Source organism: Trifolium pratense, linkage group LG6 (assembly GCF_020283565.1).
Source record: "Trifolium pratense cultivar HEN17-A07 linkage group LG6, ARS_RC_1.1, whole genome shotgun sequence".
NCBI classification, from domain to species: Eukaryota; Viridiplantae; Streptophyta; class Magnoliopsida; order Fabales; family Fabaceae; genus Trifolium; species Trifolium pratense.
The window spans coordinates 39,367,030-39,433,524 of NC_060064.1; the positions used below are offsets into that span (position 1 = coordinate 39,367,030).

At 32.3% G+C, this 66,495-nt stretch overlaps 5 protein-coding genes and 2 pseudogenes across 7 annotated transcripts; 5 read left to right on the plus strand and 2 right to left on the minus strand.

Moving 5' to 3' along the window:
* Window positions 1-8,448: 8,448 nt before the first annotated feature.
* LOC123892253 (pentatricopeptide repeat-containing protein At4g02750-like) lies at window positions 8,449-9,174 on the plus strand. Its single transcript, XM_045942058.1, has one exon. The coding sequence runs from the start codon at window positions 8,449-8,451 to the stop codon at window positions 9,172-9,174; it is 726 nt and encodes a 241-aa protein (XP_045798014.1).
* A 1,878-nt stretch (window positions 9,175-11,052) lies between these two features.
* Window positions 11,053-12,604, plus strand: LOC123889098 (probable protein phosphatase 2C 43). Its single transcript, XM_045938296.1, has 2 exons — window positions 11,053-11,330; window positions 11,694-12,604. The coding sequence occupies exons 1-2, from the start codon at window positions 11,105-11,107 to the stop codon at window positions 12,602-12,604; spliced, it is 1,137 nt and encodes a 378-aa protein (XP_045794252.1). The 5' UTR covers window positions 11,053-11,104.
* A 3,412-nt stretch (window positions 12,605-16,016) lies between these two features.
* On the plus strand, window positions 16,017-17,388 carry LOC123892254 (annotated as a pseudogene).
* A 4,837-nt stretch (window positions 17,389-22,225) lies between these two features.
* Window positions 22,226-23,214, plus strand: LOC123892723 (pterocarpan synthase 1-like). The gene has a single exon (XM_045942578.1). The coding sequence runs from the start codon at window positions 22,452-22,454 to the stop codon at window positions 23,025-23,027; it is 576 nt and encodes a 191-aa protein (XP_045798534.1). The 5' UTR covers window positions 22,226-22,451; the 3' UTR covers window positions 23,028-23,214.
* Window positions 23,215-27,566: 4,352 nt separating this feature from the next.
* Window positions 27,567-28,973, minus strand: LOC123892521. Its single transcript, XM_045942328.1, has one exon. It carries the CDS (start codon window positions 28,933-28,935, stop codon window positions 27,634-27,636), a length of 1,302 nt encoding a protein of 433 aa, XP_045798284.1. The 5' UTR covers window positions 28,936-28,973; the 3' UTR covers window positions 27,567-27,633.
* A 560-nt stretch (window positions 28,974-29,533) lies between these two features.
* LOC123893071 lies at window positions 29,534-30,788 on the minus strand (annotated as a pseudogene).
* Window positions 30,789-41,012: 10,224 nt separating this feature from the next.
* Window positions 41,013-52,526, plus strand: LOC123893218. Of its 3 annotated transcripts, XM_045943156.1 has the most exons (14): window positions 41,013-41,234; window positions 41,979-42,080; window positions 42,382-42,521; window positions 42,616-42,827; window positions 42,982-43,241; window positions 44,691-44,844; window positions 45,101-45,210; window positions 45,298-45,385; window positions 46,034-46,366; window positions 46,442-46,516; window positions 47,662-48,200; window positions 49,554-49,662; window positions 49,751-49,930; window positions 52,126-52,526. In XM_045943156.1, exons 4-14 carry the CDS (start codon window positions 42,663-42,665, stop codon window positions 52,300-52,302), a joined length of 2,190 nt encoding a protein of 729 aa, XP_045799112.1. In that variant the 5' UTR covers window positions 41,013-41,234; window positions 41,979-42,080; window positions 42,382-42,521; window positions 42,616-42,662; the 3' UTR covers window positions 52,303-52,526. The 3 variants fall into 3 exon arrangements, with proteins under 3 accessions (XP_045799112.1, XP_045799110.1, XP_045799111.1); XM_045943154.1 differs by having other exon boundaries at window positions 41,570-42,521; XM_045943155.1 differs by having other exon boundaries at window positions 41,570-42,827.
* The last annotated feature ends 13,969 nt before the right edge of the window (window positions 52,527-66,495 follow it).

The following is a 66,495-nucleotide window of genomic DNA, read 5'->3' on the forward strand; positions in this document are numbered from 1 at the left end:
AATAGTTCATAACACGTTATCAGCACGATAGTTTCTCCCCTTTCAAGAAAGGTATAGCAACAATGGGAAGTGACAATTTTATTTTATGTATGATTTTTTATTTCTATTTTTTTTTCAGATCATTTTTTTTATTCTCGTTTTTTATATTAATTCACAAACTATGATCCAGAAGTATCATGGTGAAATTTTTGAAATTTGAATCCCGAAGATTCATAGTGTGATGAAATTTTAAAATATGAATCCTGAAGATTCATAGTGTGATGGAATTTTAAAATATGAATCCCGAAGATTCATAGTATAATGAAATTTTAAAATATGAATCCCGAAGATTCATAAGCATACGCTTCTAAAAGTACCGTAAAATATCTTTAAAATATGAATCCTGAAGATTCATAGATATAAGTAAAATGAACATCAATCCCTGAATGATTGGATAAATAACTAATTTGATCTGTTATAAAGTTCTTAAATAATTGTGACACATCCCTGAAGGATGTAGAAAATATTTGATAAGATCTATTATAGAGTTCTTGAAAAACTCATGAAGAATTCAATGTTATATGCATCCCTGAAGGATTGCATAAATGATTAATTTTACATTACAATGATGTTATATAGTTCTTGTAGAACTTGATATGAATCATTTCTTATGAATTCCGGAAGAATTTAATATACATATATCCCTGAAGGATAACTTTATCAAATATTTTAGACTCTTAACAATTTTTTATTTTTATTGAATTTATCTATTTTATTTATTTATTGTGATAATAATAATAATAATAATAATAATTAAATATGCATATATCATGCGTCAATTTTATATTACTATAAGAATACTTGTGTATCATCTTTGCATATAATGTTGATAAATAATTTTAATTTGATACATATCATATCGTAAAGCATAAACAATTAAACATATATATCATATATATATATATATATATATATATATATATATATATATATATATATATATATATATATATATATATATATATATATATATATATATATATATATAGGTACATGTTGTTCAAATTATTTTTAACAAACTAGCACACATATCATATGCCAAATTATTTTAAATACGTTACATATTCTATGTATATGCCATTTTTCTTCAATAAGATACTAATTAATCTCATTCATAGTATATGTTACATTATGATTATTATTATTAATTTCACGTTTAATTTGCATTATAAACTTTCAGTAGGTTACATTATATAAGTATTAATAAATAAAAAATAATTGGAATTTTTTTACTGTGTTTATTATGCTTATATTTTTATTTGCTTAATTTTATTATTTGATGATAGTATATATCAATGATAAATGAATGAAAAATCATTCTCATAAGTGAATGAAGTCTGACCCACTGATGTTACCTCATTCCCGGATGTGAATGTAGCAATACACGATTACCATGGACAAAATTGTGGTCATGGTCGTGGTAATATATAGTCATGGCTGTGTTAATTTTAAGAGTTCGGCTTCTCACTAGAAGTGAAAAAAAAAAAGTGGGAAAATTAGCAAAACTAATGAAAATATATGTGATAGTTCCCGAAGAACTAAAGCAGAAAAGGGGAAAACCTTAATATTGAAGTATCTTTGAATGATTGCTCAAAGAATGAAATTTTCATGAAGAAATTATGAAGATTATTGTGATTATTATATGAAGATCACTTGTGATATAGTTCTTGACAAGCTAAAACTTTAATATTAACGCATCTTTGATGGATTGCTCAAAGAATATGGATTTTCTTAACCAATGTTAATGAAAAATTATTTGTGTTATTCTTGTAGAACTTAAAATTCAATATTAAAGCATTCTTGTAGTATCGCTCAAGAATAATTTTTCATAATCAATTAATGTTTATGAATACTAGAGGTATACTTTTTGAAGAACTACTGATTTAAACATTCATGAAAGATTGTAAAATTCTGATTTTCTCTAGCCATCCTAAATAGAGATTTGTTGTTGAGTTCCTGAAGAACTAAATTTTTACAACACGATTAAAGTCCATATGATTCATTTGATTTTAGTATAAGTGGGACTAAAATTAAAGGAAATTAACAGAAAAATTATTTATGTCTCATGAAAATGCTCCTGGAGTAGCAAATTTGAGAAAATAATTTTGTGAATACTTTGAAACGTTATTCACATTTGTGATGTGAAAGGCTACAAGATATATTTGAGCCTTATTTATGTTGGCACGTTACATTTTGCTATTTTTCTTTGAATACATTAAGTCTTGAGTTTATTTTATGTTGATTATTTTTCCTTAAGCTTTTGAATAAGTTTTTTTTACTTATAATTATAATTCGGTTACAGTTTGCAAATATAAATTGATTTTAATCATTCGGTTACTTATTTAAATCAATTTATTGATTTTAATTCTAAATGCTACTATGGTTTCAAATAAAATAAAATGCAACTATTTTCTTATTCCGCTAAAATCAACGGAAATATTTCTTCTAATTCTCATACAAGTAAATTATTGCTATTCATGAAAAATTAAAGATTATATTTTTTTTGGAAGGAATAAAATTTTTATATTTGGTAGCACAAAAAAAAAAAATAAAAAAATAAAAAAAAAATATTGAAGGCTCCAGAAGAACCAATACGGAACCAATACATTGTTATATCGAGAAATAAAGTTACGCTTTGCCAATGTATTGTATATTTTTAAGTCTTAAAGATTTTTTTTTATGTTTGAAGGATATTCGCATAAATGAATATCCTATTGAAACAAGAAATGGATGAGATCTTGTATCTCTATACATTACGAGACATATTATCAACCTTTGCCTCTAGTTTGAGGTATACTTATATATATATTTGTGCAATTGAAGCACATGTTCTTGTAAACCAGAAGTTTACAAATCATAATAAGTTTGTAATTGGCAAGATCAGTTGGGTCATCTCTGATCTATTATGATGCGAAAAGTTTCTATGGATATGTATTGAATGGATAGCTCGCAAAGAAAATTGATAAATTAAGAAAACGAGCGTCTCTTATTTTTTAGAATATATATAAGGTGATATTTGTAAATCAATACACCGATCATGTGGACCGATTAGATTTCTAAAATTTGAATTGATGCATGCATCTACCAAATGGTCACATGTATCTTTGCTATAAACTCACAACCAGAAGTTTGTGAGATTATTTTTTAAGAGATCATTTTATATATATTATTCTAGAAAGTATTTGATAAATATCATATGTTAATTGAAATTTATACCAAACATCTTGTGAAATATGTTCATACAAACAAAAAATAATGGACCTGAAGATCCATTCTAAGTTATAATTGGGAACACTCAAACATGTATGTTGAGATATTGAATAGCATCATGCCAACAAATTATTATATACATAAGCTCTCCCCTAATTTATTTGAATTTTAGTTTATAAACCTATTTTCCCATATAAACATTTTTGGATGTGTTGGGTACGTCTCAATTGCTCCAATATAATGCATTTAAATGGGTAGTAAAAGAATATTGGAAAAATAATTTTTATATGAATCTCCAAAGTGAGCCAATAATTGGAGATTTTTTTACAGCTTTATGGGCTGATTATCAATTGGTGAAATAGTTTTCCCAATATTAGGGGGAGATAATAAGCAGCTAAAAATATGAACCAGAACTTCAATTGAAGTGTTTTGAAATAAATTAATAATTGTTATTTTGATCCTCTTAGAAATCAATATGAACCAGAAGTTCAAAAGATAACTCATTTGCAAAGTTTATGAAATCAATCAACAGCTGCTAATGCTCTAATAAAAATGAATGTCTCTGTTGGGCAATCTAATATTGCAAATGATTCTTAACCACGCTTGAAGCATGGTAAGCAAATCGGTTTCAAGGATAAATTCCTCAAATAAGATAAGGAGCTAAAAAAAATAAAGATGACCCAAGTGAGGATATGAAAATCTCAAAAGAGCATTTGACATAATTGATTTTTCAGTTCCAGAAGAACTCATCAGGTACCTGTAATTTATTAAAACAAAGAGATCTCAATAAATTATGTCATGAATAAAATACGATGGAACCGAGATTAAGTCAACGTTGACAATATTTTTGCACATAATAAAGCGCTATATGTGATAAATGACAACGAGGATCATAAATCAAAGTCTATTAAGGATTATAGACAATGAAATGATTGACTAAATAGATAGACGCAATTGATAAAAAATTAATCCAGCTTTGCAAAGCGAAATGTTTTTGGACCAGTAGTTCATTTCATCTGCAGATGGAGATAAATCGATATGAATAAGTTTTCAAGAGAAAAATAATAAAAACAAAATGTTTAGAGTTTGAATTGTTATTCAAGTATATTGATAAATGTCAATCATTGATTTTCAAGAAGCATATTCACCTGAAGTGAATTCAAAAATTAATTAAGTTGAGTAGCATCTGAAATACTCAATTCATGTGAAATATGTGTTTTAACGTATTTGACTGGCTCACTTGATAATGATGATCCTTGAAGGATTTAGTTATATTTGACAATGAATTATTTATATCAAAGGTTATATTAATGATAAAATATCATCTAGACTCTCGAAGAGCTTATGAGATATTCTCATTTAAATTTATAATTTAAATAAGATTATATAGCAAAATTGTTAAAACAATTTGACATTGACAAATCTAATTTGTTGTATACTAAAAATGGTTGCAATGTCATTTGATGTGTCATGCCTCAAGAAAATGATGAACAATTTGAATTGGTCCTGAAGTACCATATCTTAATTCAATTAAGATCACTAATATATTTGCTATAATTTCGTAGTATTTTATTTTTGCCTATTCATCCAACCCAAATATTGAAGTAAAGCAAAACATACAATTATTTATACTTTAAAGAAACAACAATATCATCCAATCATGTGAAGATTTTAGCACTACATCAAGCAAGTTGAGAAGATGTTTTTGTTGAGGACTGTAATTCAACACATACAAGAAATTCGTTGTTTTATTACAAAATGATGGTTCCTGCAACAACTAAACATGAAGATAATATCAGACGCAGTGCTAATTTATAGAAGAGTATAATAAAGAAGATATGACAGATTTTTCTACAGAGTCAACTTTTAGTAAAACTTTGGAGCAGCTAGTACAGAAGATTATTTGATTTTTCATCTATGTATAATAATTATTTTTATGAGGGGGAGACATAAATATACATGTTCTGCACTCTTTTTCCCTTCACCGTGGTTTTGTCCCACTGGGTTTTCCTGGTAAGGTTTTTAACGAGGCAGTTCACATATAAAAGATGATATGTACTCTTTTTCCTTCACTAGGATTTTTTTTCTTTCCTAATGGTTTTTTCTCTAGTAAGGTTTTAACGAGACATATCCTTGATGGACATTCAAGGGGGAGTGTTATGAATAATAATATGTAATGAATGTCCATTATTGTGTAGGTTTTCTTGTCCCCTAAATGTGTCCTATAAATAGGACCCCTTTGTTACAATGTGATGTACACCTTGAATAGAATAATACAAGAGTCTATTCTCTCTTCTCTTTCTCTCCTTCATCTCTTCTTCTTTATTCTTGTTATTCTCTAGGAATAGTTCATAACAATTATTAAATTTTTGCAATGTCCGTCTAAATTCTATTAAAAGAAGTACTAAATGTGTCTCGATAACACATTTGTCAGGAACATTGCAAATTATTGCAGTAAAGGGTGTTCGAATCATGATACTCCCATATATTCATTCACCTTAGGTTATTTGCAAAAAAAAATAGAACTAAATGTGCAACATGATTACCTTTTAAATTTATCTCACAACTCCAAAATTTAAAATCTTGAGGTGTGAAATGGAATTATTGAAAATCTATTTTAAAATTTGGAGGTATACAATATCCTAAATATTTGCAGTTTATTCCTTTGGATTTTTTTATTTACAAAAAAAATTTTACAAAATTCCTTTTGATTTCTTACTCCAAATATGTACAAAATTCTGAAAAGGTTTATTTTGTATCCGTTTAATCATGGCTAAACTGGCTCTATTTGAATTAATGGAATATAATGGAATTGAGCGGAGCGGGATGAAATAGAATAATGTTCCATTGTTTGGATTTTAAAAATAATGATGGAATGGAATGGAATAGGATGGAATAAATTTCATCCCATACCACCAGTTACCTTCAATTTTGTTCATCTCCTTTTTAAAATATCGAAACAACGGAATGGAAGATTTATTCCATTCCGCTCCATCCCATTCCACTCCCATCTGTTTCGCTCCGCTCCATTCCATTATATTCTATCAATCCAAACAAAGCCTTAAATTGTAAAATCCAAAACATTTTCGTCCGATTCCAAAATCTAGAGGAGGATAAAATTTACAAAAACAAAATAACTTGGGGAAATTTTGAGAATGTAAACGCGTGGGTGAAGAAATTCTTGAAAAATATGGAAAGACCTCGTGGAGCCCAACAATATGTTTGGGCTAAAGTTTGAAAACAGCCTATCAAGGATCTCACTTCATTAAGAATTCTATTTTTTGCGCCTCCCAGAGTTTTTCACGCGCCATTTGACCTTGCAATTCTATATTTTTTTGTAATGTAGGATGCGAGTGTGTAAACAGAACTGAGTTTTCTACATAGGATGCTAATCTTATAAAAGAAATTTGTCCTCTTCACCCTTCTATCATCTTGAAAGAAACAATTTTAAATGAAACACAATTCATAAGTTATAGTGTGAACTCTTCCTTCACTCCTCAAGAAAATATTTAGAATGAAATACTTTTTTTTTGAACGACATAATATGGTAAGAAAAAGTACAAGAGATACTCTACCCTCTCATACAAGAGAAGTACAACCAACCAAAAACCAAAAGAGAAATGGTTTTCCAATACAATAGCCAAAGAAAGGAAAAAAAAAATTATTTAGAATGAAATCCTATGAACGAGTGATTAAAAAATGAAAAAAAAAAGTTGCAACTTATAGAATTATATAGTGTATATGTATGTGCGTGCGTCTGATTGGTCGATACTGTCACAGTCGCTTTAATGACCAATCAAAATAGAGTTTAATTGTTGTGCACCATCAGTGTAAAGATTTTTTACACATACATCCAATGACGTGTTGTCACACCATTTAATGAATATGACACATCATGTATTTCTAATTACCATACATGATGTGTCGATATATTATTAGACGCAGGTGTAAAATAACTTTACACGTATAAATTAAATTCACCAAAATATGATATTGAAGGATGTACAAATTTTTATAAAACTCACACACACTACAATGTCACGCAAATAATTAGAGTTGAAAGGCAGATTATATAAAACGGTAAAAACCCACTTGTGTAAAAAAAATAAAAAAATTACACTATATATAGAAGTTACATCTTCTTCTACTCGTTCAACACCAATTCAAAGATACACAGTTTTTGAAACTACCCCTTCAACTACTCACTCATCATGCATTGTTCACCATAACGCAATATGGGAAGTTGTTTCTCATCTACTCCTTCATCCTCCACCACTAGCACTGCTGATCAGTGATCAATACGTTTTCAAGTGTAATCCTAGTTTTATTAAGTGCAATGTATGTTCTAAGCTTTTTCGTAACGAAAAATTATTGGACAAGCATATGAAGTGTCATCCGGTGTTTCAAGAGCAAGCAAGCTCATGAGAATTTGTGCATTCTGTTGTTTGGAAAATGGGGTTTGATTCTGTGTTGCTTGTGAGAAATGGGTTGATTCATTTTTACTCTAAATGTGGTTTGTTGAAAAATGCACGCCAAGTGTTTGATGAAAGTTCTGATAAGGATGTTGTTACTTGAACTACTATAATTGATGGGTATGCGGCGCGTAACTGTTCAGATCAGGCTATGGAGTTGTTCAAATTGATGTTGTTAGGTGATCTCGAGCCTAATGAGGTCACTTTGATTGCGGTGCTTTCAGCTTGCTCTGAGATTGGTGACCTTGAAATGGGGAAGAGAGTTCGTGGAAAAATGGAAGAGAAGAATATGAGATGTAGCTTGAGTTTGCACAATGCCTTGTTGGATATGTATGTGAAATGTGGTAGTTTAGTTGATGCTAAAGAGCTTTTTGATAGAATGGAAATCAGAGATGTTTACTCGTGGACTATTATGGTTAATGGGTATGCGAAATGTGGTGACTTGGAATCTGCTAGGATGTTTTTTGATCGAACTCCTCAGAAAAATGTGGTTTCTTGGAATGCAATGATTGCAGGTTATTCTCAGAATAACAAACCCAAGGAATCATTGAAATTGTTTCATGAAATAATTGGGGGAGGTGTGGTTCCGGTTGAGCAAACCTTAGTGAGTGCACTCTCTGCTTGTGGCCAGCTCACTTGCTTGAATTTGGGTCATTGGATTCACCAACATTTTGTTGTTGAGTAAAGAATCCCCCTTAGTGTTACTCTTGCAAATGCAATTATCGATATGTATGCCAAATGTGGAAGCATAGATGCAGCAACAGAAGTTTTCTGTACAGTGCCAGAGAGAAATCTGATTACTTGGAATTCTATGATTGCAGGGTATGCTGCTAATGGTAGAGCAAATCAAGCCATCAATGTATTTGTCCAGATGAGAAAAATGGGATTTAAGCCAGATAATATCACATTTGTGAGTTTGTTGACAGCTTGCAGCCATGGTGGTTTAATTTCTGAAGGTCGAGAATATTTTGACAACATGGAGATGAACTATGGGATAAAACCCCAAAGAGGACATTATGCATGCATGGTTGATCTACTAGGTCGAACTGGACTCGTGGAAGAAGCGTACGAGTTAATAACAAATATGCCAATGCAACCTTGTGAGGCTGCTTGGGGAGCCCTTTTAAATGCTTGTAGAATGAATGGCAATGTTGAGCTTGCAAGATTGTCGGCGCAAAATCTTCTAAGCTTGTATCCTGAAGACAGTGGAATATATGTGCTGATGGCAAATACTTGTGCTAATGATCGAAAATGGAGTGATGTAAGGAGGGTAAGAAGTTTGATGAGAGACAAGGGTGTGAAGAAGATTCCTGGTCATAGCTTAATAGAGATGGATGGTGAGTTTATAGTGTTTTTGGTGGCTGATGAATCACACCCTCAATCTGAGGAGATCTACAAAGTACTGGATGAAATGCTTTTGTTTTCAAAATTGGAAGATAGTTGTGAGTTATAGTCTTCAATGGCAGAAGCATATTTCTCTGCATGACATTCCCATTAAAACATTGAAACCCTGATCCCAAAACCTTGGCTTGTGAATACTATAGGATCCTTGGGTTTCTGCTTGTTGCAAATGTAAAGCTTCTTTCTTAGGAACAATAGCTTAATTGGGATTATTGGCCTGGTGCAAAGTCAATTTGCTTCAAATGTTAACAGTTGCATGGTACTTTTTTAAAATTAGTATTTCTGTAAACTTTAGGTAAGTGACTAAATCCTATATTTAGTAGTGATAAGTGTTCCTTTCTTGAACATATTTTGAATATATAAAATGTTATAACAAATATGTTTTTTGATGCCTAACTTTTTTCCTCAAGCACCGACTAAGACTGCCATGTCCTAGTTGAATTAAGCTAGCAATGTATGGGTTTGGAATTAGACTATAGTATTGATTCATTCTTTCATATTCATATTTTTATCCAATCAACACTCACTCGCATTCTTCTTTGCTGTCCAATCACATTTGATTCTTGCGACACAGTGAACTCTTGAGATTTGATGGTTTTAGGACAGCCCAGAAAGTAGAAAGAACAGATGAGTGGGATAAATTGAAAATAGTTTCTTTCAAAACAATATCATCTTGTTGTGGCTTGAAAATATCATGTTTATTGCAGAAAAGATAATAGAAAAACAATTTCCTTGCTGCACTAATTTCTCGCGTGTTGGTATATATCCTCTCACCAGAGTCCACACGAAAACTTTAATCTTATGAGGCACTTTCCGCCACCACAGATCAATCCAGTTCCCAATTTCCCATGCACTCTCATATGAATTGAGTCTATAACAGCAGATTCCATTATGTACGAAGGAATTAGACAAAATTTAATAGCTCACTAAACTATCCACGAATTCAAAGAAAGGTTGCACTTGTAATGCCTTTTGGGAGAATTAAAGTACAATGAATGAGGACAAGCGGTGTCGGCCAATCCTTTTTAATTCAGAGGGCCAAGAAGATACTAGCTAGTGACCAGAATGCCTTTTGCATTCGTCAAACAGATATGAACCTGACTCTGAAGTATGATACCATATTACATTCTTCAATCTTTTCTTTTAGCCTTTACCGACCTTTTTATTTGTCAGAGCCATAGTTTTAATTCTCTAACCTCTGAAATGTAATGTGAATGTTGTGTGCAAAGAAAATGGATGTAAAGTGAATGTTGTGTGCATAGAAAGTGGAACGTGAATAAATAGAGTTAAAACGCAGATCAAATAAAACGGTTATGGATGATATATGAGATTATTTTGTAAAAGTAGTTGCCTGACTTTATTTTTATTTAAATGTGATGTGATATATTTTACTTAAATGTGATATATGATATATTTTTTCATGTACAGATTGTCTTAAGAAGAGACATTTCACTATTTTAGGAGTAAAATAAAAATGCAAAAGAAAAGTTCATGTAGAAATTGTGTCACCACAAATTATAGACATATAACCAACCAAAATATTTTGGGACTTAAATTTAGAGACTCATCAAACCTAAGTATGAGAACACCACTCACTCTAAAAAGAACATTACTCTTAACTCATCGAACCGTTATTTGAATGAGATTCCAACCGTTATTGTTAGAGGAATCTATAGGATATGGAGAAGAGCTTATCACTTATAGTATGGAGAAGTTAATTTATGTGTATTTCTGTTGAGACTTGTCATTTTCTGTTACAAGTTAGTTGATTTTCAGTTACATTATAAAGTGGAGAAGTTAATTTATATGTATTTCTGTTGAGGCTTTTCATTTTCTGTTACAAGTTAGTTGATTTTCAGTTACATTATAAATACATACTGATTCTCATTCATTCAATATTCATTCATCGAACACTCATTCATCCTCTTCCTTTCTCCTTCAATCTTTTCTTTTCTTCTCTTCAAGAAGAGAAACACAAGATCATGGCTTCGTTTCTAAATAATCTTTTCAGCTCCCCTTACAAAAAGTATAATTTCAAAGATGAGCAGTTTAATAAAGACCCTCTGGCGTGGTCGAGACCACTAGTTAGGCATCACTGTGGCGAATTCTCCATGGCTGCAATTCAGGCGAATACGGATATGGAAGATGAGAGCCAAGTTGAAGTTGGCACTGATGCACTCTTTGTTGGAGTTTATGATGGACATAAAGGCGACGCCGCTTCCATCTATCTTATAGATCATATCTTCACTGAACTATTAAGTGAGTCTTTTTAATTTGTTCATTCTTCTTTCATTTTCATTCATGTGTGTTTGTTATTATCTTATTAACATTGCCTATTTTGTTTCTTACATTTAATTCTTTGAATGCTGTTCTTTGAGTGTGGATATGAAATTTAAAGGAATTAAGTGATTGTATATCCAAGAATTGAGGAGATGGAAAATGTTTTCTTAATTATAAACACTGAAGAAATCAAGAAAATTAATCTTGTACTTTTGGTCTAAATCAATGTGTGTAGATATATTTTTGAATGTCTAAAGTTTGATGAGGAAATAATCTGGTTATAAATTGCAGGGATGATTCAGCAGAATAATAACTCTATGAATGAGATTATTCTGAGGCAAGTTGTTGACCAAATGGAGACAGATTTTAATGAGTTTGCTAGAAATAGTTTTGAGCAACATCATGAGGTACAGAATAGTTTTGTTAGTTCAGGTTGTTTGATTTGTATCATATGGAAAGGGACGTTATTTGTCGCCAACGTTGGAGACTCGCGCGCTATACTCGGTTCTCAGAAGGGCATTGGTAAAAGATTGGTTGTTAAACAGATGGTTAGAGATCACAGTTTTCTAAATCCAAATATTAAACAAGAATTCACTGAATTGCATCCAGATTATAATAATCGTAGTCGCTACCAAAGCATTGAAGTTAAAGGCTTAATCGAGACTAGTAGATGTATAGGATATGCATATATGAAAAATGCACAGTTCACCAAAAGGAGATCATTCGAAATCCCATTGTCTGAAGTAGTGACTCCAACTTTTACAAGACCTTTGCTATCATCACAGCCAGATGTTTATTCAACAGTCCTAAGAGACAGTGATAGATTCATTATATTTGGATCTGGTGGATTTTGGAAATTGATTTCAAATGAGAAGGCTGCTAGAGTTGTTAACACCAGTCCACGAGATAGAATCGCTGAAAGACTTGTCACGCTTGCTCTAGAGAAGGGGGCTGCTAAAAGGGGGAAAAAATATCGTGACCTTATAGAGATTCCTAAGAGTAATTGTATTAGTGGGAACAATGGCAATCGAAATTATGGATTTAGATCGGCTTATCATGATGATATAACTGTGATTGTTGTATATCTGGACCAAAGGCTAAATAGGGAGGGTGTGACGCCAGAGATCAACTCCTATACAGGCTACGATTACGCAGTTCAACAATCAGAATTTACAAATTTCTATAATAATGCTAATGCGTGACACATGTATAGCTAGGAAATAAGATTCCATTGTTTTTTCATTTTCTCAGTTCAGTTGTAAGTGTCACAATGATTATCTCTGTGCCTTAATTTTGCAATTGGAAGTACAAAATATAGCTAGTACAATCTCATTCAATCATAGTTAATTTCCTCTTGATTTTATGCCTGTGGGTGTTGAAGTCTCTCTAATGTATATCTATTCTAGTTATATTATAAGTATAGCAACATTTACAGCAAAGTGAAGGTTCGACGACATTAGCAACAACCTATCCGTATTCCACAAGATGGGGTTGGCTAATGAACTGAACGACGGCTTAATATTTTAAGCCTTTATTTGTTAGCTTTGTTGCAAAACTATATATAACTGTTCCCGAACTTGGATAAAATGAGAGGATTGTGTTAAGCGTTCAACATCCAATGTAAAACAAATTTTTATGACATTGATCAAAGACTAGGGCTTGACTCTTAGCGAGAAACGAACCTTGAAGATTAGTGATACTCTAGATACATATGTTCCTTCTGTTGTTCTCACAAACAAGGTAACGCCTATGCAGCTTTATAAAGATAAGGCCCGTCTTGCATATATACCAGTGAATTTGGAAAAATGAAATCGAAAAACATATAAAGAGAAACTTTCTTTAGAAGATAAACAACAATGCAATATTTGCCACAAACCTAGTATCATACAAACAAGAAAAGGTCTTAAAATTCCTGCACTAAGATGGAAATAAACAAAAAGTAGCTACCTTTCAAGAATTCTTCCGGAGTTTCTTAGCAATTTGAAGTGCAGATGTCCCTCTCTGGACGATGATCGACTGCATTGTTGAATTAAACATGCGCTGCATTCTACACACAAAGATATATACAGAAAATCAAGGGATGCCAAACCCAAAACTAAAACAAATATGGTATTTTATGCCTAAAGTTTTTCCTCAAGCATCAACTAAGACTGCCATGTCCTAATAAACTAAATAAATCTGCGATATAGTTATTATTGTCAACTAAATAGATAATGCCGTCAAAAAAAAAACTAAATAAATAAATAAATAATGAACACGAAGATTGTCTTGCAAGTAAACCTTATATAAATCAAAGCATCCTGTCTCTTTTACATGAAGACAATTTTGATTTTCCACACAAGCAAATCACAAATCATGGCTGCATTTGTATTTTGTAATTTCAGATGTGAACCATAAACAAAAAAAGCAGCATCAGCTTCTATTGTGGAGGGTGAGTTTTTGAGGCAATTTGAAAGATAAGAGCAACATCATTTGGAGGCAATTTGATTCCCCTAAGCTCAGCCTGAAAATTATTGGTAAAGGTTAGCTGCTAAGTATATTAAAAGGCTTTGGCATGCTTTGTGGAAATCTAAAAGGGAGATAAACATTGTTACTGAGATTTTGATGCATTTCATGTGGTTCCCTTCCCTTTTAACAATATTTAATTCATGAGTCCATATTGTTTAAATGCCACATCTTCTAAATATTGCTAACTAAAGGATTACTTTTTCATATCAGAATATTTTAGGAGTTATTTGAATTAGTTGTTGCTTTGTAGTTCTTGAATTCAATTAGGTGTTTTCAATTTCTTCTTTAACCAGACATTTTTCATAGTTTTCTTCTAGTCATTGCTTCAGCTATAAGCAAGCCATAAGCAGGCTTACTGTTTTGAGTGTAGCATTGAACTATTAAGTACTAAAGTTTTGAAGGTGTTGATTCATTGTCTAACCAATTTCACCCTTATGGATAAGTGGGGTGTCCGGAGTTTGAACCCCAGCCCTTACATATAAAATATAATGTCTCTATCGACTGAGCTAAGCTCACGTGAGGACATAGTTACGCTTTCTCGATCTCATTGAAAAAAAATTACTCGTTTTCTAACAAAATAATGATAAACCATGGTCACTTTGAAATACAAAGATGAATATTTTTACCATGAACAATAATTATGATGTATTTTTTAAAATGTGTATTGTAAATAATATTAGTTTATAGTCATCATTCATAATATGTACTGTAAACTTGGCATTAGTTTTATTCAATATTGTGTTTTTTTATTTTATAAATTAACTTAATAACTAGAAATTTCACAAGTGAATAAGTGAAGTGTCTCGGATTCGAACTCCGACTATCCATATATAATGCGACGTCTCTACCAAATGAGTTACGTAAACCTCTCTCAAAGGTCACTAGCGAGAATTCAAAATCCAATAATTGTATTTTATAACCGAATCAAATCACCAAAGTTAAATGTTATTTACATTAATAGTATAATATATAACTTTCAAAAATGTTGTCTTTTCTACATCTCATGTGAGATTTTCTCTGACTTTAATCCCCCACCCCCCTTTGTGAAATTGGTCACCTGAATTAGCCGTTCATTGTTCCGTATAATCTTGTTAGGGGTGTTGTTAGAAAGTATTAGGGTACAAATAGATTCTCGCAAAAACAAAACTTGAAAGGCCCATTAGTGTGTGTGGTTAAAGAATTTTACTCTTTAAGCCTCCCATGTTACTGCCAAGTCCCCTCCAAATTTTTATTTTGCCTTTTGAGTATGATTCGAAAAATACGTTTTAAACCAATTAACCAAAAAAAACACTTCAGATTGCATCTCCGGAACTCATCACTTCTTTGTGTTTGGAGCACTTTGTTTAATTTCTTCTCAATTGACGGTAATCATCGTTCTTAGACCACCATTCACATCTTGTTGATTGTTCGTAAATTAACCACTCTAACATCTCATATGAAATTATACAAAATTGCTTTTAATAATTGGGTTTTTCTGTAAACATTCGATTTATTTTTTAAAAGAAGACACAACTCATATCATTAATCAAATAGTTGTCAATACAAAGAGGAATCGACTCGAAAATACAACATCTAGTCCTAAAATATGTCGCTCTAGCTAAAAGTTATAGGCTCAATTTTCAATTTTTATGTCCAAGAGATAAAATTGAGTTTGGATTCTTGATTTCTTTTTGCAAAAAAATTGGTACAGTGCACAACCACAATAATTTAAAGAGCATGCGATTTACCAGAAGAATTTAAAAACGATTCACAGTAGATATCATAAAATAATATGTGCAGTACACTGTACCTGCCACAATATAGTAATAGTCTTCGGCTGCTTTGCAAGTTGTTAAGGAATTCAAGATGCTTCATTTATGTATCTTTTATTTAATGTTAATTTATGAAAGAAATGAACTCTCTCTCAAAATATATGCAAAAGTTGGTCAATAAAAGTAAGGAAAATGCTAAACAGTGCCCCCGGGGCACTGTTTAAGGAACCAAATATAGTAATATCATATCGAAGTTTGTGCAGTCAACGCCTCGAAAGTATAAACAATGTTATTTTTAATTTTAAAATTTCCTTTTTTAGTTTCCTTAACCAGTGCCCCCGGGGCACTGGTTAGCATGACCCTAAAAGTAAACGTATTTTGTTCAAATTTTTAATCAAATACGTTTCTTTGACTCATTTTTCCTTATATTTTGAGACGGAAGGAGTAAATATTTGATTTGTATACGTCTGATTTGTCATTTTCCTTGCTTAATTTCGAAATCCCAAAACTTTATAACAAAAAGTCTTTTTTTTTTTTGCAACAATGACTTCTTTTTATTCAAGAAGCCAATTAGAGATGCAATTAAAACAAAGTTAAGCACAATATTTTATTTTTGGGTTCTAGTTAAGCACAATATTTATCCAACTAAAAAGACAACAATGATCTCTTCTAAGAGTCGCGATTAAAAGAATCCTAAAAAATGAATTTTATATACTATGTAACAAAAAGAATTCTTATCAATTAGTCTAAAAAATATTCCTACCAATTAGTCTAAAAAAATTCAAGTTTTGCGATGTATTTCTCGGATGCTTCGAAACATTTTTCCACCACATCTTGACATCTAAAATAGATAGACACATGTGTTTCAAAATTGAGAGGGTGTTGACGAAATTATTAGTGAGAAATAAATAAATACTATAGACACATGTGTTTCAAAAATAATAAATTAATTTTATAAATAGAAAAATGAATAAAAAAGCAGCCTCACATATATTATAAATAGGCATCAATTAGAACAAATTGAAATATGTTCATGCGAGCTTAACTCAGTTGGTAGGAACATCGCATATATTATGCAGAGCCGGGATTCGAATCCCGAACACTAAGATGAAATTTTGTAGCCACTAAAAAAAATACCACTGATCGCATCTAGACATTTTCCATAACTCTTCTGATTTCTTTAAACCTTACTTTACTCTCCATAATATCTTTTGTCAGTCTAATTAATAACTATCAAAGCCTATCTCCATCAATGTTGGGCTTTCAAGAAGAGAAATTCACCCATGTTCACTTTTACTTCCACGACATCGTTACCAGCCAAAAACCAAACATGGTATTTGTAGCCGAACCCAACGACAAGGCTAAAAATGTCTTGTCATTAGGACAGTTGTGGCTATGGACGATCCATTGACGTCTGGACCTGAACGTGATTCAAAACTTATAAGTAAGGCTCAAGGAATTTATACTTCTATATCACAAGGTGAGAATGAGATGGGACTAATGATGGTGATGACCATGGCATTCACCATGAAGATTTTAATGGAAGCACCCTTAGCATATTGGGTTCTAACATGTTCATGATTGAACCTATTAGAGAAATGTCCATTGTTGGTGGGACCGGAGCTTTTCATGTCGTTCGTGGGTATGCTCAAGCTAAATTTCATTCGGTAGATTACTTCAAAGGAGATGCTATTGTAGAATATGACATGTTTGTGTTCCATTATTAGCTAGTAATATTATGTGTTTTTTTTAGGTAGTCTAACGGCTAAAAATTGCACATTTAATATGGATAAGTGAGATGATTGAGATTCATACATCGACCCGCTGGATATATAATCAGGGACGGACATAGAGGGTGGCAAGCAGGGGCTGAGGCCCCTCCCTCATCTATATAATTATTATATTAATATATTGATAGATTAGAATAGTTATCAACTTATCATATTCATACATTGTTTGATTAGTAAAGGCCTAATAGTCGCTATCACTTTCAAAGAACTACCAGATTTAATTAATATTTTGATTATATATATATATTTATTATACTAGTTTGCTAAAGTCCAAATTTAAGATGAATTTTATGAAATGAAGTTAGACGTTTACTATTAAGATAAACAATGTAATATTGTATTTAATTATTATATTTTTTTTACTAAATGTAATATTGTATTTAATTATTTGTTATTGAATATATTTAACTATTATATATTTATTTATTGTCGTGTTAGTACATATCAATTGGTAGTTGTAGACATTAACTTATGGAGGGATTGAGATTTAAATTTTAGGTTCTCCACTTTTCCACACTTACTTAAGCACTTAAGGTGTATGAATCTAATCACTAGACTATTTGACCAAAAAATAAATAATTCTTTTATTATTTTAATTTTCGGCCCCCCGTTACATAAGTTTCTGGATCCGTCCCTGTATATAATGTAATGTTATTCGGTAATTATGTGTTTTATTGGATGAAAAAGAAGAAGTAATTAGATGCTATTTATTGTTATTTTTGTGTTCCTCTAAAACCCTCATCCATTGTAAAAGGCAAATTGGTGAAATAAATATTGTACCACCACATTTGTTTTAAAATTCAATATAGTACATTGTTAATATTATATTTATTAGTTCATCCAAAAAATGAGTTGGTGTCATTTTTAGAGTTAGGATTCTCTCCATTTCCAATTCTTTCCATTTCCTCCATTATTATATAGTTTTGGGAATATAAATACAAAAATGTGACATCAAGTGGGTTCAAATGTCATTTATACACCCCAAAATATTTAAAAACTTTGGTAATGGAAGAAATGGAAAACATAAGAAATGGAGAGGATCTCAACTCTCATTTTTAATATACCCACTAACAATTATTTTAAAGGCTTGACTTGAAATATTAATGGACAAAGGGCCTATGATCTTTAAATTCATACTGTACTTGACTTAACTTAGCTGGCTTCATTGATTTGCTTGATATTTAATATGCAAAATTACACTACATGTCCTTTATTTTATTTTTTTGTAATATTTTGGTTCTTTATATTTTTTTGTAGCAATTTGGTCCTTTATCTTTTTTTTGTAACACTTTGGTCCTTATCTTATTTATTTATAAAAAATAAATGACCAAATTGTTACAAATAAAAAAAGATAAAGGACCAAACTGTTAAAAAAAAGGGACTAAAGTGTTACAAATAAAAAAAAATAAAGGACTAAAGTGTTACAAATAAAAGATAAAGGATCAAAGTGTTACAAAAAAAGATAAAGGATCAAAGTGTTACAAAAAAATAAGATAAAGGATCTGTAGTGTAATTTTGCCTATTTAATACTATTGGCATTATTTGGGTTTTCTAGCATTGTGAGTAGGCAAATTCTAATATGACCAATTTATCAAGTGGTTCATGGTGGATCAGTCATGAATAACATTATAACGAATACAAATTTTACAAAATTTATCGTTGGATTGAAAGTTTATATCATATAGATCATCCATAGAAAAATTGAAAATCATTTGATATGTTATTGAGACACATCAAGATTAACGGTTTATTAAATAACGTAAATCTTAATGGGTCTCAATAACATATCAAATGATTTTCAAAAAATTTTAAAAAATTTATGGATGATCTATACGATATAAACTTTCAATCAAACAGTGAATTTCGTTAAATTCATATTCGATAGATTATTTGTCCACGGTGGACCACTTATGAAGGTGGTCCACCATAGATTAGCCATTGTGAGTATAGTGTGACTTTCCAATTTTAATTCAAAATTTGGATTGAGCGAGTGATTTACAATATTTGAGTTATTTTGGTAATTTGATTTTATTGGAACTTTTTAGGTAAAATGCATTTATAGATTCTTTAAGTTTTACGTTTGTATTAGATAAATCATTTAAGTGTTTTAAGGGGGGTGTATTGGATTAAGATTTTACAAGACAATTTTAGCAAAAAAAATCTTGAAGATTTTAAAAGATTTTGTGAGATTGTATTGATTTTATGAGATTTTAGAAGACTTTTTTGAATGACTTTTTCAATCAAGATTCTTAACACAAGAATTTGTTAGACTTTATGACACAGACTTTTGAGATTTTGAAGTACTTTATAGACTTTTAAGATTTAAATGAGTCAATAAATTCGATATAAATTCCTTCTAAAATAATAATGAATCAATCAATGAAAATTAATTTTTCCTTAAAAAAATCAACAATCATTAACAATCATTAAAATCAACAATCAATGAAAAATATGCATGCTAAAAAAAATCAATGAATAAACAAAAAAAAATCAATGAATAAACAAAAATATGCATGCTCAAAAAATGCAAAAAGAAAAAATCCTTATCGTTAACATCTAGAATAAGGAGATATACTACTTACACATATCATCATTTCAACTATCCCAAATTTATTCCCCTAAATCCTTATACGTTATATACATATTTTTGCCGTTAAAAAACAAAATCCCAATTTTTGGGCCTTTGACATTAATTTTACGAGCACAATACCAAAATTAGTTCTTAGATTTAAAATTACGAACAAGGTTCTGTTGCTATTGTTGAAACATGTTGTTGTTGTATATATTTTCAATGTCTATATCCTATAATGAATCGTGACACTATCTATGGTAGCAGGACAACCATGAAGAGGAAACGTGATAGAGAGGTAGGGAGAAAATATAAGCGATTATAAAAAACATGAGATAATCAGGAAACATGAAATAGAAACATGAGGAAAGGTGAAAGAAATAAAAAAAATGAGAATCCATCAAAATCTCATGATATGAGGAAAGACTTTTTGTAGCTCAAAATTCACTAAAAAGTCCATCAAAATCCATTAAAATCCTATTTTTTAAACAATCCATCGAAATTTGAATACTTTTGAATACCACAAGACTTTTTGTAAGTTGTAAAGAGTCTTGATTGAATACCACTAGACTTTTTTAAAGTCTTTTAAAATCCTAATTGAATACCACTAGACTTTTTTAAAGTCTTTTAAAATCCTAATTGAATACCACATGATTTTGTCATCATAAAAAAGTCTTTTAAAATCCATTGAAATCCTAATTGAATACACCCCCCTAAGTATCAAATAGGTCATTTAAGTTTTATATTTGTATCAGATAGATCATTTAAGTTTTAAGTTTGTATCAAATAGGTCTTTAAAGGTTCTTAAAAAATAGAACTTATTTGATACAAACTTAAAACTTAAAGGACTTATCTGATACAACTTATTAAATGACCTATCTAATACTTAAAAAACTTAAAAGATCTATCTGATACAAACGTAAAACTTAAATGAATTATCTGATACTTAAAAAAACTTAAATGACTTATCTAATATACATGAAACTTAAAGGATATATATGGGTGTATTTTGCCACCTTTTTAATATAAGTTTAAATTTTCTAATTTTCTGTTGGTGGTTAAGCCATTGATGTGAGCTTCAATCATGATTTATTCAGCACTGATGCCGTCCTTTCTTATTTTTTATCTTGAGTGGTTAAACATCACATTTAGCTTAGGCTTTTAATAATATAGTCAATAAGTATAATACCCGTAGGTCTCCCGGGCAATTTTTTATTATTGTAGAGGGATATTATCGTAACTAAAAATAATGGTTAATTTTATATTATATAATTTAACTTTGATTCATATTTTATTTATTAAGATAATCCCAAAAAAGTATTATTTAAACAAGTTTATTTATAAAAATGAATCTATATTAATAGAATAAATTATAATAGGTCGAATATTATATAGCGTAAATTAATCCTGTTACAAAATTACTTGCTACTATAAGATTGTTTTCCTGTGTATGATAGTTATAATTGTAATATTTATTATTGACAAATTGTTCATATATAAATAATAACTAAACGAAATACAAATAATATTACTACAAAGTTTACTACTAACCATTGGTGAGGGGTTTGGGTAGTACGTTATAGATTCTGGGTTCGATTCTCAGCTCATTGTAAACCAAATATATATATAAATTAATTAGTATCAAACTTACTAAAAAATTTTTTTTTGAAGAAGATCAAACTTACTAAATTACCCTAAATATTCAAATTAATTTTTAAATTTTTTATTAAAAATATACACAACCATTATTTGTCACTGAAACATAAAAAATTGAATAATTAAGTTTACACGAAATAATTAACACAATAATTTTACTTATATTTTAACAATATTATATAACAAATTTTTAAATATTTAATTTTAAATAAATTTTTTAAATTAATATAGAAACAAACTCAAATATCGAATAAAATCTAAGAGTTAGTTCTAATAATAAAATGACAAATTTAATTTAGAACGATTTTTATTTGAATTATATATATTGGTGCCTTGAAAGATATATATATATATATATATATATATATATATATATATATATATATATATATATATATATATATATATAAGTGTTTATTAAATCTTAATATGCTTGCCCTAAAAAAATAAAAAATCCACTACGGAGTATATTTCTCGGATGCTTCGTTCGATTAGGAAAAAAATAACACTATAGGTTGCTGACGGCTATCACTTTTCCACCACATGTTGAAATCTATAAAAAAATAAAATAGTCAAGAAACACCAACTTGACTTAATTATTGAATAGCAATAATGAATAAAGCAGCCTTACCCCTAACCTATTATAAATAAGCATGTATCAAAACGAATTGAAATATACTCCATTGGATCTGAGACATTTTCCTAGCTAGTAATAAGCATTTTTAGTTCATCTTGTCAAAAAAAACATATATTCTTTAGTTCTTTCAACTCAACCATGGCAAAATCCTCCATAATTCTTCTAATTTCTTTAAACCTTACTTTCCTCTCCATAATATCTTTTGTCACTGCCACTAATTACTATCAAAGTCTATCTCCATCTATGTTGGGCTTCCAAGAAGAGAAATTCACCCATCTTCACTTTTACTTCCACGACATCGTTACGGGCCAAAAACCAAGCATGGTATTTGTAGCCGAGCCCAATGGCAAGATAGACGGTACCTTGCCATTCGGGACAGTTGTGGCTATGGACGATCCATTGACGGCTGGGCCCGAACGTGACTCAAAACTTATAGGTAAGGCCCAAGGAATTTATACTTCTATATCACAAGGTGAGATGGGACTAATGATGGTGATGACCATGGCATTCACACATGGAGATTTTAATGGAAGTACCCTTAGCATATTGGGTAGGAACATGATCTTGACTGAACCTCTTAGAGAAATGCCCATTGTTGGTGGAACCGGAGCTTTTCGTTTCGTACGTGGATATACTCAAGCTAAGTTTCATTCTGTAGATTATTCCACAGGAGATGCTACCGTAGAATATGACATATTTGTGTTCCATTATTAGTTAGGTTAGGTAGATGTTTCACAAAATATAGAGTTTATTTTCGATTTATTGTCTACTTTTTATTTTTATTGTATTTCTCTTAGATTCTCACCCAAAGCGAAAAAGATAAATAGAGGTGAAAAATAAAAAATTTAATATTGTAATATCACATTCGTATCAATAATCTTAAATTTCATTTTTGAGTTAATATATTTTTTTTCAGCACAATTATTAGCATAGTGTTGAGTGATGAATTTAAATTTTAGTTTTGTCAGATAAATCGACAACAAGTGTGTGAACGACAAAATATGACCGTTTTAATGTGCTTTGATCAAGTAATTACTAAGTTACTTATTTCAATTTAATATTATGTTCGATGCTAACAAAGAGGTGTAATTTGACAAGAAATGTTATATGAAAGAAACCTCACAAGAGGGTTGAAACATTAGAAGACAATAAATAAGTGGTTGTTTCTTATGTTTGTGTTAGGTATAATGTAATCTTTTATATTATAAGTTTGTATACACAAGCAAACTCTAAACCCTAATTTGTTTTCCCTGTTTTCCCTCCATTTTACCTTGCAATTTTTATTAAAAAATAATACAATTTTGTCTTGACTGTGATTCGAACTCGCAACCCTTCGATGCAAGGCAATATTTCCAATCACTATGGCAAGTATATCAATTGTGATTAAAATTATGTGCAATAATTGATAAGCACCATCAATTTTAAAAGTATATCATATCAAAATTATTGTTGACTATATTATTCATCACGAAATATTTTTATGTCTTTCCTAATCAATGATTTTTTTTCTACCGGATCATAAATTTAGAGAATAATTATTATGTGAAATTTGGAAAGTTATTATCACGTGTAATAAATTTAGAGAATAATTATTATGTGAAATTTGGAAAGTTATTATCACGTGTAATTTGGAAAGTTATTATCACGTGTAATTTGGAATGTTATTATCAAACTCAATTCTGCTAAATCAATTTTTTTTTTGCAATACAACCAAACACAACTATAGTTATGTCATTAATCACATTCATTATTTTGATTTTAACATTGCATATTTAATATTAACCGATGATCAATTGATACAATATGCACTAGCAGACCAATTGTGATTTAAATTATGTCCACAAAGTGTTAAGCTCCATCAACTTTCATAGGAAAGATTTTATACGATAATTAAGCACCATCAATTTTCATTGCACAATTTAAACAATTAAAAATCGATAATCTCTTATATTATAAGCTTGCTAACATAAGCTAACCCTAAACTAAATTTTTTCCCCTCTCATTTTCTCTTTCTTTTTATTGCAGCTTTATATTAAAAAAATACAGATTTGTCATCGAACCTGCATCCCTTACTTACAATAAAACCTTTCAACCGCTAAAACATGTGCTTCAATTATGAAAAAATTTAGGAATCCTAATATGTTAACCCTGTCTTCAATAAATTTGAACGGCGGAATTAATCACAATTTTTATTTATTTATGGATGTCTACTTAAGTTTATGTTATTGACTTTTCAAAAAAAAGTTTATGTTATTGATTATGTCTTTAGTTTTTTTTTAACCTTTAATTATCATCAATTTTTTAACCTTTAGTTATCAGCAATTTTTTTTTAATAAGTAAACAAAACGATGGGGTTCCAAAATTATTTAAAAAATATATAAAATATAAAATAAACACATAAACAAATATAGAATAATTAGTCCATGAAATTCCCTATACTACTCTTATTGAAAATGCTCTTAGAATTTTTGTATTTTATTTTTTATTGTTACATATTACACCTAATTAAACTCATGCACCGCATGGGTCAAAGTTCTAGTTTATTTAGTTTAACTATAGCATTAGGTATAATGTAATTGTCACATGCGTGTGAACTTATAACGTATCACCTAAGTATATAGTAATTTTATTTTTTTGAAGAAGCACCTAAGTATATAGTAATTGGTTGTTACTTTCTTAGTTTGCCTATGAATACTAGAATTTTTTGTCAAACTTTGTGACTAGAATTTTCAAACTCCAGGAAAATTAGAGGGCTTTTCAATAAGAAGAATTGGGAATTGGATCCTCTCCATCCCCAACTATCTCTTTCTCTCTCCTTCTCCAAATATTGACCCCTAGATTAATCTCATGGTCCAAAATTTAAAACATAATAAAATTAGAAAATCAAGTATACTATTTAAATCTCCTTTTGACCAAAATTCTTAAATCTGATCGACGGATCTGGATTCCATGCATTCAAATTACCATACAGTTGTGCAGTCATGCATTATAAACCTTTAGATTTAAATTTTGGTGGTCAGCTTTAAATATGGATGGCTGATATTCACCTGCTGTCAAACAGTGACTACAGGGAATTTCCCTGATCGACACCACCATTGCTTATTCAAGGTGACCGGTGACTGGTTATCGGCGACGCAGCGGTGGGTGAGGAGGCAGTTGCAACGAAAACACGGCAGTTGAAGCGCGACGATCAGCAACGCAACAGAACGCTGGCAACGAGGAAGACAGACGACGGTGAACGGCGCGACGACAGTGACTCTGCCTCACCCCTCACTATTTCTTACATGCACTGGTTATAGAAGGGAAGGGGTGAACGAGGAACATAAACGGTGAACGTCATTCACTGGTTTTGCAGTAAAAATATTTTAAATAGGCAGTTACAATCGATAGAAAAGTATAGAAAATGTTTGCCATTGTCATAAATTAATTGTTTGCTTTTTGTGTAAAAAGAAATTGTTTGCTGTATGGGGTATACCGTATATGTATATGGGTTAAAATTGTTAGACGGGAATTTGTAGATTTGATTTAATTAGTTGCTTTAGAATGGAGCTGCTTGAATTTCTCATCTTGGTTGGTAGATTAAAAGAGGGAGTGTGCAAGATGATGGTGTTTGAAAGGAAAATTAAACGTGTTTGTTGAAGGCCACCACCATCGATTTTTAATTCCAGGTTTTGTTGTGGAAGAGAAAGAGGAAGAATAGGATATCATGTCTTTTAGCTTCTCATCCATTGGATTCATCTAATGGCCAAGAATTGATGCCTTCACACTCATTCATGTGTTTCCTCCAAAAGAAAATAATGGGAAGAAGTGACTAAGCACCATTATCCCAAAACTCAATATGAGTTCTTTAGTGGGTCATATTTCATTCTTTATAGGCTTAATTAGTATTTTGGTCCCTTAAATATATTTTTGGTTTCATATTGGTCCCTTAAAGAAAAAAAAATTCGCTTTAGTCCCTTAAAGACATCTATGTTAGCTAAATTGGTCCCTTCCGTTAATTTAAAAAAAAACGTTAACTTTTGCACATGTGGCAATTGGAATAGATCCTCTACTTTTTTCAGGAACTACATCCTACCTTTCAACTGTTTTGATCCGTCAGATTAATCCAATCACACATATTACGACATGTGTCTCACCTTTTAATTAAAAATAAAACAAAAAAAGCTTTCTTGCCTTATCTATGTTGTTGTTGTTGAAAGCTTGGTTGCAGCCCTATTTTTTCTTCTCAAGATTCAGTTAACAAAGAAAGTTCGATGGCAGGCTCCGTATGTGTTGTTATTGTTGAAAACATACAATGATTTGTACCCAAAAAATGAAACATGAAACAATTTATTTCCGCTTCAAAAGATAACACTAAACTGATTTGGAACTCTAAAACCTTTATACTCTTTCTTTCCTAACAATTTGTAGAGGATTGATTTTATAACTGTGTTAGATCTGAGTTTTATATCTTCAATTTTAAACCAAAAAATAAAGAAAATGGTGGTGGTGAGGCTGGATTTAAAGAGGGAGGTGTTGTTGGAAGAAGAAAGGAAAAGAAGGGCATGGAAGAAGAAGAAGAAGAAGAAGAAAGAGGGAGGGGTTGTGGGAAGAAGAATGAGGCTTTGAGAGTAACAAGAAAAAATTATGATTTTACAAGTTTTAAAGAAAAAATTCTAGGTTTCTGAAGAAGATGAAGAAGGAGAAGGGAAGAAGATGAAGAAAAGTAAAATAAATCAAATGTTGGTGGATCATTATTAGTTATCATAGGTTTACAAGATCTAAGGGTATAGATTTTAAGTAAAAGATTCAATGGTTATAATTAAAAAATTTAATGAGGTCTATGGTGGATCATTTACAGTGTTGTTCCACCATATACATTTGGGTTTAAAATTTAACAGAAATGACCTTTTTAGCTAACAGAGATGTCTTTAAGGGACCAAAGTGAAACTTTTTTCTTTAAGGGACTAATGTAAAACCAAAAATATTTTTCAGGGACCAAAATACTAATTAAGTCTTCTTTATATTATTTTATACTTTTCAATTATTTAAGCAACTCAACCACATTTCTCAAATATTCATACAACTCATCAAAAACTCTTAAATGAGTCCCATTGGGTCCCACGTGTTTTACTCATTTATATTTTACAATAATATATAAAAATGTATTTGAATTAAAATTCTTTGATGAATTTGAAACAAAGTAAAATTAAAAACATATAAAAATATATTAAATAACACAATACATGATACAAATAACCTAATTATAAAAAAATACATTAAAAGAAATTCATAAACATAAAAATAAAATACATGAAAAAAGATAGATTTAAAATGTTTTTCAATTGTTGTTGTCGTGCCCAAAACGTTCCCATATATGTTCTATCAAGTCTTGTTGAAGTTGTCGATGAATTTGCTTATCACGAACATCAAATCTTCTACGCATGAACTCTTGAAAATCAATATTAGAATTATTCGGTGGTGCACTCGAGTCATTGCCTTGTAGTTTATCATAAGAATAATCAAAATTGCCACCGTATGTGGCGCGTTCATCTTCAACAATCATGTTGTGTAGTATGATGCATGTATCCATTATACGCTTAAGTGCATCCAAGTGCCAAGATCGAGCCGGGTTACGTATGATCGCAAATCGGGACTGGAGAACTCCAAATGCTCGTTCAATATCTTTTCTTGCGCCTTCTTGGTGTTGGGCAAACAATTTTCTCTTATCACCTTGTGGCATTGGGATACTTTTCACAAATGTGGCCCATTCAGGATAAATGTCATCCGATAGATAATAACACATGTTGTACTCAGTACGATTGACCTTATAATGGACCGCAGGAGCTCGCCCATGTAGAACATCGTTGAAGACATTGGATTGGTTAAGCACATTGATATCGTTGTTTGAACCCGCTACTCCAAAGAATGCATGCCAAATCCATAAGTCTTGTGAAGCTACTGCTTCCAGCATAACTGTGGGTTTACCGTGATCACCTCGAACATATTGCCCTTTCAATGCAACCAGACAATTTTTCCATTCCCAATGCATACAATCGATGCTCTCTAACATACCAGGAAAGCCACGTGCCTCCCCCATCCGCAGTAGGCGTTCGACGTCTTCATTTGTTGGACTTCGTAAATATTGTGCCCCAAAAACGTTGATTACACCCCTTGTAAACTTATCAACGCATTGTAGTGTTGTGGTTTCACCAATTCTTAAATAATCATCCACGCTATCAGCAGATGTTCCATATGCCAACATACGTATAACAACAGTGCATTTTTGTAGCGGTGAAAGGCTTGATCTACCAGTTGCGTCAACTGTCGCCCGAAAATACTCATCATGTTGACCAAGAGCTTCAACAATACGAAGGAACACATGTTTATGCATTTGGTACCTTCGACGAAACTGCTCATCTTTGTACACCGGAGCTTCTGAAAAATAATCATTGAATAATCGATTATGTCCCTCTTCACGATTCCTCTCTATATTTCTTCTTGGACGCCTAGGCCTACTGGAACTTGCAGCTTCTTCTTGCGCTTGATATTCATACAAAAGCCTCACAATTTGTTCATCAGTATCATCATTCATAAATTCCATGAACATTTTTGCTACGTGGGAAGGATTGGAAGGATCCATGGTGAAGAGAAGTTTGATATTGAATATAAGAGGTTAAGAAATTGTAGAGAGGGGATGTGATGGTTATTTTGAATATAAGATGTTATTTATAGGGATTTTGGAATAACGGCTAGTTTGAATAACGGCTAGTTTGACTAACGGCTAGTTTGAATAACGGCTAGTTTGACTAACGGCTAGTTTTTAACGGCTAGTTTGACTAACGGCTAGTTTTAATAACGACTAATTTTTTTAATGGCTAATTAAATATAATGTGAAGTTTTTTGTTAAAAAAAAATTAATTTAACATCTCATAATTAGTTTCACGACTAATCTTTTTAATGGCTAAAAAAAAAATTAATTTCATCTCATAATTAGTTTATCTTTGAATTTTATCTTCTAACGGCTAATTAGTTTCATCTTTTATCTTTTAATTAAATATAGTAATAACTAATTAAATATAACGACTAATTATGAGAATTTAAAAAATATCCAACATACATAATTATATCAATTAAGTCCATATTTTTTAACAAAAAAAAAATGAAGTACATATTTTAATGGCTAGTTAAATAACGATTAATTATGAGAATCTAAAAAATCTTCAAAATACAAAATCATATCAATTAAGTCCATATTTTTTTGAAATTATGTCGCACAACATTTCATGCGCTTGTAGTTATCTTTGATTCATATTTGATGTATCCTTTGAGAGTATTTGCAAATCATTGATCTTCAACCTTTCCCTCTCCATCTCAAGTCTTTCTTCCTCAAGACGTGTCCAATTACGCGAAAACTCCGACATTATGCCAACTTTTTTTTTTATGTCATCTTGCAAATCATCAATTTTTTCCAAAGGCATAGACTTTTCCACAAGCTTTTCTTTCTCCTTCCTTTTGGCCGCCTTTTGACCCATTGGACGATGTAACGAAGTAGGTGATGGTGGATTATATTCGCTACTCGTTGGTGTCTGTGGGTTAGAAGATGATGAATATGCTCCTGAAGCTGAATTCTTCGTTCGTTTTGTAGAAGGTTCTGTTTCACCCCCAAGCCATTTGTCTTCATTCTTCAATAGTCTCCATGCATCTTCAAATATGAATTTTTCATGTTCATCTTGGTAATATATTTGTTTTGCGGCTGAAATAATGTCGCTCTCACAGCTCCCGCTTTTTTGTGTAGTCACAGCTTGTTTGTAGCACCCAACAAATTTTTGAACTGCATGATTTATTTTGTGTCATCGACCTTTTAGTGCCATTGGTTTTCTTTCTATATACTTTTTGTCGCGATACTTGTTATAAGCTTCACCAATCCTCTTTCAAAAACTTTCTCCTTTTTGATCAATCCCAATAATTGCATTCTTTGAACTATTGAGCCATGATTGAATGATAACTTCATCTTCCTTTGGTTGGAATCTTGTTTTTGGCGTCTTAACAACCGTTGATCCAACTTCTTCACCAAGGTTAATAGTTTCCAACCCACCTTGAGTGCAAAATTGTGGTGTTTCAGGCACTTGATCATTTGATTGCATGCCACTACTACTCATTTGAATCCCATGAAGCATAGTGGGGTTAGTTAATTGATATGGATAATTTCCAAAGTGTGGGTTAATTTGTAGATTTGGAATAAAAGGAGAATTTTGAAAATTCGGGTTAAAAGTTGGATTTGGGTTAAAAGGTGCATTTCCAAAGTATGAGTTTTGTTGATTTGAGATATGAGAAGAATTGCCACTATTTTGTAGATTTGGAATATGAGAAGAATTGACACTATTTTGTATATAATTTGACCAAGAATTATGGTGATTGGGGTTCATTGTCAAATTAAATGTGAAAAAAATAATTTAAAAGAGATAGAATAAATAGTTAAGACTAGATGTGAATGAAAAAAATAATGAAGTGAGATATCTATTTATACCAAAAATGATTCAAATTTTTTAAAATAAATGGAATATAGTCGTTGCATACTCATTTATACCATGTGTCAGATTATAACCGTTGGTAAACAAAGCAATGCATTGCACTGTAGCAACGATGGATTTCTTTGAATTATCCATGTGCTCCTGACATAGAGCGTTGCTTTTCATGTCAAAACCAGCGATGTGTATGCTCTAAGAAATCCTTTCAGGAACTTTGATATTAATGGGTCATAGGTAGGTTGGGAATAGGTCAGGCGGCATACAGGCGCCTTCGGCTTGGCCTGTGTAAGTCTGGTCTGGTCTGTTTATTAAAAATGTCAGGTTTAGGCTTCGAAAAAAATCTGTTTACATAAATAGGTCAGGCTATGTTTCTAAAAAAATCTACAAAGCCTGATAGGCCGGCCTGTTTATATTTAATTTTTTTTTTTCCAGAGAAAAAATATATTATTATTTAATCATATTTGTTATTTTATTAACTTTTAATTATTGTGCTAATCATTTTATTAGTTTTTTCTTAATGTTGAAGAAATTATAAAAATTTAAATGTGAAATAGGCTTTTAAGGCCTGTTTAGCCTATTTAAAATGACTATATAGAGACCTTTATGTAACACGGACTTTTAAATAGGCTACAAGGTCGGGCTCTAAAAAGGCTCAGGCCATGCCAAAATAAATAACATTTGATAGGTCGTAGGCCAGACTCAGGCCTGAAGAAAAATCGTAGGCCAGACTCAGGCCTATCAAGGCCTGGCTGGCCTGGTCTGTTCCCAACCCCAGTCATAGAGCCGGATATTAAGTTTTTTTAAAAAAAACTTTGATATTAATGGAAAAGTGTCACTTTAAAGAAAATTCAGCTAGCTTAGACTATCTCCAATGGTGTAGTAACTATTAGGTACTCATGGTACTTATTAGGTAATACCATTGGAGCACAACACATTTTAGTACCAAATATGTACCACTTCTCAAATAAGCATTCTCTCTCATAATACCTAATAGAATTTGTGGGACTCATTGTGGACGCTATTAATTGCCTTCTTGATCTTTAATCTCATTAGTATTTGAATTGCTAGTATATTATATTGTGAGTCTATGATGGTGATTTGATTCTACAATTTTGGTTCTAAATTCGATTTTAGTAAGTTAATACAATGAAACCATGGGTCACATTTTTTGTTAGCTCTCTGGTTTTTGGGAGAAAAGACTTCGATAATTCAAAGTTCGGTCGTGAGGCTATAAAAGTTTAGCCAATAATTATTCACACCAGAAATTGAACTCGGATTCTCTCGAACGATCCATCTTAAAAGGAGTTTATTAATCACTTGAGTCTAATATCTTGTTTAGCACAGGTTACATTTTAATTGAGCATGTAAGCATCAATTTTAGGTTATGGTGATGGTTAATTAAGTTTCAATATATATTCATAGTTCATTGAGTTGAGATTTTGGCCTTTTTTTTCCTTAAAAAAATTTATTGTTTGCCTTATGTACGTGGTCGTTAAGGATGAACATTAAGAGTGAGAAAAAGTTAGACCGATTGTCTGAAGCATATTCTAGCAAAAAAAAATTTTGACGTAATATTCTAGCATTTTGAAGACTACAAAGTTTGTAGAATTTTATTTAATTAAAATAATAAGGAAAATGATAAACCGTGAACCACTATCTAAGGAAGTAAATATAGTAATATGATATTAAAGTTTACGCAGTTAACATCTCGGAAGTCTAAAAAGTGTTATTTTCAATTTAAAAGTTTTATATTTTGGTTTCCTTAATCAGTGCCACGGAGGCACTGGTTAGCATGACCCAAATAATAATTAGGCCCTAAACAGAAATGCACAAATAAATATGAATTATCTTAAAATTGAGAGTTGGACCTCCTGATAACATGTGGCTTAATAGGTCGTGAAGAGACTCTGATACCATTTTAGAATGGACCTAACTCGACTTTACAAAATTGGTTTGTAAGATGAGAATTATGTCTACTTTATAAACACATATTCAGATCATCTCACTACTGATATGAGACTTTTTAACAAATTATATTTTTATTATATTAAATTTTGTACTTTGTACGTAGTAAATTAAAATTCAACATTCTTTTCAATAATTTAAGCATGCATGTACCATATATATAAAGTCAGATTATCTAAAATCTAGATGTCATATTAAATATCAAAATAAAGATTAATCCTATGCCTATATTAACATACTAAGATATATTTTAATATATGCCAAGTTACTTATTTAAAAATATTATTATGAAACACTGTACACTTATAACTAGACTAACATGTTATATCAAATTTTAAATAAAAAATTGGACTTTACATAAAAATGTTTGAGGGGACGTTTGTTTCACGGTTGAGAATTTCATTCTCAATAATAATTTTCTCAAAAAATAATAATGAGTATTGTATTCTCAACTATTTTAATGTGTTTGGTTAATAAAGTCGTGTACTTTGGAGTTATTTAGTTATTTTAATTTTATTTCCATATTCATGGAAATCTTTTACTCCAACCTATTTTTTTTTTTTTGGATTAAAATCTCTAGAAATGTGGAAGTTACTCTTTCCGTAAATATTTTATGGAGAATGTTAACTTGTGCCCTTAAGGCACATGTTAAGAAGATAAATGTGAAAAATATTTATTGAACTTGTGTTGTATTCAATTATCTAAACATTAAATTCTTTGTATCATTAAATGCTATATATTTCTATTTTTAGGTAGCTTAACATGTGCCCTTATGGCACAAGTTAACATACCCATATTTTATTGCTTAAAGTTAATTTCCTAATTTTGTTACAAACGTAGTAACCGCTAAATTCCTAAAAATAATTTTTCCAACCATGAAAGAAATACCCCTCACACAGATAATAAAAATCTCTTGGTATCTTCTATTCAAGTCAATAATAATAGTCAAATGTATATTGTATACATGCATATCCCCACTCTTATGTACCAACCAACCACACAACACAAGCGTACAAATAATACTATAATACTCCAGCGTCTTTGCAAAATGGTGTCAAGCTGGTAGTTGATAGTCTTTGTCCTTGAAATATGTTGCTTTTGGTTGGCATTGATTTGTCTACAGAGAAGATAGCGTATTGGCGTCAAGCTGGTGGTAGTTGAGTCTTTCTCTTGGGTATAAAATTTGAATTTCGATTTCTGGATGGAATAATTTCTTTGTTAGACTTTACTTATCTCGCAGCCGAACTCTGAATTATTAGGGTCTCTTTCTCCTATAAATCAGAGGCTTATAAACAAAAAAAAAGGAAATTTGAACTTGGATTTGATGCATTAATTGTTGTTACCGTCGGATAAAAATAAATGGTTAAGATTAAATATTGTGTTCAACTATTAAATGAGTATTGAATAAATTTGAGTCATTGAATAAAAAAATTACAATTGTGATTGACTATTGCGTGGAAACGGACTTGGATTCAATAAGGCAATCATGAATTTTAGGCTATACAATTTTAATTGAACGGTTGAAATATTATCTCAAAATTTTACGTTAAACAAAAATAAAAAAATTGTCTTTAAATAGTTTTATTTTTTTTTTAACATCAAAAAATTTATTAAAAAACCTCATACATGGCATAAGAAATACCAAGAGAGGAAGCAAGGATACAAAAGAAGAGAGTTACAACAAGCAACAAGGGAGACATTAATTATTGAAACAAATATTGGGATCCCACACCCATTCATAAAAAAGACACGGAGAAATATGCATCCTATCCGCACTTCATCTCCAAGAAAGCACTTTGGCCGCCTCAACAATCTCCAAAGGATCCGAAGCCACATTTTTAAAAATATGGTTATTCCGCGCTCTTCAAATTGACCAAATCACCGAATGCCACACCAAACGAAAACCTTTTCTAGACTTTTTGCTCTTTGCAGCTTCACTCAAACAATCAAAAAGGACGAAAAGGTTCGCCGGAATCACAATAACAACCCCAAGCCACTTGAAGATTTCGTACCATACGACTAAGGCCACTTTGCAATGAAGAAACAAGTGAGAGGTTGATTCACAAATAACACCACACCCAACGCAAAAACCATCACTATTTCGATGTAAGACCCCTCTCAAGCGGAGATTCTCCTTTGTTGGCACACGATCATGGAGAAGTTGCCAAGAGAAAGCGACAACCTTCGAAGGAGCCGGACTTTCCCAAATATTGGAAAAAATATTTGCTTAAAAAAACGGAAGATTAGTTCCAATAACAATCTCCTTAAAAAACACATCATACGCGGATTTAACCGAGAAACTCCCTTCCGCATCTACCACCCAACGCCACTTATCCTCCGCCATTGAAAGTCTAACATTTGCAAGGAAGGTCACTAATTGAGCAACACTTTCCTCCTCCCAAATAAAAAGCCTACGCCTCCAAATAAAATTCCAATTATATTTCCCCCCCTCTACCGACACTAACTCTCTCACTTTCGCCTCTTTTTGGAGGGAAAGAGAGAACAACCGAGGAAACTTAACATAAAGTAACGAGTCTCCTATCCAAAGATCACTCCAAAAACAAGTACTAGCACCATTTCCAATAGAACGTGAAAACATCTCCGCTACCCAATTCTTTGTCTCAACACAATTTTCGAGGTCACAAATGTCTTTCCACCAAAGGGAGGTCAAATGTGAATTCAACCGGGTTGACCATACCGCACTATTTAAGATATGCACACCGTACTTGGCCACCAAAACCTCTTTCCAAAGTCCCACCTCTTCACTATTTAAAAGCCTCCATCTCCATTTCATGAGTAGACTGAGATTCACCGCTTTTATATCTCTAACACCAAGACCCCCATTTTTCTTTTGTTGACACACTACCCTCCATTTAATCCAGCTAAGCTTCCTACCACCATTCACACCCCCCCCCCATAAAAACTCCCTTTGAATACGAATGACTTTCTTTAATACTTGCACCGACATTTTCAAAAAAGATAAGTAGAAAATCGGCAAAGAATTTAAGACGGAATTAATAAGCACTAACCTCCCTCCCAAGCTTATATGTTTGTGGCTCCAAGAATTTAGCTTCTTATGGATGCTTGAAATCAACGGTTCCCAAGTGGACATTCTTCGAGGGTTAGCCCCAATCGGGAGACCAAGATAGTCTTTAAATAGTTAACTAAACAACTTTTCATAAATTCAATTAATGTTTATATCCAAGATACACATGGATGAAAGGCAGGCAAACAACAAATTGCGTCGTTAAACTTTTTTGATTGACAAAATATTTTTTTTTTGACACAGACAAAATTAATTTTTCTAAAAACCATATTCATTGACCTGAGACACAATATTACTATGCATAACTCTTTAAACTCTCCTAAGGAGATCCACAGCCTCTGGTGTTAGGAAGGCAACAATGTCGAATACAAATGGAATAAAAATATGTTAATTGTCAGAGCACGTTTTCTCGTGTTTTACCATTTTGCTTGAAGCGACTTTCAAGATTTTCTGGCCAACAGTAGTAAAATCTCAATTCATCCCGGAGGAAAAAAAATTTAGTGTGGCTGCTGGGATTTTGATTTGCGAACTACATTGTTATAGTTAATCCAATTTTGATGAAAACACTGATAAAGAAAGTGGAAGGAAAAAAAATTACGAAAACCAATCGATTAGACTAGTCTAAATCCATCCATCAATTTCCGTAATTTTTTTCCCTTTCACTTTCTTTCCACAAAATCAAATACACCCTCACCCTACAAATCCTAATCCACAAAATTTTAAGCATTTGTTTGTATTCGAATATGGAAAAAAATTCTTTACACGTGCACATACCTTAAATATCTTTTCACACCACTGCAACATAGGCCGCACACATCTATGACTCATAAAACAATCTAGGGTGTTAATGATGCCAACACTAAAAATTTAAGTTTGACTCATAAAACAATCTAGGGTGGTGTTAATGATGCCAACACTAAAAATTTAAGTTTGACTCGTACAAAAAATGTGTGGTTTGAGATTCACTTATTTATTTAAACGAATTTGACTAAAAATTTTGAATTTTGATATTTTCTTTTTACATAAAGAAAAAATAAATAAAACTAAAAGATAAATATTACTTTTTTACAATAAAAGATAAATATTATTTGAACATCTATTTTGTTGACAATTTTTAGACAATTTTCTTTCTCTTACTCACATTGTTCTCTCTCTCTCTCCATTCTCTCTCTCTCTCTCTCTCTCTGCTCTTTCTATTATTTTTGTCCAATAAAAAATTAGAAAAAATTGTCCTAAAAGTTGTAAAAAAAATAAGTGTTCAAATAATATTCCTCTAACTAAAAACTATGTCTCGATAAATGACACTTCTACGAGGCCATCTAATAAGACCGGAGAGTATTCTCTCTCTCCTTTCCTTTTTCTGTTAGCTATTGAGGGTTGAATGTCATGTTGAAAGCTTTTGTAGTGAGGGTTCAATTGAAGCCCGCGACTTTAAAAAAATTATACATATATTATTGTATATTAATATTTTGCACTTTGAATCCCTTAAAATTCCATTTGACAATGTTAAATTCAATAATTTATAAATTCATATTTAAAAAAATAGAAAAGAAAATTTGTTTGGTAATATTTTTTCCTTATTTATAGTTTATTTTTACTAACTTATAATTTATTTTGATTCAATTAGCTTATAACTTTTTTTTTTCTTCAAATTTTACCCATATCATATTACATAAAATAATTAACTATTATGGTTCAAAAAAAAAAAAAAAATTAACTATTAATTAAAATATCTTTTTTATATCATTTAATATTTTTTAAGTGAGTTCAAGCATTAATTTTGTCAAACACTACAAATCCAATTAATTAGTTTATCCACTATAAATCACAAACTAGTTTATAAACTATAAATTAAATGGAAAATGCTAAACAGTGCCCCCGGGGCACTAGTTAATGATACAAATATAGAAGGTTTATCTCGTAAATTGTGCATTCAATGTTTTAATGATGTGAAAAGTTATTTTCTCTCATCATTAACTTTATCATTTGTTTACTTTTTTAGTATGCTTAACTAGTGCCCCAGGAGCACTGTTTAGCATGACCCAAATTAAATTAATCCCCTGTAAACTAACTTCTCGTATTTTAGAGTCTAATAATTAATTTGTGCTTGTGTCATGTTTTTTTCTTCTTCTGATTATGGCATGGCTTATTAAACAATGAAACCATGGTTTACATTTTAATTGAGTATATGTAAGCATCAATTTTAGGTTATGGTCTTGATGGTTAATTAAGTTTAATTTCAACATATTCATAATTCATTGGGTTGAGATTATGGTCTTGTGTTATGTTGTCGTTAGCATCACAATTAGAAGTGAGAATAATTAAGTCAGACCAATAAGAATTACAGTATGGTATAGTCTGGAATTGAATTTGGTGCTGTCAGACTGCATGTAGTTAGTATATTTGAACCTTCCGATCAAGATTAGACGTTCAGATTTTATAATTAAATTTTAATTGTTTATAAATAGAAAATTCAGTCTTAAATTTTGAATATTCCAATCTGAATTTGACGGTGATTATTAGACCGACTGCACTGCAGTTGTTATTGCTCTGACTGCACACAACCTCGATATAGTCTATGTAAGTACAGAAATGTACAAATGCATATGAATAATATTTTTATTATATTGCGTCATTTTTCTTTCATTATATTAGATTTTGTACTTTGTATTAAATTAAAGTTCAACATTTTTTTTCAATAATTTAAGCATATTAGCTTTAAAGCTTTTTTAGAGTGTATGCGCGTGTGCGTGGGTGTGGAGGGTGAGGATATTAGGAAGATAAATTCGGTGAACAATGTACTCATGATAGTGAACAATGTGAATAGACCAAAACATAATACAAAGAGAATTTCTTTTGCCACCCAATTCATTTTCTTGCGTGCCCTACGCATTAAATAAAATACCTTTGTCCATTACTTAGGTAGCGGATAAACCCAAAAACACTTTACTAGGTTTTTTTATAACGTCTGGTACGTAAGTAGCGGACGACATTTACAAAGGCGCGCATGAAGTGGGTAGAGTGGCCAAAAAACATAGTCGATTACAAGACCATATCATCGCATAAACTAATAAACACGACAAGTCCAGCAAACAAATTGGATTTTATTATTAACAAACCGCAACATAAATAACAAAAATAAATAATCAATTCAATTTAATGTACAAATGCATATGAATAATACTCTCGGTATGGTTGTTGAAAACAGTCGTGAACTATCAATTTCTTAGATATGAATTGCCTTGTAACAATGTTTTAATTTGTTACATGTATCCTATACATTATCATTTTGAGTTTTAAGTTTTGTTGTACAACATTTGTTCAGTATTCAGAGATGTTGTAACAACAAAATAAATAACTTATTCTCACTCAAATTTAAATGTTCAATGTCACACAATTTCTAGGAAACTCAGTAGCACTACGACCATATGTCATCTCCAATGGATGCTAACACTCAGTTTTAAGTATGACTTCTGCATAATTATACAGAATACTCACTCCATCCTAAATTATAAGGAAAAAAAACAAAAATCACTTATTAAGAAAAAGTAAAAGATGATAATTTGAAATATATTTTTGTGAGTTTTTCTTGGAATAAGTTGCATGGGAAGATGTAAAAATGATTTTTATTGGTTGTTGTTTATTGAGAAAATGGGAGAGAGAGAAAATTAAATACAATTTGCATTTAATTTTATGAGATTAAGGAAAAAAACATTTTTGAAAATGGTTTTTCCCTTATAATTTGGGACAAAAAAATTGGAATTTTTTCCCTTATAATTTGGGACGGAGGGAGTATATTAGTAAGGTGACAAAATTTATGGGCTTAGGCCTTGAAATTCTAAGTCATCTTGCATCATGAATATAAACAAATTTTTGGGACTGATGTTATAATTGTTTTGTTAACTAATTACCACTTGTCATTTTTGAAAAACCTCATTAATTTGGACTTATCAGAATATAAACAAATTAAAGTCTGAGCTGTTAATCCTTATAACCCCTTTCCATATATCATTGTGCATGATTATAAGACATAACAAATCTTTGATACATAAAATCAAGGCTGCACTAATCTATCCTCATGTCATACTATCCACCGATAACCAAAGGGGCAATTAAACTATACTAAAACATGGTATAGTAATAGTACTACACACATTCTCATGTTAAATCTCATATGATATTTATCTCATTATTCAATACATAGTATTGTTTTCTTTATGTGTTGTCATTGTCTCTACAACAATATAGACTTTAGTGGTACACAAAAACAGGACGTAATAATTGAACTGCAATTGTATTGGTGTTGTTCCTAGTTTTTACAAATTTAAGACCATTAGAGACTCATCCCCTAGCTAGGCAATGGACAAAAGGACACACACATTTTATAAGAAATTAAATTACTGTACTAGGTTCCATCTTTGTGATGTCATGTGATGACGAGAATCTTATCAATTATTGACACTATGAAACCTCAAAACAAAATGTACACCTTTTATTTTGGTGATACATCACAAATAATTTTCTTCACTTTCACATGCAACATTTGCAAAGATAGATTCTTTAGCATTACAAATTTGCACTTTCTAATGAAATTTTTTACTTTTAACAATCTCTCAACCGTACATTTATTATCATGTGAAGATTAGAATAATGAAAACCACCCCAATAGGGAATTGGATTTCCGGTGACGCAGTTACGGTCTTTAGCCATCTGATTTAAATCGAAGGCTAAGATTATTTTACTGTGCAATCTAAACCGCACGATCTCAAATTAACAGCCGAAATTTATTACTACGTCGAACTACGTGAAAGCTAAACAACATTCAATCATGATCCATCATCATAGATAGTTGATGCATATAGTGAAAATCACCCTTTCATCTTAAGTTTAAGCATCATGAATTTCCTTCAAAACTTGTAGGATTCTATAAAAACTAAAAAGTGCACTTCGGATGCTAAGTAGCGAAATTGTGCAATTTCTTATTCTAAAATCCAAAACACTTTGAGGGGTAATTTGGTCCGGGGCTTGTGAGCAATACAAGGGGGCCAAAATAGCAGCATTTCTCTTTAGTCCCCATGGTTTTTTTTCTTAGATTTTACTTTTTTTATCTTTCAATAAAAACTTCAATTTTCATTAATTAAATTTTTCTTTGAATTTGAACTAGAAAAAACTTCAATTTCTGCGAATCGAAGTTTTTATCAAGGATATAAAAGAAGCATGCGGCAAAAGAGAAAACATCCACGAGCAATACAATACGACTGGTAGGTAGTTCCACACAACACTGTGTATGCATTTTAGTTTCTCCATCTTCGAATCGAATAAAAGAAGAATAAACAAGTTCGCTTTGTGCGTGATCTACTATTGATTCTGTTGCAGAATGAATATAACCGATTCTTAATGGTAAACTTGCATAAACCTCTTCAATTTTTCTATCTCTCACATTTTCGATTCCATTCGTTTGCTATGATTTTCAATTTCTATTATTCTCGCAACATTATCCATCCATGCAATTCGGTATTAACGTTACTTAGGGTTTTAATAATCTTGTTAAATTACCGGTGTGAAAAACTATGTGATTCTAGAATTTTCGAATTAAGAAGCTATTGTTGTTATTATAAGGAGAAATTCAGGATCTCTGAAACTTACAAATGCTAATATGTTATTTATAATTTATGTAATTTTTTTGTAGATTAGGGTTAATTGTGGTTTAATTGTAGTTTTTGTATATTTTGCAGTGTTGTGAATATGAAGGAAAAGAATACTAGCTCTGTTCTTAAGCGTGTTTTAGTGAATTGTGCATCTCAGGTTTGTAGAATTGCGCTTTTAGTGAATTGTAAAACCTTTTCATTAGATCACTTTTTTTGTTACTTAGAATTATAAGTTAAAAATTAGAATGCATTGCATATACAGGAGAAAGTTCATAAACGGTTGACTTGATTTTGTCATTTATCGTTTGCGATAACTAAGTTTAATTTATTTGCTTAGATGAGTTAAACCTGTAATTATGATTGAGGCATTGGGTTGTTGGAAACTAGATGGAATGTGTTGTATTGTATGATCTATGTTTTCTTTTCAGTTAAGCTTTAGCTTATACTCTATCTGTCTTATTATGCATGAAAATTGTGGTTAACTCTCTTTCAATAGGCAAAAGCATATGGGAGTTGTGTTGCAGCTAAGGTTCCAGACATTGAACGTGATATGTGCGTAACGGAGTTTCTGGCATTAAAAAGTTGTATGCAAAATACGGTATCATATTCTAAAATTATCTTGACATAAAGTTTTTGTTTTTACTCTAGCTCGGTATTTCAGCTTTAAATCTATTTCTTACATTTTATGGCGGAAAAAAAAACCCCAAACAGCATTGGGGAAGACTTAAGAGAAACGATTTTGCAAACTCATTTTGAAACAATTTTTTGTTTTTCAATTTTTTTTTCTTTCTAAAATTATTTATCTATTATGTTGTGTCCACTGTATAACTGTTACTTTATTTTGGCATTTATAATTATTGGAGTATCTTATGTTGAAAAATGCATATTGTTCCAAACAGCTCAAAAAGAAGGTTTAAGTGAACTTCCATCTGCTTCCTTGTTCCGGGCCACCGAATAAACACACAAAAAGTTTGACAGTTATACAAATTTCTATTTATCAGTCTAAAGAGGAAGGTCCTAAAACTTTGTGCGGGCAAAGGTTTAACCTTCAACACTCATATCTCCTGTTAATCATAGATACATTAACCTCTTACTATCCACGGGTGTAAATAACTTTAGCCGGATTGCTGCAGTTTGTTCCATATCCCTGCTGCTTATTGTGTAAACAAGAACCAGCAATATGTCTAGAAAACCAACAACTTCAAATCCTAATATAGGTCTGAGTGGATCTGGTCTTTCACATGCTTACATTCAGTATCCACCGCTTCGGTGTAATGTTCCTGGATCAACGGGATTATTTTATGATGATGGAAATAAGTTGCTACTCTCCCCAACAACTGACCAGGTAACATGATATGTTTCATATATTTGTTTTCCAGTGAAAAATAATTTGTGTGTTATGTCCACCTTTTTGAATTGTTTCAAAATGACGTGTTATCTATCTATTTCTGAATGTGCATGTTCGACTGCCAAATCACGTAAATTTTTGTAATGTTTAGGTCTTTTCATGGAAAGTCAGTCTCTTTGAACCTCTCATTGGTCCGTCCACTGACTCAATAAGTGAAGGCCCTATTATAGCTGTTCGGTATTCTTTAGACACAAAGGTTATAGCAATCCAGCGATCGAGCCATGAGATACAGTTTTGGAATAGAGAAACTGCGGAAACATTTAGCCATAAGTGCAGGCCAGAATCAGAAAGTATACTTGGATTTTTTTGGACTGACAGTCAACAGTGTGATATTGTTATTGTTAAGACCAAGTATGGTTACCTTTTTATCATCTCAACATTTAATACAATTAAATTGGTTAATAATGCATTTTTTTTAATGTCCTGGTGTTAAGTTCAGAAGAGATTCGTCAAAAGGTAGTAAAAATGTTTCCAGGCTGGAAAATTTTAATCCTATAATAGTATAAGATTTTAGAGAATGATTAAATAATTTGTAGTCTTATATTCTAAGGTTTGTAAGAATCTTCATGGATCAAGCATGTTCATCGATCTACTTGTTTGGCGCTTTAACCCGTCTTTAGAAATTTTAGAAACACTCTTCATGTACTCATTAGTGTTCTTTAGTAATTGTGGTAGGGGTCTAGGAACTCTGAGCCAGTCTGGGTGCTTTAATGCTTTGAACAGTGCTCATTTTTGCAGTTTTGATACACATTATTCCTTACCTTCTTATATAAAGAATACAGTAACTTAAAATGATGCTTTATGCCTTTGTTTCCAAAAACATTTTTGAGAATAAAAAATCTAAATCAAACAATTTGAAGAAGTGCATTGCAATTATGGAATTCTCTAATATAAATTTGAGGGAAAAATATAAATAATTTTATACCCGAAGGAAGAAACTTAAATAGGAAATATTTATCTTGTTAGGTTATGGTTTTCTTCAGTCATACTTATACGTAGCCATAATGAAATGTAACTTGGAGGCATTGTTCTTTATACAATGGGTATGGGATGATTCTTGAATTTAATGTTCATAACCAGAGTTTATATTGTTTGCTGATCAACATTGTGTTTTATACACTACCGTCACCGTTTTTGATATTGACCAACTTTTATTTTTTCCAGTTCTCCTCTCTTTATTATCTGTAGCACTTGATTCTCTCCTACTTTTCTTCTCCTCTCTGTATGTTTATTTTTCATCATCCTGGATGAAGATTTATTTATTTATTTTAGTTTTTTGGGAAGAAGCATATTGTAAGGTAAAGAGAAGTTACAAAATCTAATAGCTTCAGATTACTATTAAAGAATGAAAAAAAATAATTATTAAAGCAATAATTCTTGTATTTCCTTGTCCATGAGGTGTCAACTCAATGATAAGAGTTTAACCTTGTAATCTCAAGGGACAGAGTTCAAATCCTCCGGGGACGATTATAAAATGACTATAAGTGCCACTTTAGTTAATATTAGTTTTCCCTATCCCCATTTTTTATAGTAAAAGTCTATTAGTTCCTTGAGATGTCTGTCAAAATAAGCTGCTAAAATGTTTCGTTGGCTGAGCAAAATAATGATGCTAAAAAACAACCTGATCCTATTAGAGTTGTGAAGGCATAAGTTTTTGCATAGGGTTTCTGGCACAATGTTCTAATATTGTATTCTAAACTGTTGTGAATATGACACTACTCCCCGAGCATTTTGCCTTCCTCCTCCTTTATCCTTTTTTTGTTTCTTAAGTGGAGAGATACTTATTCCGTATTTTTACAGGGGTCTAGACTTGTGTGCATATAAATCAGGGTCAAAATCACTCGAATTGGTGGAAACAAAGAAACTGAATGTTAGTTGGTATGTTTACACACATGAAAGCCGCCTGGTTCTTCTTGCTTCTGGAATGCAGTGCAAGACATTCCACGGATTTCAGGTATATAAGTATGCCATTTGCTTCTTTTTATCCTTGTAGCTTTAGTACAATAAGATATTTACATTATAGAGGATTTGTAATTTATTTTGTTTGGATCAAAGTAAGATATATCATTATTGTTCAAAATAGAATTATATGTATCAACTCAAATACTTCAATAGTCCTTCTCATGACTCTTCAGTATCAATAGAGATTATATCTGATAGTATTCCTGTGTTAATTCATTTGACTGATAAAGAAAAACATTTCTGGTTAGATTTCATCCGCAGATATTGTTCGCTTACCAAGGTTTGAGATGGTTATGGCCAAATCTGAGGCAAATAGTAAGCCCGTTTTAGCAGCTGAAGATATCTTTATTGTCACTGTGTATGTTCCAATTATTTACTTCGTCATCCTTAGACCTTTCTAATTAACATAGCCGCCTGTTGAAATTTTCCTTTCAATCAATGACAGTTATGGTAGGATATACTGCTTGCAAGTTGATAGAGTTGCAATGCTACTCCATTCCTATAGGCTATATCGTGATGCAGTGATACAGCAGGTTGGTTTTGCTCAAATTTCTTATTGACTTTCTAATTTAATTCAACTAAAAGTTCTTTTTTACAATAATATTTGAGAGAGCTCCTCTGAACATATGCCAATTTTCTATTAAGTTTATGTTCCCTTCTATGTTACTCTGGTGAAATTATAACATCAGTTATAATACATGATGATAAACAGATAAAATGAATATTTGTGATCGTTTAAAATCTTGGGTTCTTTTTCCATTTGATAAAACATTTATTACTGACAGAAAATATTGATACAAGTCAGTATTGGTTCATTGTATGATTTCATGAGTAGCAAACAATCTGAAATAATTTAGTAAGTAATATGGAGAAATAGATCTTTGTAATTTCAGAAATTTGCAAATTGGTAACGGTAAGATTGATTGAGTTTACCTTAATACTATATTACTATTATGTTTCTTCTGATCAATTAAAATTAATTTCTAACTTCAAACTTTACATATGTTTTACCTCCCTATTGTGATTCTTAAAATCTGATTTACCTAGACACACAGATAAAACATGTCCATATGGAATATGTAATTATATCCTGGACCTTATATGATAACAGTGGTTGTGTGATTCATTGAACTATCTAATCTGAAAAATAAAAATGACACCGATGCTCATGATATTTGCAGGGTTCTTTACCAATTTATTCCAGCAGGATTGCTGTGAGTGTGGTCGACAATGTACTTCTTATTCATCAAATTGATGCAAAGGTTGTTATACTTTATGATCTCTTTGCGGATTCTCGAGCACCAATATCTGCACCACTTCCTTTATTGTTAAGGGGTTTCCCCAGGTCCAGTACCACATCTCAATTTAGTGGTAGAGACAGTGAAAGTTCAGATGGTAATATTGTGAGTAGCCATGAAGCAGTTACATATGCTGATACATGGATTTTCCTAGTGCCTGACCTCGTATGCGATGTGGCCAATAAGCTATTATGGAAATTCAATTTAGACTTAGAAGTAAGTTTTTTGTTCATTTCGGTATCAATGCCAAATTTGGTGTGCTTTCGTGAAATGAATAACCTTATTTTGTAGGCAATTTCTGCCAGTAACTCAGATGTCCCCTCAGTATTAGACTTCCTGCAGCGGCGAAAGTTGGAGGCTAACAAGGTATGTTCAACCCATCCATCCAATTTGATTACAACAATTCTAGATGCAATAGTGCAGCAATTGTTGTTGGCTGTTTCTTTTTAATTTAAACTAAGTTTACCAGTAGTCAGTCAGTTTGTACCTGGAACTTGTCCACTTTTGTATTGACCACTCTATTTCTAGGGGCTGAAACTACGTTCCCAATTGTTAGCTTATTCATGTGTAAACTGATTCAGAACCCAAATGACTTTTAGTTGCCCTGTGTTGGAATACATCATCACCTTACTAGAGGATGACCCTTACTACTAGATTTTGCAGGCTTAACATCGGCGAAAGGAAGGCACTACTAGGCAGAAAAAGTATATATCCTTTTTGCTTCTATGAAATCAAACTGTATCACTGGCAACTGTGGGCCTCTTTTGCCAGTCTAATATAGTCTGTCTCATTTCACTGGCTAACCCTACTATTCCTTTGGCATTGCCTTTTGTGTTATCTTTATTTTTTATGCATACCAGCTTTAGCATAATTAGTGCAATAAATATATTAATTATTCCACTTCAATTATTTTTAACGGTCACTTATGTTTAGGAATTTTCACTCCTAGGACTCAATTACACTATTATTTCATTTAGCAGGTTTAAAAGTAGTAGATATTTTTCTTCAAGCCATTTAGAGGCCCTTTGGACATAAGTATCCCTTAATATGCAAGGAGAAGATGTTTGAGAGGTATGAGAACTAGAGTGCAATGAACAGGCATTTGAGACTTGAGAGTCCTACCTGTCTATGATAAGTGTTATAATCGGGTAGTATCATCTAACCTAGCAAATTTGGAAAGTCATGTAGCCTGCTACATTCAAGACTGTTAGATAAAATTATATAATTTTTTTTCGGGGTACTGTGGACGCCTTGTACATTTATTGCTAAAATGGGAAAGCAATTCTAAACTACATTTATTGCACTGTAAATCTGGAAAGCAATTCTAGCATAATTCCCCATCTAAATTGGCTGTAGTGAAAGTTTTATTATATTGATATTTATTGATTTGTCTTTTGAATTGGTTCTAAACTACAATTATTAATAGTATTAATTTGTTTTGAAACTTTGAACTAATCAATTGATGATATTTTAAAAATCTCAACTCACTTTCTTCATTTCTGCCTTTTCAGGCTAAACAGTTGTGCTTGGGCATAACACAGACACTTATTCTAGAGCACAGACCTGTGCCTGTGGTTGCCAAGGCTATGAACGTACTAGTCACCTCATACTCCCATTCAATTAAAACTGGTAGCTATCTGAAGGGGCTGAAACCAGAGATGACATTAAATTCTAGTGCACAAAATGCTGATACTGATGTATCTGCTATAGAAAGAGATGCAACTGGGAAATCAATCATACACGAATCTACCACTAGAGTAGACAGCGGAACTTTGGATTCTGAGGATGAATCACAGTTTGCAAATCTTAAACACAATTCAAAGGAAGCCCATATTGGGGGTAGTATAAACAATGAAAACTCCCTAAGTAATGAAACTCATAGCTCTTATGTTATGCAATCATCTTTACTGTCTGTGCAAGAGGAGTCCCAACTTACTTCAGCAACAATTTCACCAGATGAGATGTACAACTTTGTATTTTCTCCTGTTGATGAAGAGATGGTGGGAGACCCTTCTTACTTGGTTGCTATAATTGTTGAGTTTCTTCACAGGTATGCCAATATTACTCTTTTTTTGTTAAAAAGTTATTTTAACTCTCAAGGCATTCCTTGGTTCAAAAAACAAACTCTCCAGGCATTCTATAGATTCGTATTCTAGTTTCTAAGGGATTTTAGTTTGTCCACTGTTAATGTTTGACAGTAAGATGTATGATTTCAACTATTTAAAATAAAACCATTGAAGACGTCAACTACAAGTCTACAACTACAACTACAACCATGGCTTAATAATCCAATGATGTTGTGTTTTTTAACTGATAATATAAATACCCTTAGTTGTTTTGTATTGCAAGGGATCTAGAATTTAGAGTCAATTCCAGTATGATCAACTTTAAGTCGTTTCTGTTATCAATCTTCTTTCACGATCTGAAAGTCCCTATTTAAACACATGGCCAATTGCAGTAACCATGGTCTCTATTTATGGTAGGCTTGTTGTTAAGAATTTGATTCTTGATCCATCCTTTTCCCTTTCAATTTCCCAGATCTACAAGGTGTCTTTTATAGTTCCTACAAAAAACACACAAGACATGTCTTTCACAATTACTACAAAAAACACAAGATAGTATAGCAGTGTGGGGTGACCAACCATAGAAACTTCTAGCAGGATAGCTTATTGGCCCCTATACCAAGATTATGTAATGTAATCATGATAAGTAATCTATCTATGCAACACAAATGCTAAAAAGAAATCAACTTCGAGACATTCATTTTTAATAATCCAAATCTAAGTTAGAGTTCTCCCACCTCTACGGCAGAGTGGTTCTCTAACTCATGTCGTAGATTTTCTTTTAAAGAGCAAAAAATGCAGTATTATCATTATGCCAAAAGGGTTAGCTAGATAAGGCACCTAAAGATATTTTTGACCCAAAGGTATAAAATCCTTGATAAATCCTATTTTTTTAAACAGAAAAGGTATGCAAAAGTATCACTATGCTGACTGTGATCCCAACTAGGTTGGCACATGAACCAACAACAGTAATCTGCAGCATAGCTTGAATATTAATATTATTAAAAAAATACAAAGAAGCATTTGGCAGGTCAAAGGGCAATACATATTTTTATTTATTTCAAAACTTGCAATAGATATTATAATTACAAGGTGAGACAAGAAAGATCAGATTACTTTCTCAAACTTCTATAACTTATTGTGTGGCTAAGATTGGTATGCCTTAGCCAACTAATGACTTGACTTGGGATATTATGCCTACTTATTATGTGTATTGGTGTATCTACTTGAAATGATGGATGGAAGTTTGGGGACTTTAATATGCTATATTTTTATCTGAACATAACTTTTACTGCCACTCTTGAGAATCAGCTCTCAATGCTCTTTATTAATGGTTGCAGTGCAAATTTGGAAAAGATTCGTGTGCTCCCAAATCTATATGTATTGATAATACAACTTCTGGTGCGGAATGAACGTTATGCTGAATTGTCGCTGTTTGTCATAAATAAGGTTACTGGTTTCTCTGTATAGTATTATTGTGAAGACAGTAGGCCTTTATATGCTAAATTTAATTCTGAGAAGAGACTTTTTGTTGCAGATTTTGGAGCCCTCTAAGGAAGTTGCACTTCAACTCCTAGAGTCTGGTCGTCAGAATGCGCAAACTAGGAAGCTTGGTCTGAAAATGCTGAGACAGCTTGGTTTACATAATGATTATGTATTGCTTCTAGTGCAAGATGGATACTACCTTGAAGCCTTGCGATATGCACGGAAGTACAAGGTAATTTATACTTTGCTTGATCCTGTTCTGGAAAGTAATTTTAAATGCTGAATTCAACTGGGAGATAATGGAAATCTGAGGAATATGTGCTACAGTTTTCTCATGATTCTGTAGGTTTTATTGCTGTAGAAATTTCATTCATCCAGTTGTCCGTCTGCTGATGAGTTTTTATTCCCAGCATCTGTATAAAGCCCTTTGCATAAAATAGATTGTGTTTTTAAACAGTAAAATTAAATTAAACCCTTCTTAAGTGGTGGTAGTGTTTAGGTTCCCCCAGATTCCCGGGGGAGGGGGGGGCTGCAGACCCATGATTGATAGAAATTTTGAGTGCCTTGCCTAAGTGATTCACCCTGGGAAGATGTTTGCAGGCTAAGAGCATGCTGTGTGAAGGGAGCTTAACTACCCTTGCAAAAGAAAAACTCCTGAAAAGTAACAGCAAGGCCACATCATCTCCATTGACCCGATCTCGTTTCCCATTAAACGCCCTTTTGTCCATCAGCGCACGCAATCTCGGAAATTTCTCCCCCACCTTTGACTTGTCACTATCAAGTATCAACCTGTAGTAGTTGGTCCTGTGACAGCCTTAACCTGGCCATCAGGAAGCTTGCACCAACCATGTGTTGATTGCATGGTAGAATACACTTCACCTGAGAGGAAGTGTTTTGGGATTCCGGGAAAAACCTTTCTAGATCCTGTATATAGATCAAATGGATAATATGCAAGTCATGTGATGTGGTTATTGAGTGGTTTGGTCGGAGAGTGTACACACAATGCTCTTGGTTGAAAAACACCCTGAACTTGAGCTGTAAGCCTGGGTTTCGTCAAGGTGTTAGGGTTTGGTGTAACATACAAGTAAAAGGTTTCCTCACCTTCTTCAACCATCAGATGTCACATAAAGAAAAAAAGCAGATTGGGTGATTTAAGCATGAGCGGCTGCCGTGGAAATAGGCATTCTATGACTCACAGGAATTTCAGGCGAGCAATGGCTCAAGCTCTTTCACTTTTTGCAAAACTATCACATTTTAAAATTATGACGATATATACCGTAAAAAAAAAATTATGACGATATATCAAAACTACTTTTTAAAATGTTAAAATATGAATGGTCCATGCTGGAATAAAACTCATTTGATCTATTCTCTCTCTTTTTTCTTTTTTTTTTGTCAAGCATTTGATCTATTCTCTAATGGCCCCTTTAGCCAACGTTTCCTGCAAGGCTGCAACTTCCGAATAATATATGGAAATGTGCTCTTGGCCGCTTCATATGAGTTTGACAATTGGGTTTCCATGACCAAAGGCTTCTTCAAATTGTCCTACTCATATTTTCTTTTTATTATTCTACATAATGCTAAAAGGGGAAATTCTCTTGCTATTTCCATACCTCTGCAGTGTAAAGTGATGCATTCCTGAATACTGTAGTCTAGCAAATGATTGTGTCAGCACAGGTTGCTTTGATGAGTTGGGATCCTCTCCATTTTTAATTTTTTCCATTTCTTCCATTACTCTATAGTTTTGGAAATATAAATGCAAAAGTGTGACATTAAATGAGTCTAAATCTCTTTTATACACCTCAAAATATTAAAAAACTTTACTAATGGAGAAAGTTGATATAGTAGAAAATGGAGAGGATCCTAATTCTGCATTGCCAATTCAAATCGAGCTAAGGGGGAACCATGTCACTTTGTTTAAGATGGATTGTGTCATCACTAATGGAAAAAAAATATTCACTGCATTAAAACATAATAGGATATTATGCCATTGTGATATCCATGTAATCAATCCCACTAAGTGGGAAAAACTGTTGTTGCTGCTGCACTGAAAGTTCAATGAGCTACGTTCTTAAAAAAAATAGTTCACTAAGCAACTCTATTTATGATCATAAACTGAGATGTTTATGTTGTTGGTGGAGTTGGAGGTTCTGGTGCTGGTATTTGGGAAATTAGTAATTTTGAATCGTGAACTTGTTACAAACAAAGATTAATGTAATTTTCAAAGTATTGATCTTGTAACTATAATGTATATGCATATATCTGTCGGAAGTAAATGTATAATGTACTGAAGCATACCATCAAAAACTACTTCAATTGGTTGTCCCGTAGAGTGTTTATATCGAAACGTTAAAGTTTCACAGGGTTTACGTTCATGATTTTAAATTTTACTACTCCAATGCTAACTGGTGTGAGAATTATTTTCAGGTGGATACCATCCGACCGTCGTTGTTTTTAGAAGCAGCTTTTGTATCCAATGACTCCCAGCATCTTGCTGCAGTTCTAAGATTCTTTACAGATTTCCTTCCTGGCTTCAAAAACACCTCAGAGCATAATAGATACTACCGCATACTGAATGAGATGAACTCTTCCATGACTGTTTGAGCGGTCTTGCAAGAATAAATTCAGAGATTGAGCCATTGTCATGGTAATTTCCCTTGTTCAAGTGGGGTTATCTCATCATGACATCCGATATCTTTAAGGATATATATATTTGGTAATAGTTGCATGTTGTATGTTAAATAAATGTTTCCTCATAGAAAGTTTAGTTTTAGCAGATACTGTGATCTAAATGAAATTTTCATGGAATGAAATTTTACTTAGCTTGAGCTTGTGGATGAATAGCTTCAAAATTCAAAATACAACATGCTCTGTAATAGCTTCTTGCTTAAATTATATTCATTTATAAAAATATAAATAGGGAAGCTAAAACAAAGATGAAAAACATCTTATTCTTGAACGTGTTAGATGATGTGTTAAATAAAATTATGACATGTACATAAAATTTTATTAAAACTGAACTCAAAATTGTCAGCTTAGAGAAGTTTTATAATCTTTTTTTTTGTCTTAGATGAAGTGGTAAATCCACTGAAATTAAACTCACAATTAAACTCACATCATTGTGAGATCCCGGGTTCAAACCCGGGTCACGGCGTCCGGCCTAACAATTTCGACATTTTTTGTCGGTTGAGTTAGTACTTATGGGACAGTTTTATAATCCATTTTGATATGGGCATCAACATAACTTTATTCGACGTAATTCAATCCCGTGCGTTTAGAAGTTCAAGTAGTAATCCCAAAGATAAAGCTAATCTTATATGCCATAGCAGTATTTTGCAAAATAAAATTCATATATTTAATTAGAAACTTTCTAGTCACACCCTAAAAAATCTAATTACACCTACTTTTCATTAAAATTTAATTATAATAATACCATAATTGCTCTTTATATAATTTTTTAAAATTCAAGTTCTCTTCATTAATGTGTTATTAAAATTGAATTTTGAATTTTTCAAAAAAAAAATTGAATTTTGAAGATATTCTGTTAAAGGCTTTATTGTATAAAAGTTAGTGAATTTTATCTTTTTCAATTCTTGGGCATTCTCTTTTTTATTTTCATTCGATTTTATGTTTGCTTGTGATTTCAATCGCTAATAAATTTAAGGGTAAATGATCATTTACCTCCCGCAAAATAAGCAAATTTTCGTTTATCCCCCTATGCAGATTTTTTTTCTGTTTACCCCCTGCAAAAAATAGATTCGCTCATTTTGCCCCCTGTGTGTACAGCAGGACATGTGATTGTGCAAATTTGCTGACGTGGCTTGTACACGTGGAAAAAAACATTTATATTTATTTTTAAATTCCACGTCAGATAATATTTTTTTCAAAAAAAAAACTTTTCCTACAAAATTAATAAAACGAATTTTTTTTCCAAAATTAAAAGAAAATCCTACAAATAAATTTTTTTTCCCTACAAAATTTTTAAAAATTCCTACCAATAGTTTTTTTTCGTACAAAATTATTATTTTTTTCCTAAAATAAAAAAACAAATTTTCATATTTTTCTCCCAAATAAAGTTTATTTTCAAAATAAAGATTTTAAAAATTTATTTTCAAATCTTTTTGGTTTAAAAAAAACAGAATCTTCGCCGGTTTGCTTCCACCGTCGTGATCATATTCGTCGTCGTCTTCTTCAATCACCGGAATCGTCTTCTGCTTCTTCTATTTTTCTAGTTCTAGGGAAAATGATTTTGGTATAAGAGGAAAACTCGAATAAAACTTCTTTTTCTATTTTTTTTTAATTCAAAGAGATTAACAAAAAAATAATGTTTTGTTTTTAAAAAATAAATATCAACTTTTTTTAATTCCAAAAGATTTGAAAATAAATCTTTAAAATTTTTATTTTGAAAATAAACTTTATTTTGGAGTAAATATTTATTTTGGGAGCAAAATAAGAAAATTCATTTTTTTTTTGTTGGAAATTTTTTAAAATTCTTTGTAGGAAAAAAAAATTTATTTTTTTTGCAGGAAATTTTTTAAAAAATTTATTTGTAGGATTTTTTTGGGAAAAAAAAAGAAAATCCATTTTTTTATTTTGTAGGAATTTTTTTATTAAAAAAATATATTATCTGACGTGGAATTTAAAAAATAAATATTAATTATTTTTTCCACGTGTACAAGCCATGTCAGCAGATTTGCACATTCACATGTCCTGCTGTACACACGGGGGGCAAAATGAGTGAATCTATTTTTTGTAGGGGGCTAAACAGAAAAAAAATCTGCATAGGGGGGTAAACGAAAATTTGCTTATTTTGCGGGGGGTAAATGATCATTTACCCTAAATTTAATCAAAGTTAAATGTTTACGTGAACTGCTAATGTAACATGTACCTGTAAAATAGACTTCAAATCATACGTAAATTGAGTTTATATAACCTGAGTAAATTTAGTTCACCTTTTGTAAACTTAGTTCACACTTACACTCGGTTTAAGGTGTTCATGACTCCAGGTTAATTCAGTTTACAAGTAAGTTTAGATGTCATAAAAAAAGAAAGGCCTTAAATGACTGGGCCAATGAACTTGGTCCACTAAAACACAAAAGCCCATGAGATAGCTTTATAAGGACGCGCCTTCTGGTATTCAGTTACACACAACTTTGTGTCTACGCTATTATCTGTTTCATTCTTTTCTTCTTCAAGAAACGTGTAACCACTGAGTAAGATCAATTTCTCTCATCAAGAAACGTGTTTTGTGTCGAGACCCTGAAAGAGGTGCAACGGATTGGAACACAAAGCACATGTCTTGGAGAGTGATCAAAGAAAAAGTGGCAATTTTTCCGAAGAAACAACATTCAATTTTCTGCATGAAAAAGGTACCTTTTTTACATTCTTGATCATTCAAAAAACGTTCAATCTTCTGCAAACAAAACACTTTAATTGAGGAAAACATGCTATGTCCCAAAATTCTGTTTGACACCAATGTTATGAAAGATGATTTTTTCATAAGATCTATTTCTTGACAAACCTCTATCAATGTTGGTCAAGAAACTGTTCTACATGTTTAAATACCCATTCAAGAACATTCAATCTTCTGCTATGTGATTGGTCCCAAGACCCTTTTTGGCACTAATATAGTGAAGTGAAAGACAGTTTTATTTTTAGTTTGCTATAGTATTTTCACTATTTTGGATCTTGTTTTCAATTGCAACATTACTGGTTTATGATTGATACCTTGTCAGGATTTCCCATTTTTTCATTCTTGATTATTCAAGAACATTTAATATTATACCCAAAGGAAAAAAACCATATTGGTTTACGAATTTAACCAGATACTGATTTTTTCATTTTGTAATGGATGAGATGTCTTGATGATTCTATTGGAAACTTGGAAAGTAAAATATGAATTCTTTATTCACATTGTAAAAGTTTGTTGGGGTGAGGTATATTTTATTCTTTGATGACCCAAATGCAATCTTGCAAGCAATTGCAAAGTGTGTTAGCTTTCTGAAAGTTTTTGTATGATTTAAATTCGGACTAAAATGGTTAAATGTCGCCTGGATGACCCTTAAGTACAATTATTATTCATTTTGGAATTTTGAAATGGTATCTCTATAAGTTATCGATGATCAGGAATTAGATGCTACTGCAAATTGGAATGGTTAAATTCCTCCTCAGTGACCATATATAAATTATGAGATGGTTACAATTTTCATCGATGACCCTTAAGTCTAAATGTTGGCTTTATAAATGATGGTTTCCTGTTGCCTCGATACCCTTAACTATTGCCTATATAATTTTTGAGACGGTTCTATGTTGCCTTGATGACCCTTAAGTCCAATTGATATTTGACTATATAATGTTGCCTCAATATGTGGTTAAATGTTGCCTCGGTTAAGTCCATTTGCTATTGGATATATAAGTTCTACGATGGATATATGTTGCCTTGATGATCATAAGTCCAATTGTTATTGGCTATATAAATTATTAGATGGTTATATGTTGCCCCGATGACCCTTGTGTGAGTTGTGTCCAATATATAAATTATGAGATGGTTAAATTTTTCATCGATGACCCTTAAGTCCAATTGTTGGCTATATAATTGCTGGTTAAATGTTGCCTCAATACCCTTAAGTCCAATTGACTTGGCTATAATTTTTGAGATGGTTATATGTTGGTTGATGACCCTTAAGTCCAATTGATATTGACTATATAATGTTGCCTCAATATGCGGTTAAATTCTGCCTCAATTAAGTTCAATTGCTACTGTCTATATAATTTCTGTGATGGATATATGTTGGCTCGATGACCCTTAAGACCAATAACTATTGACTTTGCTAATTGTTGGATGATATATTTGCGCCATTGATAGCCGTGAACCTAGACGCTATTATAATATGTGAATAATTTATCAAAATATGTGCAAATGTGTGGTTTCGATGATCCTTAAGTCCAATTGATATTCATTATGTGAATTCACACATTATTTGAAATGGTATCTTTAAGCCATTAATGACCCTATAACGAGATGATATTGCAATTTGAATTCTTTATTCATAATGCAACGTCAGTGTCCCTTGAGCTCAATTGTTATTGGCTACGTAAGTTATGGTTAAATGCTGCCTCGTGACCATTAAGTTTAATAGCTATTGGCTATTTGTTTCCCGGTGATTCAGTAGCTATTGGCTATGAAAATTGTGGGATGATATGTTTGAGCCATTGTCCTCGATGATATAGTAATATACTTTGTTCAAAACATATAATTGATATGACTAAATGTCGGCTCGATGACCCCTAAAAACCAATTAATATTTGTTATGTGAATTTTGAGATGGTCTCTTTGTGCCATCGATCGTTGACCCTGGACCTAGCATATTTGTAGTATAAACTTTTTAATCATTCTTTATTTGGATGGAAGGTATTGAGTCATTGAATGAAGGGAATGCAACAAAGCCTTTGATTCTTTGGGGTGCAATGATGGATTCATTTGTAATTGTAGTGTTGCATGTATAATTGCGACAACTTATTTGGTGTCCCTTCTTGGTTCTCCTCTTTTTTGGTTTGACAATATCATATAATTTTCCATTTCCCTTTTCCTTGTGCGTGCGGAAACTGGTCAAGTACATGAAGTCAATTTTCTGCTGCTAAGGCAAAAGTAGTTCTATGCATTTTCCTTTAACTCAAATTGTGTATTGGTGACTGGTTTTTTTGTTCTATCTAACTGCTTAATCAGTACTACATGGTAAAGTGCTAAGAGTGCAAAAATATGATATGGTGAAAGCAAAGAGATGTGATTCTTTGCAGGGTAAAATGGTTTACTCCAAAAGCCAAAAAAACAAACCTTTTTAGGATAATTGGAATGGTTAAATGTAGCCTTAATTATCCTAGATGGTATGTTTGAGCCATTGATGGCCCTGGATTTAGATGTTATTGCAACGTGAATTCTTTATTCACGAAGTATAAATGAGATGGTAAAGTGTAACCTCCATGACCCTCAAGTTGAATATCTATTCAAAATGTAATTCTTGGCATGACATGTGCCTTGATGAAATGCAATTCATAATGCAAAATTAAGACAAGTTTCAGCCTTTTCATTCATCTGCTACTGTAATATGACTTAATTATTTGTAATCTAAAATTGAGATTGTATGATTTGAGCCTTGATTATCCTAAATGTTGCTTAAGATGATGTTAAATAGGAATCACTAGCAACTTTGCTCATAAGGTTTGAGCCATGATGATTCTTAGGTTTGTGTTGGGCTTGGAATAGAAGAGCTATAGGGATGCTAACTTAGCCTTCATGATAAAAGTTATTGTCAGCTCAATTAGTCAAATCTTTGGGCAAGAGTTTCTTGTTCAATGGAAAGTTCTAATCTTTGAATTTTTTTTATAACAATGTTGTGCCATTAAGGCAAGTGATTTTGGTCTTTAGTTTCAGGGCATTGACGAGGTAACTGATCATGAGTTCAATCTTCCGATTTGTCCTTATTTATCACATGATAGAAAGGGAGGGGTGGTAGATACTATGGTTTTTAACGATTGAACTATTTGATAGGCATATGAAGTATTTAAATAAAGTAAAAAAAGAGCTTGCAAATATCATGGAGAAGATGTTGAAGTTAAATTTCTGGACTAGATCAGCGCAAAAAGCTGAAAGTTCAATCACTCTGTGTCCTCTTGGTTTATCAGTATGGTCCTATAGATTGACAGTACAGGGGATGCTACTTGGCTGATGGTATGTCGTTTTTATATGCCGGAATAATAGATCATACGATTTGGCTCAATTAGTTTGATTTATACGGTATAATCATCGATGCTATTGTAATGTGCGAATACTGAGATGATTAGATGTTACCTCGATGACCCTCAAGTCTAATTGTTATTCATTGTGTAAAATTTTGAGATCGTATTTTTGAGCCATTGATGACCATGAAACTAGTCAACTCAATGCTATTGCAATGTGAATTCTTCTGTCCTATCCAACTGCTTAAGCAAATACATCATGGTAAATTGCAAAGTGAGTACAGAACATGATATGGTGAAAGCAAAGTGATACATTTCTCTGCAAGGTAACTGCAAGGTAAAATGGTGAACTACAAAAGCCAAATAGACAATCCTTTTTAGAGTAAGCAGTGGAATTTTACAATTTTGATGTCTAGAAAGAATGATTCTTCTTCTAAATATGTTGGTGTCACTGTCACATACTCTTGCGCAACGTTGTCTAAGTCTTAGTACTCTTCCCGATTTTATTCGTTGATTCTTTATTCTGAAGTAGCATCAATCTTGTATCCGTGCTCTTAGTTTTTCATTGGGTGGAAATAAAAAAACTTGTGTTCACTCTATTTTCAAGGTGAATTTAGAATTTAACCTTTAATTCCTAAATCAGATATAATTGCCTAGCTTGCATACCAATTTTTTATATGGAAGGTCCAAAATTTCCCTGAAAAAAGTGAAGTTCTCTGATATGAGAGAATACCGTACTACTGTGTTCTCGATGACAATGTGCAGCCAATACAACATGCTTACTGCATTTGTTTTATGTAGATAAATTTTAAAGGCAATATATTAAGACTTATTCTACATGTCTATATTTGTCTGGTCTTTGGATGGCTATGATTAGGTACCATTTTAGTTAATCTGCAGTGTTGCTTTGCATTTCCAAATTCATTTAGCTTGAGTGTATCGACCGAGTGGAGGAGGAAGTAGGTTTACTTTACATACATTCAGTATTCATCTACATACATTTCATATATAATGGCATAATATAGGCCACTATGGTTGTAGAACAGTTGATATGTTGGTGGAAAAATATGAGTAAATCGCCAATTCGCCCATGAAAATTCATTCCATCATATTTGTATAGATGACTACAAACTTCTTGGAAAGTTCATTTGATCATATTTGTACGCGTGGCTACATATTTCTTTGTTAAAGAACCTTTGACTGTTTTGCTATTGTGAGATTATTTTTTTCCTTCATAATTTGAGTGGTGTTAATTATGAGCGTAATAACCCCAAATCTGACTCCAAGATGAATACTTTGTTCCTTGATTCTTGTAATGGATGAGATGGCTTGGTTGCAAGAGTTACATGCAATGCTGCAATTGCAAAGTGTGCCATTTTTCTGAAAGCTTTTTTGTATAAACACAATTCTTACCACGCCACAATTTGGTATTCGTGGTGTAAAAATTCAGACCGAGATGGTTAATTGTCAACTCGATGTCCCTTAAATCACATTGTTTATTATTAAGTGAATTTCGAGATGGTATCTTTGAGTTATTGATGACCACGGAACTAGAATCTATTGCAATGTGAATTAATTCTTTTTGTTCAAATTGTGTATTAGTGACTGTTTTTTCTGTTCTATTCAACTGCTTAAGCAAATACATTATGGTAAAAGTGCAGTGAGAGCAGAACATGATATGGTGGAAGCAAAGAGATATGATTCTCTTTAAGGTAAAATGGCAATCTTTTACAGTATAAGCCGTGGAATTCTGGTATTAAACAACTCGTCGAGCAACTTCTACTATTAATTATGAAAGTAGACACCGATAAGAATTGTGCCAACATTCTGTTTTCTATTGTTCTAGTCACAAAGAAGTGTCACTGCAGAAAGGGAAAGAGTTATTCACTACTTTGAGGTTATTATTAAGAGTCATTCATTGATGATCCTGGACCTAGATGCAATTGCAATGCGAGTTCTTTATTCACAAAGTATAAATGGGATGGTAAAGTGTAGCCTCGTGATCCTGAAGTACAATATCTGTGTCCCTTGGTTTATCTATCTGGTTCTATGGAGTGATCACAGTATAGGCCTTGGTGCTACAACCTGTATTTGCCCAGTATCAAATGCTCAGTGGGATCACAAAGGGGAGACGTTTCTTGACTGTATCTTACAATGTTTTTGACTGCAGACCTATGATAAAATGAGGGATTCGTCGGTGGAAAAAATGGTGTGCGATAAATGGCTTAAATTTGGTGGGTGTTGGTATAACAATCACATAAAAGTATATTCAGTTTAATGGATATGTTATATAATTAAAGTGGGTGTAGTGAGGTGATTTGGCGGAATATAATGTGCAATTTGTTGCTTGTAGTTTACTTTTTCTTGATAAGATGGGATTCTCTGGTGATCTATAGCTAAGGTAAATTTTCAGTTGTGCAGGCTGATTTGGGCTAGTGCAACCATTGTGTAGCTAAGGTAAATTAAACATTGTTTCAAAGTCCAGATCTTGAATGCTCATACATATGAAATCTTCACATTGTGTTTTCTTGGATGTATGTGTAAAATAATTTTACACTGACGGTTCATAGAAATTAAACTCTTATTATTTAGGTTCGTATTAATCAATTGTGATGTGTTCTCATTTGCTAGCTGTTCTGGACAAGACTTTTGGGCTGAACCAAGCCCAATGTCAAATCCATCGGCCTATTGCCACATCCATTGGCCTATATATACGACCTTCACAAACCTCACAAGGTATGCATTGCTCTAACCTCAACCTCCACCTCAAGCTTATACTGACTTGGGCGTCAGAGCGTTTTCTGCAGGTACCCCTCTTCGGTGTTGTCGGTCGTCTCGAATGCTTGGATTCAAACCTCCAGCTCGGAGCATCCTTCCACTGATCCATCAATGTGAGTTCTCTACCTCTTTTTATCTCTTACGATAAAACTTGAGTTCTGTTACGAACAGTGGCGCCGTCTGTGGGGACGATAATTATTTCGTTCTCGAATCCAATCTCACACTCACGATGGATCTTGGATGAATTAAATCGATCCGATATTCATCAATGGCCCATGAATTCCATCGTGAATTCATCAAATGGGGGCTGTATGCTAGCACCTGCAAACAGGTCAAGCTTTACCTTTTATTTCTGATGTTGCATATCTAATGGTGACATTGCCTTCTACCACTGACTCCAAAGTTGTTACCGAACAAAGGAGGTGATATTTCAATTATTGGAATGCAAGGCTATATCACACACTAATAACTTCTCAATCTGTGCACGAGAATCAAAAACAACTAAATGATTTTGGAAAGTCAAAACAGATGAGAAAAGTTCATGTGTGCCAACACTCGCAGGGTACATTCAGTACAACAATACACATTGAAATTTAGCTAACTGAAAACAGTTAGTGCCTATATGTTTCTTTTGTATTTCCTCGAATGTCTACTCTTGCTATATCACAAGAATATCAAAGTCCACTTTGACTCTTGATCGCGAGTGAATGCTCTGGCCAAGCACCCCTGAGATCAGCGTCGGTTCTATTCATCGTCGGAATCGACACACGCTGTCGAAAAATATTCCGTCATACCGACCAAACGTCTCCGCCGGCATCATTGTCGGTTCAGGATCTTTGATTTTCCGCAAATTAATGTTAGACACGTTAATTCAATTATTATACCACAAAATGGTTACATATTGAGTAGCCAATAATACTAAAATTCATTGGTTACAATACAACTGTTTAACATCAATGACAAATTATGCTCAACCGTTACATAATAATGGGCATATACTCCCCATATTATTAATCATACGGTTTGCCATAGCTGAGTCAGATGATGGTTATGGCCAAGGAAAATTCAATAGGGACAATAGACAATATGTACAATTGTTTATTAAACCCACTTAAAGGTGGTTCTTGAAAAGAGAGAGTTACTAACTTATTCTTCAAGAAGAAGCTTGAACGATTAACGCCAAGAGCTTGAACAAGCTTGCATCATTGTGCAAAACACAACATAGTGACACAAGATCAACTAGTGCTTCGACACAATGACCAAGATTCTTCGACATTATTGTCGGTTCTGTTCGTCCTCGATCTGATGACATAAATTCGTCTCTTGCTCTTAACGAGTTCTCTATCTAGCAAAGTGTTGCCGACATCATTGTCGGTTCAGCTGAAATGGAACGAATTAGCATGAACAAATCTTGCAAACTTGGTTATGAGTTTAAACTTCCATTGACTAAAGCAAATGCAAAAGTCTATTGGTCTTGCACCCAACACACCGTGTTTCTAAAGCATCGCCGACATCGTCGTCAAGTGCTTTAAAGCACCAACTTGACGATACTGACATCAACGTCAGTACATAAGGCAGGAAAAGCTATATTCACTCCGACGAAGTGATAAAACTCATAGGCTGCCAGTCAGAAAAAGCATGAGGCTACAAGCTTCACTTATTTCATACCTGGTTATGCTATGCTTAGCAAGTGTTGCTTCATAACAGCCTTCAAAATGGTGAATTACAAGACTTCACCTTAACATGACAACAAGAGTTATGTTGAGAATAAACTCAACAAAGCAAACTTCACGTGTCATGAGGGCAAGAGTTGATCACGAACCAAAGGTGCCCATTCACTTTGGAATCCACTTCAGCTCATCAACTCATTATCAATCCAAAGGATATCAAAATCCAATTCGGTTCACAATTCCAAGAAGTGCTCCATCACACGGACCAAGCGTCCTCGATAACATCGTCGGTTCAGAGCAACACTCTAAAATTAGAACCAAACATTGCCAATGAGACGACGACATCACCTCAGCGTCACTGACATTGTCGGTTCAGGTTCTTATTATTTTTTTTTAGCATTTGATTTCAATCATATTAGTTGAGAATAATGCTTTCTATTGAAGGACTTTATAGGTCGAACAATTAAACTTGACATACTAGGCTGCTGTAACGAAAAGCTACGCTAGACAAATGCACCCATATTGACTGCGGCATATATGACATGAAAAACAAGTACCTTTAGGTCTATTTACATGTGTGATATATCATATTTGTTCTTTCCAATGGTAATTGAATACAGGCTGAAATCAAAGTGAAAACAGCCGAGGGGATACAACATCTTGCTGACAAGACGAATTGACCATGCGTCATCATCCAACATCTTGCTGATGTAAGGAACTAAAAGGCAAAAATCACACTCCACTTTCATGAGTATAACTCGTTCCAAATGAAGAGTTGGAGTTAAAAAGAAATTTTGCAGAACAAATGAGAGGCATATAAACCTCGGCAAAACGGCATAGACCTGGACATCTCATGCAGATGACTTCGAACGTGTTAGACCATGCCAAATCAACACCACTTTATAATAATAACTTCTACTTCAAGTTTTTATTTTTATTCTCGGTGAAGGGGGTCGTGAATACAATCAATCCTCAAGACCTCCATGTAAAGACCGAGATGTCATGTGCTCGATGGTTTTTATCAACTATCCGACATAGTCAAAATTACTAGAGTCAATTACGACTTAAATCGACAAATCAAAACAATTCCACAATTGATGTGAATTCAACAAACATATTCTCCCTCTAAGCTCATACGCTTGGTTGAGAGGATGCTTGTCAACAAATACATAGGTAAAACCTTCATCCCGCAGCGGATACGATTTACGCCTCTTCGTCAAAGAGAACTTATTACGACAAGTTCCACCACCGAACATGACTAAAATAGATAAAACCTTCATCCCACAGCGGATATGGTTTACGCTTCTTCAAAAAGAAAAAATTGATGCCCGACATGAAAAGGGGTAATCAAGAAAGAGTTTGAGGTATGCAATCTTTTACTAAGATGAAATCAAAAAGACCCTGCTCAAGGCAAACTAGCACCTAACTGGGAGGGACTATACAAAGTCCGGTCAAAAACTGAAAATGTAGCATACCACCTCAAAACAATCTCTCTGGGGAAACTATCCCTTAAACTTTGAATGCTAAAAAGCTCAAGTTATATTATAGTTAAGTTATACACAATGATTAAATATTCATCATTTTATAACATAACGCAGGATGTGTCTTCGACAAGAAGAAGCACGCCTTTACATCGGATGAGTGCTTAAGTACGGGCACGAATCTTAAAATAAAAGACCGGATCGAGGCACTAGGACTTGAACCACGTCAGACGAGGATAGTTCTAGACCACGGAACGCCATTGCCTAGTACACGCCCGGTAGAACCCCAGCTCGCGATGGGATGTTCACACCCCGAGGAGGAAAGCTTAACAACAGCCCCTCTCCTCGTCTCGAGTTCGGATAACATCTTCGGACACTTGGGAAGGTTCCCCTCACCCCAAGCTAGGCATCTACAACACCAGCTGTCAAACGATGACCAATAATTTAAACGGTGCACTAGCGCAAAGAAGTTGGATCCAACGCATAGAACGTTTAAAATTTGCAAAGTTAAAAACCTCAAGCTTTGTCGAGAAAAAACAAAAAGCATCGAGCATACAGGTTGTCACCACGAAAAGGTTATCAAAGCACAAACCTAAAAGTGCCGAGCATGCAAAACGTTTGATTCGACATTCAGAGGAAATTAAAACATCACACACATAAAATCTAAGTCTGAATAAACATCAACGAAAAGATAAAATGTAAGTGAACACTAAAACGATTACGCTTATAAGTCGACTCCTCAAGTCACCATAAGCAATCGACTGGGGGGCTCCTGTTCTGGACAAGACTTTTGGGCTGAACCAAACCCAATGTCAAATCCATCGGCCCATTGCCACATCCATTGGCCTATATATACGACCTTCACAAACCTCACAAGGTATGCATTGCTCTAACCTCGACCTCCACCTCAAGCTTATACTGACTTGGGCGTCGGAGCGTTTTCTGCAGGTACCCCCCCTTCGGTGTTGTCGGTCGTCTCGAATGCTTGGATTCAAACCTCCAGCTCGGAGCATCCTTCCACTGATCCATCAATGTGAGTTCTCTACTTCTTTTTATCTCTTACGATAAAACTTGAGTTCTGTTACTAACACTAGCTCTGTGTGACTTTTTATATGTCCTGATATGACACATTGTCAAGCTTTACTATGTCTTCTATGTTTTTGAAAAATGCATATATTGACAATATGAATGTGGTAGCATATACCCTCAAAGAACTTTGAAAATGTTAAATTTAAGAGTCTAATGGACATGCTACGTCAATCTAAAATATTTTTACATAAACGTTCAATAGAAATAAGTTATTTCTCCACGTCATATTATTAAAGTGGAGTGTAGTGGGGTGAAGAAGGACCTGACTTTGAATCTCAAAAACAACAAAAACTAGAATTTCATTTAAAATACCAAATGAAATTCAGAAAAAACCCATATTGCTTTGATTTGATTTCTATTATGATTTAAAAACCCAGATTTGGGTGGAAACTGGTCGTATTAAGTTGAAGAAGATGAAAAGGAATAAAGAGAATTGCCTACATGTGTTGTTTAAAACTTACTTTTAATTTCAACCTTTTGATTTTGATCTAAAGGCTATAAATCATTCTCATCATTCTCATATATCTTTGTCATTCTCATAATATACATCCTCTATATATATATATATAGGGGCGGTTTCCATGCAAGTGCAAGATGTGCTACAACACAAGACCTCTGATTTTAAGGGCCTCATATTTCTAGATAGTTGGAGGTCCCATTTTATAAACTCACCCTTTTATAAATTCACGTGATGTTTTATTGTTACTAAATCACTTTGCACTAATAAGTATTTCCCTTTGTCAAAATGATATCTGGTCCTTGTAGTATTTTAGGTTTCAAGCTAGTCATCTATATTTAAATATAAGGGATCAAATTGAAACATAAAATAAACTTAAAACTAAATTGAAACTTTTTAAGTAAGAAACCAAATTAAAATCTAAAATAAACACAAGGGATGAAAAATGCAATTAAGTCACCCCGAGTCACGTTCATGTTAATTGTTGATTATAATATGAAATTTTTATGTTAGTTATAATATAACTATTTCGTATGTCATTGACAATTTAAATAAAGGATTATATATATATATATATATATATATA

Bases quoted from the DNA above. Each gene is read 5' to 3' on its own strand.
- LOC123892253 (XM_045942058.1), top strand. From the start codon at position 8,449: ATGTATGCCAAATGTGGAAGCATAGATGCAGCAACAGAAGTTTTCTGT.
- LOC123889098 (XM_045938296.1), top strand. From the start codon at position 11,105: ATGGCTTCGTTTCTAAATAATCTTTTCAGCTCCCCTTACAAAAAGTAT. The intron at 11,331-11,693 runs GCGACGCCGCTT...TATAAATTGCAG, and splicing joins AGTTTATGATGGACATAAAG to GGATGATTCAGCAGAATAAT.
- LOC123892723 (XM_045942578.1), top strand. From the start codon at position 22,452: ATGGCAAAATCCTCCATAATTCTTCTAATTTCTTTAAACCTTACTTTC.
- LOC123892521 (XM_045942328.1), bottom strand. From the start codon at position 28,935: ATGGATCCTTCCAATCCTTCCCACGTAGCAAAAATGTTCATGGAATTT.
- LOC123893218 (XM_045943155.1), top strand. From the start codon at position 42,663: ATGTCTAGAAAACCAACAACTTCAAATCCTAATATAGGTCTGAGTGGA. The intron at 46,367-46,441 runs GTAAGTTTTTTG...CTTATTTTGTAG, and splicing joins AATTCAATTTAGACTTAGAA to GCAATTTCTGCCAGTAACTC. The intron at 48,201-49,553 runs GTATGCCAATAT...TAATGGTTGCAG, and splicing joins ATTGTTGAGTTTCTTCACAG to TGCAAATTTGGAAAAGATTC.